This window comes from Candoia aspera, chromosome 3 (genome assembly GCF_035149785.1).
Source record: "Candoia aspera isolate rCanAsp1 chromosome 3, rCanAsp1.hap2, whole genome shotgun sequence".
Lineage (NCBI taxonomy): Eukaryota > Metazoa > Chordata > Lepidosauria > Squamata > Boidae > Candoia > Candoia aspera.
This window is the reverse complement of record NC_086155.1, coordinates 2,950,313-3,007,942: the sequence shown is the minus strand read 5'-3', so window position 1 is coordinate 3,007,942 and position 57,630 is coordinate 2,950,313. Positions and strand designations below refer to the sequence as shown.

The following is a 57,630-nucleotide window of genomic DNA, read 5'->3' as shown; positions in this document are numbered from 1 at the left end:
TGCAGGAACAAGCCATTCAGACCGACTTTGGACATTACCAGCCAGATCTGGACACCATCTTGGAGAAAGTCATGAAGTCTCAAGCGGGCAGCCTGGGCAGCCCCACCTCAGGGTGGCCCCCTGAGGTAGAGGAGGTGGCCGAGCCTAGTGGCTCAGAGACCTGCGTCCTCAGCTGCTCGGACCCCACAGACAGGACGGCCACCGAACCCTTCTCGGCTGCAGCAATCCATGCCGGGGAACCTGCTGAGATGCCCGATGGCCAGCCAGTCTCCACCAACCCAGCAGTGCATCAGCCTTCCAGCGCCAGCCCGTCCGTGAGCATCGTCTGCTCCCCCGAAGAAGAGGCGGCCGAGCCCGACCAGGAAGCCGCTGGCCTGGCGGCCTCTTCGGCCGAGCCCAAAACTTACTGGAGCCGTCACTTCATCGTGGATCTTCTGGCTGTGGTGGTGCCCGCAGTGCCTACTGTCGCCTGGCTCTGCCGTTCCCAGCGGAGGCAGGGGCAGCCCATCTACAACATCAGCTCTCTCCTGCGCGGCTGCTGCACCGTCGCGCTGCACTCCATCCGCAAGATCAGCTGCCGGTCGGTCACCAACGTGAGCAGCACGTGCTCTCAGCCGTGACTGCCCCCACCCCCCGCCCAGCCGGCTCTACCATGCGCACAAACATCTGCTTTCCCCAGAGGAAGTCACCCGAGGAGCAACCAGGGTTCAGGGGACCACAACTGTAAATCCCGTAGACACACTTGAATTTTTTTTTTCCTTTTCCCTTATTTATTTAGGGCACACATGAGCGACTGGACCGCAATCCTGACTTGCTGGATCTTGATTTATGCAAATAGCTTGGGAGAAGCCATTGCTGTTGCGCCCCTGGGGCACTGTGGACAGGGCAGGGCAACCTTCTCCTTGCTGAAAAACCATCTCCTTTCAGGTGGTGCTGCTGCCGGAAACGGTCGTTTTGCTTCAGGAAACTTATGTCATGTTTCCTACAGGATCGGCTGACCGACTTCTCTCTCCCCGTAACGTCTGAATGTTTGGGACTAAACAGGGAAATGTTCCCCCACTGCCCCAGCCTGCTTTTCTCTTTCCTGCTTTTTCCAAGGTTCATCCTCTAAGCCAGCCCTGAGTCTACCTCACCCTCTCTAGACCATCTCCCGTCCTGTTTAAGTCGAGATCCACCCTTGCCCCTTACCTTAGAGGAAGCTGCATTATATCCATCATATACATTAAGCCAGTAACTCACAGGAAACCAGTTCAGCTCTTTCAGGTCTGGGGAGATGCTATCCCATTTAGCCGCCCCTCTTAACAATTCCCTGATGCTCTGGGGGGGGGAGGAGGAGACGGCAGGAGCAAGGTTCAGTCCCAACTGCTGTAAAACTGACTTAGAAGGTGGAGGAGGAGGTTCTGCAATGGGCACATGGCCTCCCTGTCCTTCCTTCATCCCATAGTGAGCAAAATTGCTGCTCTCCTCAACACTACAGGCATAATCTTATTTATGTATTCCTTTGTGGGGTTTATTTCTCACCTCGACTCCAGCTGTCCACAAGCCTGCTGTCCCTCAGTTTTTCTCAACTGCCACCTGGGGTTGCAAGTTGGTCTGGCTGGCCTTAGAGCGCTTCCTAGGCCAGACGGGGACTCGTAGCCGAGCATCTTCACCACCACTGTCTACTGACAGCATTGCCACAACTCGGTTACTTAGTTAACCAGTTCCTGGCTTTGCACAACGAGTTGAACAATGAGCTAAAGAAAGAGGTAAAGGTTGTACGACCTACCAAGTTGCAGAAGAGGTGATGGAGGTGAAAAGTAAACTAGGCAAGCTTTATGCCCTACCACGTTAACCTGATTTGGTTAAACATGTTCTACAAACCCATACTGGTGCCCTAGAGGCAGAACATCAGATGATGATGATGATGGTGGTGGTGATGGTGATGATCTTTGCCCTCCCAATTAACCAGTGCCCATTACCCCCATAGCAGTTTCTTTCTAGAAAATGCTAACATGTTCAAAATCTGAATGGCTGTGGTTGTTTTTCTCTGTCCCAAAACAACATTAACCACCAGATGCCCACATTTTGAAACTCAGTCCAGCTGCAGCCATTTGAGCAGAGCAGGAGAGAACTGAAGATGCTAAGCGTGGTGTGTGTTGATCCAGTAGAGAAGTGTTTTTCAAACTTGGCAACTGGCTGGGGAATTCTGGGAGTTGAAGTCCACCCATCTTAAAGTTGCCAAGTCTGAACACTGCAGGAGAGGAAGGATAGCTCCCGTTTTGCAAAGAGGAGGCAGAGGGCATGATCCATACCTGCCTTCCATAAGCAGGGGACTCCAAAGATGTTGGGACAGCAGTTCCCCAATTTCCCATTCCCCCCTTTCCCACCCCCTCCAGACTCCAAGAGGTCCAGCCTTCACGTTCCGTCTCCCTGCAGAGTTGCGGCTTCGTTCCCGTGTCTATTTTTATCTAATATGTCTACTTCTGAGTTAAGGCACAGGAAGTCTTGAAGAACACCCCAAATGCTGATGTGGACATTTGGGGAGGGGGGACAGGCTTGCTAGAGTAACATGAATCCCAACACTTTTTAGCTGACCCCAGGCCAATAATAGTCTTAGGGTTTGCTAATTACTACCCTTTCAAGCTTATTTCACTCCCGCACCCCTTTTTGGTACAAATATTACCATTACTCAGACTGCCCTTGGGTTCATAGAGAAGGGAGAATGCACCCAACCACCTTTGTACTTTGGGTAACGTTGGAACGACCCTTAGGAAGAAGGTCTGCCCTTTCATTTGATTTTATAACGCAGGCTTAGCCTCAGCGCCACGTCCTCTGTTCCGACTTTTCTCGCCCCCGATCCTCAGCCTAGTCGAGACAGTTGATGTTCCCTAGGAGAAAGGAAAAAGCACACTCAGCACTTTGTTCAGAGACACACTAGTATAATGTCGCATCTTCCCAGACTATCCCTTGGGGAACCTTGCCTCAGATTAAGTCCTGTCAGCAGATACGAAAGGATGCTGCACCATTTCCAACCTTCGGCTTGCATCCCGGAACGCAACACTGGAGCAAAACACGCCGGAGGAAACGTCCTTGTGGCTTCCGCGTGTCCTGCTGGAGCCCGGCCCTCCTCTCGCTTCCTCTGAGGAAGGTTTGCAGAAGACAGGAGGAGCACCGGGGCCTCACTCCCTCCGTCTCCAAGAATGTCGTGAAGTGTAGTGGATCGTGAGTGTGGCGTGCCAGGGTGCCAGCGGATGCGTCACTCGCCCCCATCGCATTCGTGAGACTTTCTGAACTGTTTGCTCCGAGTCTGCTCTGCCAGCTGGGAACGCCTTCCCGGTTCTCCGCGTTTTGGAAAACGCTCCAGGGAGCACGCCTGGCGAAGATGAAGAGAAGGCAGGGATATACCTCACGTGGAGCAATCTGCTGTTCCCTCTGGGGACCAAGAAGCCCTTAAGTATGTTTTGTTTAGCTTTGCACTAGGTTCACTTTTGGCCGACTTGAACCCTGCCGTCTGGTTGATCAGCGGAGGAACCCGGCGGTGGCTTGCCCCGGCGACCCACTCTCTTCAGCAACACCGGCCAGACGGATTCTCTTTCCAAACTGGAGGGGCTGAACGTGGAGCAGGCTCCAGAATACAGCTTTCCCCCGCCTGGTTGCTTCTTCTGCCCATCCAGTCGGCAAGTGGGTTGAGCCACCAGCTGGATCAGGGCTTGGACACGGACCGTGGTTGTGGTACCGGCCTAGGAAAATGTGCCTCCACTGGTTGCTGTTGTTTGCGTGTAATGTCCAGGACGGGAGAGCAAGGGAGTAGAGAAGCTAACTGGGTAGAGACTAAACTCCACATCCATTTGTAGTGGGGGATAGGTAAGACCGTGTCACACTGTCTTAAATTCCATGGCTACCATTGCATCCGAGCTAGCAAAATACCCCTATTTACAGCAAACAGTGAGCAAAAGCAGTTCCTGGATGGTGCCACTACAGGTAGTCCTTGACTTACAACCACAACTGGGACTGGAACTTCTGTCGCTAAGCGAGGCGGTTGTTAAGTAAGTCACACCCGATTTTACGACCTTTTTTGCCACGGTCTTTAAGCAAATCTGGCTTCCCCCATTGACTTTGCTTGTTGGAAGCCAGCTGGGAAGGTTGCAAATGGCAATCACCTGACCCCGGAACGCTGCAACTGTCATAAATGTGAGCCATTTGCCAAGCACCTGAATTCTGATCATGTGACCACACAGATGCTGTGATGATCATAAGTGTGAGGACCAGTCATAAGTCACTTTTTTCAGCGCCGTCGTAACTTTGAATGGTTGCTAAACAAATGGTCATAAGTCGAGGACTACCTGTATTGCTAGGGAATGCAAACTCTTGTAAGATCCCCCTCAGTGGGAACAAGCCACATGCTGAATGGCTTCACTCATCACACTAAACTTTCATACGGCGGGCTTGTTTGTGTGGGTTTGCATGGTCTGCGGACCTAGCTACTCTGCTTTGCCAACCATGGTTTAACACACATTAAATCATGATAAAGCAAACCCTGGCTGGGCACCATGTGTAAAGCTAATCTCTGCCAGAGAAAGCAGAGGGGTCAAGTGGTGTGCTGGGTTTGTGCCCAAGAATAAATGGTAGTCACTGATCTATATGGCGAGTGTCTTGATGTGATGAGAAGGGCCATGTCTGCTCCCAGGGATCTGCTGACGCGGGGGGCGCTGGGCGGTGGGATGCTGTGGGAGAACAATGCTCCATGCCAGTTCTGGTGGGAGAGCCAAACTGGAATTTCCCACAAGATGTATTTTTACCACCCTGCTCTCCTCTAGAAAAAGGCTATTATGGAGATTGTTTAATGCCTGGCCAGCTCTTTCCCAAATGACACCGTGGCTGTGTTCACACAATCTGTGCAACGTGGTTACTGTATTGGCTCATTTCTCTGTGTCTGCAGGTACGTGGAATCATAATCCAACTAAACAGGCTGGATTCACTCAACATGCTAAGCTACAAAAAGCAAAAGGTTAAACCCAACCCTTTATGCAGGCCCCGCTGCTAAATGCATTAGACCGGAGTTTCTCAACCTTAGCAACTTGAAGATGGGTGGACTCCAGCTCCCAGAATTCCCCAGCCAGCTTGCTGGCTGGGGAATTCTGGGAGTTGGAGTCCACCCATCTTCAAGTTGCTAAGGTTGAGACACCCTGCATTTTACTGAGACATCTTCTGTGCCTATAGCCAGTATCTGGTGACACCAGACTGGCCTCCATTTGCAATGGCAGGAAGGGAATTTCTCTCCCTCTGCAGAGATTTGCTGAAAGGGGGCTCCCAATTTCTCTGCAGACTCGTCATGGAGGGCAGCTTTCCCAGCCATTAATGGCCCGCACTAACGAGGGATTCGGAGCGTGGAAGTCCAGCATGTGCAGGTGCACCAGGATGGGAAGATGGGCGGTGTGAAGCAATTCAGAAGGCCACTCCGCCGCTTCCTCCAACTCTGGGGAGGCTCGCAGGTCTGGGGACAGGCTTTGACCGGGGCACAGATTCCGCGTGAAAGTGCTCCGCAGACCCAAAAAGAAACATATTCTCTGCCACTCACATTAGATGAGACAATGCAGGTGGGCCAACCAGGCACATCCTAGCAAGATGTAAATCGTGGCTGTGACTCAGGTAGTGAGGCGTGCGGAGTGACAAAAGTCAGTCAGGCTGTTTAACGGGCGTTGCTTTTGTTCTCTGCCCTCTTCACAAGCATCTCGGCGCCACTAGGCGCAAAATACGCAGCCTTCCGGGTGGAGAGTTGCGTCTGGGCTAGAAGCCAGATCCTTGGGTCTGAACTGACCTCTCCACGCAGAACGGCTTCTAGCTCAGCAGCAAATTCCCTCACTCCGGCCCTCTCCAGCATAACTCCGCTTGCAGCCTTTGCCTTGGTTTGTTGTGCCGAGTAGCAACTTGCTTGGCACGTTCAGGAGCCCGACTTGTAACTGAGCTCAGCGGGTGGGCACTGGAGAACGTTGGGCATCGTGGAGATTGTGTTGTGTCAACACCCAACCTTGTGCAAGAAGACTGGCCATCAGTCCGATCCCAAACAAGCCATGTGGACATAAGCTACGAGCTGGCGCCAATCCTTGTTTGGAGCAGAGCGTTCCAGCTCAGGCGTTCTCTCTCCCCGGAGCTGAGCCCTCCATCAGCCCAATCGTCCACCTGGGTGGGAGCAGACCCTGCAATAGGAGGGGTTTCTGCCACAGACCCTCTTCACGGTGCAAGGCATTTCCTGAAGGCCCAAAGAGGTGAGGTGGGGTGGGTGGAGAGACAGTGGGGAGGAGGCAGTGCAGAGCGTTCCCTGGTGAGGGGCCATATGAGGAGCAGAAGAGGAACAGGAGACAAGGGAAGGTCAGCAAATATGGAGTAAGGGCTTTTCACCCCTCAGCCTGGCCGAATTGCACTGCTGGTGGTCTCGGCTAGGGAGAACGAAGCCCCAGGCTTGGGGGTCCCCAACAGGAACAGCTGGGAGACCTCTTCCCCCTTGGCACTGCTGCTCAGCCCCTGGAGGTGGACTCTGTTTCCAGCAGAGCAATGAGCCTTGGCCCATGGTGGCCACCAAAAGGCTGGATTGCTTTAAAGCAAGAGGAAGCCTTTCAGGAAGATCCACCTGCTCAAGATCCCCTAAGTCGTATGCAACACCCCTTTCCGCATCATTTGGGGTCTGTTTCAAAACTTGCCCCCCACGGCTTGTCTTCTGTGGCCCTGAGGTCCAAGTGGTGCAACCCTCGGTGCTCCTTAGCGGGGCCACCTGGAATGGACTTGCTTTACGTCGGCTTGGCCGCCACGCAAGCTGTGTGTCCTGGGGACAGTCGGTCGCAGGCCCTCTTTCAAGCAGCCGGGTCAGCAGCCGAGCCTGCAGGTGGGCAGCCCGTCCGCACAGTCGTGGGCCTGGACTTGAAGCAACCTCCTCGAGGACACGTGAACCTCCAGTATCCCCCCGAGGTGGGGATGGGGGGGGGCAACAGAGGGTGCCAGAGCTCAGGAGGGGGCAAAGGAGTTGGAAGTTTCTGCAGGTTGGTTATCCAAGGGGGTGGCAGCTGTGCCTGTTGAATCGTCAAGTCTTGGCATAGGAAGCGAAAGAGATGGAATTTGGTGGAAAACTTGTTTGGTATGCTAGGAAATACGCCTCGTGTGTCATGTATTTTGTGGGTATGTGTACAAGTTTGTTAGGCTATCCAAAGCTCTGCCAAGAAATAAATGTACAACTATATTTGAAAGAAAATGTCTATATATTTTTAAATACAGAACTGAAAAGCTGTATGCTCTTCCTTGGATTTTAATTTCCATCGTCCTGTAACTTTTGTCTGTTTGGTGGCTGTAATAAAAAATATTGTTTGGGTCCCTGGAGGTCTCTGCTTTCATAGGGACTCCAGCGGGGGACACCCTCTCCAAACCAAGGAGGGGGGGCTCAGCTTGTCTCCCTGACCCTCCCTCCAGTTCACCAGTCACGGCAGCTGAGCCCAGCCGAGGGCTGAGGAGCATCGACCCTGTTACTCCTGACGCACGGAACGAACGATGCCTCCAACAGTGGGCGGCCCCCGGTTACCCCTCCCGCGTCCTTTATGTGGCTTTTTGCGTTACATCCTGCAAACAAGTCCTAATGCTACTCCTAGCAGAACTGTTTCTCAATCCCACCTGCTTTTAGACAAGGCTAGGCAGAAGCTATAACTGCGATTGACCGGTTGATGGCCAGGCAATTACTGACGTGTAAAAGAAAGCTGGACCCTGGTCAGTTCCTACCCGGGCCCCGATCAAACCCGGAGCTGTTTAGCATCGGCAGGTTGTCTACCCCATCTGCCCTCCAACAGGTCTTGAAATGCCACTAAGGACTGCCCAACCATAATGATCTGTGTACGTTTTATAAATGAGTCCTCGATTAATGGCTGAGTGTCTGTGGGTTTATTAAAAAAATACACGCATGGCTAAGGCCATCCTGGGCTGTTCCAGCAGTAGCCACCAGAAGCAATTGAACTTTCTCGAAATCACATCTGGGCTGTAAAGATGAGAATTGGCAGCTTCCGTTCCTTCTCCAGGAGCAATAGCCACACTTGCAAGATTTAAAAACTTTGTCTGGGGGCCACAAGTTAACGAAAAGATAATTACATAGGCCTATAAAGCTCAAATGTATGTCAGCCTTGCCTCCCCCTGCGTATCTGGAAATCTAGCGTCCTTGAAGACCCCCACAAAAGATTGAAGGAATGTATTTGTCCATTTTCTCCTCTCCTGAAGCGACTCGGAAGACAAGAAGTCCAGGAATAATTCCAGGAAATTCCAGGGCAGTCCATGGTGCATCTCGTGCCAGAAGAAAGGTGGAGGGAGTGAAAAACCTTTAAATATCAGGGACCGAATGATCCATGGAAGATTTCACTAGTCCACTTGAAAGCCTAACAAAAACAGAAGGAAAGAAACTGAATCAGCCTCGGTTTAAGAAAAATCCACTGGGATCGGTCTAAAGAACGTCACAACTGGCTTCTCCCCTTCCAATATTTGTCCATCTTGACCGAGACTTAGGAAGATGGAAGCGGGGGAGGGATAGTTGGCTTGCTTTTCTGTTTTATTTTTCGCACAAACTCTGTTGGCCATTGGTCGGAATAGCCTTTTTTAAAAAGCTAGTAACTGGAAGAGGGGAGGGAGAGGCAATTTATGGGGCAGAATTAGCAAATCTAGCAAGTTTGGATAAGAGGTATTGGTCTTGAATACCAGCAGAGAGGCTACCTGCTGTTGGAAACAGGATGTTGGGCCAGTGGCTTGGCAGATTTTAGGCCAGCCTTCCTGAATTAATCCTAAATTTGCAGCCATTCAAAAAGTTAAGAAGGCAGGCCCCAATTAACAGCTCCTTTTCCTGCCATTTTGAAAACGTATGAAAATGGTCAGGTCTGCCCTAGAATGGGTTCAACAGCTAAAAAAGGACATTTGCTCTGAAATGTCAAATCTTGTCTTTGGTGGGCACCTTCTTGGGTTACAGTCCCACAGATTGGCTCATTCTTAGCTTCGGGGTATGAAAGCATTCCAAGCCAGGTGAAAGGTGAACCCAAGATGTGCTCCCTCTTCCACCAAATTGCTTACTTTATGATGCAGAATAGAAGAGGGATCACCTGGTGTCCTACTTTCCATCTGTGTTCTGCTGCCATTATATATATAAAAGGTTTAAATCTGGAATAACCAAAGGGCACTCCTTTTGGGACTCTGTGCTATTTATCCGCAGGAGTGATCAGCTTGGGAACTCCTGTGCCTTCCGAGAGACGTTGCTACAGACTGTGCAAATTCTTGCCTTCTCACTGTTCATGTCTCTCTCTCCCCCAACTTTTCCTTCTGTCCTATTCTGCCAGTGGATTTTTTGTTGTTTGCTTATGTTTAATAAACAAACATCAGCTATGGTTTTTGCTAGCTGGAACTGAGTGCCTGGTGCGCTTGGTCCGGTCTGGGTCTAGGGACGGACTGGGAGGGTGCTGGGTGCAGACTAAACCAGAAATTCCCCACAATAATTTTCCAACTTCCCCAGACCCGCTAATTCAGCCCTTGGGGACGTACTTTTTAATCATATGCTCGTAGATCACCGCAGGGACGATGGTGAGGGTGATGATCTTGCCAGCGTTCACGAGGATGTCCGTGATCTCCTTGTCCTTGAGAAGGGAGAGGCTACGAATCAGGTTACTTATTCACTGCAAAGCGGGGGAGGGGGGTGTTTGCTTTGCTGAGCAGAGCAGAGCAGAAGTGCACAAGTGAGCCTCTTGCTCACACGCACACACACACACACACACTTTCAGTCTTGCTTTGAGGTTGCGAAAGGAGACTGATGGGGTCTTCCATTTCTTTTCCTCTACGCTTGATCCTTCTGCTTCAACAGAATAATGGTTAACCCTTCCCAAATCCATCCTTCTTTTAAAATCACCTCTGTCTCTCCTGGCCTCAATGCCAGCTGGAGCCACCAAGCTCTGCAGTCATTCACATCTGCCGTTCCATCCCCCTTGATCAATCTTCTTACACCCCCAAGAGAAATAGGAAAAGAGACATGCAAGTCCTTGGTAGCCCAAAATCAGGAGGAGTTTGCTGGCACCATTTCCGATTAACAAACTTGATTAAAAGGCGGAAGCTTTTAAAAGCTTCCGCCTTTTAATCAAATTCATTACAGGTAGCCCTCGCTTAACAACCATTCATTCAGTGACAGTTCGGACTTACGATGGTGCTGAAAAAACTTACTTTCAACCAATCCTCACACTTAAGACTGTTGCAGCATCCACACGGTTGCGTGATCACGATTTGGGCGCTTGGCAACCAGTTCTCATTTATATCCGTTGCAGCATCCCGTGGTCACGTGATTGCCATTGTTTACCTTCCCAGCCAGCTTCTGACAAGCAAAATCAATGGAGAACTGCATGATTTGCTTAATGACCACACGGTTCATTTAATGATGATTTGTTTAACGACTGCTGCAAAAAAGGTTATCAAATCGGGTCGGATTTGCTTAATGACTGCTTCACTTAGCAACCAAAATTCCAGTCCCAATTGTGGTCATTAAGCAAGGACTACCTGTAGTTGGAAAAGATGCCACCAGATGCCCTCTGATTTTTGGTCCCCAAGACATGCAGCAAACTTTCTTTTCTTTTTCCCGTTTTCTTTTTGCTTCTCTTACTGTCCAAAACACTATAGGCGCTGACAGGATCAATAAATAATTCAGGCACCATCCTGCCAACTCCTCAGGGATTCTGTGAGTTCAGTGCTGTACATAAAAACACCCCACAGCACTGCTGAAAAACAGAGATGCATGAATCTGCTCCACTGACTATAAGACTGGATGCAAAATACACACACACACACACACACACACACAGAGGTTTTGAACACAACCAACTTGGCTCCTTCCTCCTTCCTCACCACTCCTGACTGCGTCCTAGGTCCAGACTGATATAACTGCCCAGGGTCCCCCATGTGGGGGAGATGGGCAGTGATAAAAATATGATAGATAGATAGATAGATAGATAGATAGATAGATAGATAGATAGATGGATGGATGGATGGATGGATGGATGGATGGATGGATGGATGGATGGATGGATGGATGGATGGATGGATGGATGGATGGATGGATGATGAATGATGAATGAATGATATTATATGGACTATAAAACTGGGTGCAAAATGCAGCTTTAAAAGGAAAACAAATTGCAAGTTTCTAGTCCTGAAGACTCTGAACAGGGTTCAAGTCATTCAAGCTTCTTCCACCACCACTAAAGCATCAGCAATTCTCTGGCCTCAGGGCTCACCTTCAGGCCAATGATGTTCTGTCCGTTCACTTCACAGATGTAATGGTTGATGAGGAGCCCATTCTGGGCTGCAGAGCTGTCCCTGACCAGTGAGGTGATCCGCCCCTTCTTAATGACGAAACCCACGTGGCCGGTGCTGTCCTTGTGCATGGTCACCGTTCGCTGGAAAGGCCTAGCAGACACGGGCGCAGAGGAAGATCTACGTTCATGCTTTTCCTTGAATGCTGCATTCAGCACGTCGGTTGCTCTCACCCAAGAGCTGAGGCGGGGTATGGAAGCCACTCTAAAGGTCTCGGTAGGTTCCATTACGTATGGCTGGCCCTGACATTGCCTGAAAGGGAGCATTCTGCATCCCTTTCAGGAGAGGCAAATGCAATCTTTTGTGATGCCTTGACCAAATCACAAAAAACGGGGAAAGGCCCTCTGTGAATATTATGGTCATCACAGAAACCACAAAAGGAATTCCTTGGGGTCATCAAGCTTTTCCAGACACACTTATGGCAAAGAGCATAAGCCGCAAATGTGGCATCTCATAGGTGGGGAATGTAGCCCCACTGGGTACAAAATGGAGCCGTCTGACCACCGTCCCCAGTTCCCATTCCTCACCTGTCACGAACCACCATAACAATCTTCTCCGGCGAGGCCTTCTTCAGCACCCGCTTTGCCTTGTCCATGTTCCACCCAGCGCAGTCCTTCCCGTTGATCTGTAGGATCTGATCGCCAAAACGCAGCCCCGCCAGAGCGGCTGGAGAGTTGACTTTGACCAGCTGCACAAACAGCCCCTGTGGGAGAGGATGGTGGTTGGCAAAGGCCCCCGGGCGGTTTTCCAGACTGCGGGATATATCAGCCTTGTGCGAAGAACCACGCTGGTGGCCCATCTACGTGACTGCAGATGCGGAAAGAACAGGAGCCTCAGCAGGTGGGACCGTAAGGGAGCAATGCTCACACCTTTCTATGCATTTCTGTGGCTTCTGAATGACAACCTATTTTATAACTGATGCCTTGAAGAAAACCCCGTTGACTTCGTTCAATAGGGCACAGAGAAGGCCCACTTATGCGTCCTAGGCAGGGACATCCAGGGGGGTCAAAAAAGTCAAGGTGGCAGCCTCAAGTGGTTCAAATCCAGGTAGGGGCCGACATCTTGAATTTTTTGACCCCCTGCGGACGCCCCTGGTCCAAATGCTGAATTTTCACAGAACTGGGAGAAAATATAATCTTGGGTCTAGCTTTGGGGAAAATAGTAGTAATGAATATCAGCAATAAGAGATTTTAATTGTCAATATGAGGCATTTCCTATTACCAGCCAGCTGTATAAATATAAATCTATAGTAATGATGACGAAGAAGATCCCTCCAGCTTCATGAAGGTCCTGCCAAAAGGAGATTTTTTGAAAAAAAGACTTGAAGAGATCAGATTCCAGTGGAGCTCAAAATGGATTCAGGAAGAGGAACTCAAAAGGGAAAAGTCCTAAATTGTGAGGCAGAGATTGCACTGTAACACGAGGAGAATCTGACCGACCCAGATTGCACAAGTGAGCCACTCACACAAGCATGTGAATTGAAATTAAGTCATTCCGAACACCGTACAATGGCTGAAGGTCAGCACCAGCCTTTTGAACCGGCAGCACTCAGACATAGAACTAATGTAGAAATTGGCCAAAAGAAGATTCAGAAGAGATCTAGGCAGGACTGTCCATAAAGGGGGGTCAGAAAAGTCAAGATGGTGGCCACACCTTTTTGTGTGGCATCTTGATTTTTTTGGATCACACACACAAAAAAGCGGTGAGGCTTTTGATGGCACAGCCGGGGCCACCCTCTTGGCTTTCCTGATGTCCCCTCTCTGCAGATGCTCCTGGCTCTAAGAACATGTGAAAAAACACAGCTCAGGGCTGGCCTGCTGAAGGTCCCAGTTTCAGCGTTTTAAGGTGTCCAGTTAAAGAGATCAGGGAGCAGGCAAGGGGCTCCATCCCATGGGTTTCCAGAAGACCACAGCCTCCCTAGGAAATAGAAGCCGGATCAGGAGAAAAATAGTCAGACCCAGCAGGAAGTGAAAATGGCTGCCCAAAGCTTCTATTGCTGTTTTTTCTGTTTTACTTGTACTCTGAAATTACTCGCCCCCCTTTCTTGGCTGATAGGGAGCACGCTGTTCCTTCTTGTGAGAACCAATTTGCTGTTGTGGTTTAAGGCACCAGGCTCAAAACTGGGAAGGGGTGAGTTGGAGTCTGAGTGACCTTGGGCCAGTCCCTCCAAGCCAGTCCTGAAAAGATTGCCAAGGAAACTGCAGGGACTTGTCCAGGCAGTGGCCAGGAGTCAAAACTGGCCTGAAGTCACAAAATAAATCCTGCTTGTGGGCACCCAACAATCTTCTAATTTGCCATAATCTGGCCCTAAAAGGCCATTGGACAAATTAAGGGAAGACAGCTCTATCAAGGGCTCTATTGGCCTTGCAGGTCGGGGCAGCCTGCTTCCCAATACCAGCAGCGGGTAAGGGCATCTCCCTCTCCTGGTTGTGAGCAACCCCAAGGTGGGTATCTTAGTTGGGCCCTGAGCAAAACAAAAAGCTGGACTAAGATGGGCCCTGGAAACTTGAGTGTTAAGAAGGTAAATAAAGCTAAATAAGGCAAAGGTGATTTTCAGAGAATTGTGGTGTGTGCATGTCTCTACGTCTATGTGCATAAGCAGACAGTCAAAAGGGAGCCCTAGAGGATGATCCTCTCACATTTTGTTAGGAAACTTAAACTTTTGACTCAAACATTCATTTGAGAGCAACTTTCCCAAGGGATTAACTCAGTAGCTCACAATTAGAGAAATAATCCCCTCTCCTTAAATCAACTCAAATGGATGAAGTATTTTACCACTGGTTTAGCCAGCTCTCAAAGGAGATGAAACCAATTTGTGGCAGATAAAAACCGCTAACTCCTATCAGTCTTACTATTTTAACCCTCCCTCCAGATCCACCTCAGAAGACCAGCTGGAGGACGGTGGCATTCCAGTGATGGTCCAGATCTTTGCCCAGATCTTACACTTTTGCTGCTTAGGAGCCCCTTTTCAAAACTGACCTTATCAATGCTTCTCAGCTTCAGTCCTGTCTTCCCACGCTCATCCTTGCACAGATGGATCTCACGCAAGCCTGGTTTGATCTCTGCTCGGCGCATCCCTACGTCGCTTCCTGTCACTGGAGCCACCAACAGGCCTTGAGCCGAGGAAGATGGAGCCACGGCCTGCCAAGGAAGCCAAGTTGAAGAAGCAATGCAGAAAGAAATAATACTTCTCCCCAGATCAAGAAGGAGCTTGAGGGACCCGGGTTAAATGCCAACCCCTCGTACTTTAACCACCAGCAGGACCAAACCACTGAAACACACTCTCAAGAAATTCAAGAACTTCTGTTAAGTAATATTTACTGAAGCAAATTAGGAAGCCAATAACCTAACTTTGTCAGCTGGGAATGGTTTCATAACCACCCCGTTGTCCCTACATGTCTGAACAGTGGCATGTTGGTGGGACGCAGAACTAATCTTGGTACTCAAGAGCCCAAGAAGGACAGCTCCCAAGCAGCTCCTACGTGATGTTCCTCCTAAGCAACTTCTAAGCAAGTCAACACCCAGCAGTGAGTCACAAGCAGCCACCTGACCCTCAGAGAGCTTTCTGATAATAGGGATGATGGTGTCACTCTTCTTAATGAAGAATAGAGAGCCAGACAGTCTTCCCTTGTGTAGCCATAGAGACGCATAGCTTTCATCCCTCACAGATGTTACGTAGCCTTCTTCTGCAGAGATTAACTTCTAGGTTAGAAGCAGGGACACATGTATAGGAAGAAACAACCATTATAGTTGGCCATCCATAAGGGGCATAATTGTGCAAACTGACCCACCTCCTGCACGAACATGAATCTATGGGGAGAAACGGCACATAACACCTCCCAACCTCCAAAGGCTGCACTCAGAAATGCTTACCATATTGCCTGTCGGGACAAGACCCAGGTTCTTCTGGATCTCCTCGCTGGAAAGAGAGAGGCCCATGTAATCATTGAGATCAGCGAGATTTGGGTACAAAACTGCTGGAAAAGGAAAAGGAGGCTATTAATTCAAAGGACTGGCTGGTTAGTACATTTGGGTCTTGGCCCACAAAGAGAACACTAGATCCTGTGCCCATCTCTGCTCACCACTTGCCGGATGGTGTGCATGAGTGAATGAACCTTCCCAAGTTATCTTTAAGGGCCAAACATCCACATCAGCTGATGTGAGCTCCAAGAACACTGTTGAACATGGACAGTTCCCAAGTTTTGCTTAAAGGCAGCTTCTCAGCCTTGGCAGCTTGAAGATGCGTGGACTTCAAGTCCCAGAAGGCTGGCTGGGGAATTCTGGGAGTTGAAGTCCACAATCTTCAAGTTGTCCAGGTTGAGAAACACTGATCTAGTCCACCTCTCTGCAGAGTTCGAGAAAACCAGTGAAACCACCCTTGAGAGATGGCTGTCCAGCTACTTCTTTAAAACATCAGGGCAAACAGACTCCTCTCAAAACCAGCGTGTCTGAAAGTTCTCTTGGAAGTTATGGCCAAGTTCTCTCCCATTCACAAGCAATTCGCTTCATGCTGTGAGCCATGTTCACGACCATCCCAGAATTACTTGGTAAAGGTAAAGGTTTCCCTTGACATTAAGTCCAGCCGTGTCCGACTCTCGGGGGCGGTGCTCATCTCCGTTTCAAAGCCGAAGAGCCGGCGTTTGTCTGAAGACACTTCCTCCGTGGTCATGTGGCCGGCATGACTACACGGAACACCGTTACCTGCCCGCCAAAGCAGTACCTATTAATCTACTCACATTGGCATCTTTTCGAACTGCTAGGTTGGCAGGAGCTGGGACTAGCAACGGGAGCTCACCCCGCCGCGCGGATTTGAACCACCGACCTTCCGATCGGCAAGCTCAGCAGCTCAGCGGTTTAACCCGCAGCGCCACCGCATCCCTTGGAAGCCCCTACTTGGAAGCCCCTACAATTCTCTTCTTGGGTCCACCTGTTCCCAGTTCTGCCCAGTTATCCAGACCAAGTCCTTGAGCTGCTGAGAAAAATATCATCCTGCCTGTGGCATGAGCCAACTTCAGAAGGAAGCATTCATCTGAAAAAGTTGTGGGCTCTTGGCTAGGAATGTTCATGTCACAATAGAAGAGATCACTTTGCTGATGTCTGAACTACATTACCATCTGCCTTGGGTGGCTCAGGCATCTCTTTCGCAGTGGGTGATGTGGCTGGGGCCCTTGGGTGTGGGCCTACAGCATTGGCCTGGGCCTAGAATGACAAAAGCAAAAAGAAATTAGACACAACGCTCCCTAAGCTGAAAGAGAAGGCCGCACAGATCTCCTGGTCTCATCCCTAAAGGACTTCCCTCTCTTGCCATCCCCTTGAAGGAACGAGGCGGTGGACCACATGCAAGGCCCTTGCCCTGCCCTTTGCAATAGTCACCACTTGCGTATCCTCTTCACAAAGGATTCTGCAAAAATGCTCCTGGAGTACAAGACTGGGTTCCTACAAGCTTTGTGCAGTGGGATATTCCTGATGGCCTGCCAATTATTAAGGCCAGGGAGAACACCGGTGCAGTGCCCACTGCACAGGCCTCCTTAGCCTTGGGATTACAGCTTCTGGCTGGCCTCCTTCTGCCCACACACAAAAAGTGGCTTTGTGCATGTTGTGTTAAAGCCATTAGAATTTGATCAACGTTTGGTTTCCTTTGTTTCCGGGATGCCTGACTGCATGCTTGTTTGTCAGGTTTTCTTCCCAAAGCTCAAGGCAGCTTCCGTGGGGATCTGCCTTCACTTTTTCTCCACTACAACAATCCTATGAGGTGGGCCAGTCTGAGAAAGAGTGACTCAAGGGCAGCCAGTGAGTTTCCATGGCTGAGGTGGACATGAACCCAGGTCTCCCCAGTCCTAGTCCAACAAGTTCATTTCTTTCCAGCTACCTGAGCCATATTACAGATGGGCATTGATTGGTTGATTATGTACCATCAAGTCAGTGTTCACACTTAGCAACCACATTGATAGATCTTCTGCCCTCAGCCTGGTGCCCCCATTGCTATTGTAAGTGAGTCCATCCCCCTTGTTGCTGGTCATCCTCTTCTTCTCTTCCCTTCCACCTTTCCCAGCATTATGGACTTCTCCAGAGAGCTATATTGTGTCCAAAATATGATAATTTATGCCTGGTCATTTATCCCTCAAGTAAGAACTCTGCACTGATTTATTCTATGATCATATCTATGATATGGTTTGAGAAGTTAATAATATTGGGAAAGGTGGAAGGGAAGAGAAGAGGTCAGCCAGCAGCAAGGTGGATGGACAATTATAATGGTGATGGGGGCACCACTATGAGACCTTAAGAACCAGGTTAGGTATTGGAGAAGGTCTATATAGTCACTAAGAGTTGACAGTGACTTGATGGCACATTATCAGTCAATCAGTGTGAAGACCAAGCTCTTTTGAGAAGTCCATAATGCTGGGAAACATGGAAGGAAAAAGAAGAAGAGGACAACCAATAGTAAGCTGATGGATTCCATTACAGTGGTGATGGGTGCACTGTTGGAAGACCTGAGGAACGAGACTGAGGACAGATCATCCTGGAGAAGGTCTATCTGTGTGGCTGCTAAGAGTCAACACTGATTTGATGGCACATAATCAAAAATCAATCCCAAGAGACACAAGACAAAAATTTTGCATGGACATGACACATCTGCCATGGAAGATCCTCTGAGATATCATAGCTCAGTATCAGTCTGGTGATTGCCTCAACTGCACAATCTAGAGAAAGCTGCTCTCTGGATAGGTTGGACTTTAAAGTCTGTAATCCCTACCCAGCAGGACCACGTTGGCTATAGAACTGTGGTGTTGGAGGTACCGCAAGGGTCATGTAGCCCAACCCTCTGCAATGTGCAAAAAATCCAATTCAACCATCCATGAGAGGTCCTTGTCCAGCCTCTTCTTCAAAATTTCAGAGGTGGAGAACCCACCACCTCTACAGCTAGACTGTTCTATGGTCAGGAGGATCTTACTCTCAAGAAGTTGTTTTTCCCTTATATGAAATGAAATCTGGAAAGGTACAACTTATACCCACTGGTTCTGGTCCTACTTCTGTGGCAACAGAAAACAGAAAATATGAATCAGCAGCAAGGCCCCGGGCTATTTTAGGTGCCTCAACAGAAGCAGAGTCTCCAAGTCATGAGAAAGCACCGCGATGCTCTATTCTGCTCCAGGCAGACCCCACCTCGGATTTTGTGCCTGGATTCAGACCCATCTGAACCAGGAACAGGGTGACGAAGGTGATCCAGGGGCTAAAAATGAAGTCTTCTGAAGGGGATGGAAGGAGGACCATGTTGAGTCCAGAGAAAAATGACTGAGCTCCTGAAAGGATGTCACGGAGTGCAGGACACAAATTTGATTGACTGTTAGGAAAAACAGTTCCACCGTTGGCAAGATCTTACCGTCAGGTTCTGGGCGTTGAAGTCTAGCACATGTAGAGTACTAGATGACAAAAGTTGGAGAACAAGAAGGGTGGCTAGCTAAATTATCCCATTGCATTTTACTTGGCAACGATGCTAACACTTCCCGCTCCCAATGGGCTGGTGCAACAATGACATCACTCCCCTGGTCCTCCCATTTAGGACAGCTACCAAGGCCTCTTCAATACTTTGGGAGGAATTATGGGTTGATCAGCTGGAGAAAGGGAAGATATCCAGTTGTGACACAGCTGGACAATGGGGAAGGGGCTGGTGTTTTTAGCCCCTTTTTGAAGCTCCAAGTCCCTCCAGTTGGAGGAGATGGGATGTGACAAATTCGATAAATAAATAAATAAATAAATAAAATTTTCATCCAGCTTTAAAGACCTTTGTTGAAAATGAAATGGCCAATTGTTACAACATTAATTCTTTTTGCTATACAGGTAGTCCTCACTTAACAACCATTCATTTAGTGACAGTTCAGACTTACAACAGTGCTAAAAAAATGACTTACAACTGGTCCTCACACTTATGACTGTTGCAGCGGTCACATGATCACGATTTGGCCACTTGGCAACTGGTTCACATTTATGACCGTCACAGCATCACACGGTCACATGATCACCATTTTCAACCTTCCTGGCCAGCTTCTGGCAAGCCAAATCAATGGGGAGCTGCAAGATTTGCTTAGTGACTGTGTGGTTCGCTTAATGACCGCCACAAAAAGGTCGTAACATTGGGTTGGATTCACTTAATGACCGCTTCACTTAGCAACTGAAATTCTGGTCCCAATTGTGGTTGTTAAGCGAGGACTGCCTGTAGTTGTTGAGCAATAGTTGACACCTCTTAAGATCCAGAAGGGAGTCTGTCTGTTGCTTTTTCCCTTGCGTTGAATCTGCTCCCTGCCCCACCCCTAGCAGTGGCTTCTGCAGAGATTTGGGGGGCTGGGAGCAGAAAAAGCCCTCACCGTCAGGATCCGGTGCACCTTCATATCTTCCAGCGATGGATACAAGGTCGACATGGCGGAGGCTGTCCCTACAAGGACACCAGCAGGAAAGGCACAGCGGACGCCTTCGAGGGAGGATCGTCGCAGAAGCCACCACCAGCTTCTCTCCAGGGAAGACTTCCTTGGGGCTCAGCTGCTCCTGTTTCTTTTCAGGCAACCAGCCAATTAAAGACATCCAAATCAATTGTGTGCATTTAAACCAGTTTTGCATAAATGAGTAAACATTCCAAAACAAATACTTTCCGATGCCGCCTGTTTTTCTTATCTACAGATTCTAATCGGGCTCCAATCTCTTCCTGCACCCTGAGCTTTCTGGAGAAACATTTCTGCAGCCTCCAGATTAGTGGCTTTAATTCAATCTAACTGAATACTCTAACTGGTGGCCCTAATTTGCTGTGATTGATTAATCCAGTCTCCCGCAGTCTTTGAGAAAGGGTGACTTAATCTAGCCGCTAAGCCGAGGGAAGACTTGCTGCTGCTTCGCTTTGAAATGCTGAAATTCCGCAGGGAAGTTTCTCAAGCATCGCAGTTCAGTGGGAGAGAGGACTCCAGATTTCACAAAAGCAGCACCCCATCGCTCAAGGGAGAGGCTTAGTCACAGGGTAATAGAGCTGGATGTCTCTGTTTTCTGTGTTGGGTGAGTGGAAAAAATAAGGTGCGATTTTAAAATGAGCGCCTGAGAGACCCAGATTTGCAGTTCAGCAGCTTTCTGAGATGGCCATATTGGCCTTCTGACCCCCCATAGAAACCCCAAAAATGATTCCTTTCTAGTGCCGTGTTGGCTGTGGCTGATGGGAATGATAATCCAATGTTTCTGGGTCATGTTTCCCCACAAGAGCCAAGGCTCTGGTAATAGTTTGTAGCTATTACAGTAGCTTGTAATAGTTTGACAGCAGGAGAAATGTGTAAGTAAGGCAGATGAGCCTCAAAAAGGCAGTGAGAAATGTGAATTTTGCTATGATTTAGATCCAGGTTTGTCGAATCCAGGTTTAAGTACCACCATCGTTGGGCCCAACAGTATCCCGGAATCCCTGAAGTGAGAATAAGCTGGATTTGACTCCTCCTTCGCCCTGAACCAACTGACCCGAACTCTTCCTAAACGGCCAGGTGCTTGTTCAGCTCAAATAACGTCAAGGAGAAAATCCCCTTTGCCATCTTCTGCACAGTGAAGGAATGAAAAAGGAGAACATGCTGCCTTTTTTGAAAAAAGATCTCAGGTAATTAATTATAGAAAATACTTCTGCGGAGACCCTGCTGCCTGCCTGGGGGGACAGGCCTGAACCACTGGGTTTCCAGCTTTCTTTCAAGATACGCCTCTTTCCACAGCAACTCATTCGTGTGCTTGCAAACAGTCGTCAACCAGAGGCAGCTTGCAATTTTCACATAATAAAACACTCATAAAGACAATCCAATATTTAATCCCCAAACAGGATCTGTTACTGTTGTTTAACATCTCTTTCACCACGTGCCCTATGGAAGAGGATGGCTCGACCAGGTTCCTAAAAGATGAAAGGACGGGGGTAGAGCCATCCTCAGGGGGTCAAGCTATTCCAAAATGAGGGCACTGCCACTGGGGGAGGGGGCGTCATCCACAAGAGGGGGTCAGACAAGTGAAGATGACATCTGCAACTGCGTAACTGAAGACCGACCCCTTTTTGATGTGCATTCGCTGATTGTGCACTCCTAGGCACCTTCCTGACTTTTTTGACTGCCCCCAGACGCCCTTCGCTGCCTCTGAGAAGGTTTCCCTGGATCTCATATCCCCCTTATCTTTCTTAACCAGATTAAGTGTGTTGTGTTAACCCCCCGGAACACAAGTCTTGGAGTTAACAATCCCAAATCTATCAAAAGGGGAACAATTGATTCCAGTACTTAAAAGACACCCTGTGTCTTCCTGGTCTGTTGTTTGTTCGTTCAGTCGCTTCCGACTCCTTGTGACTTCATGGACCAGCCCACGCCAGGGCTGCCTGTCGGTCGTCAACACCCCCAGCTCCCCCAGGGACGAGTCCGTCCCCTCTAGAATGTCATCCATCCACCTTGCCCCTGGTCGGCCTCCCTTCCTTTTGCCCTCCACTCTCCCTAGCATCATCATCTTCTCCAGGCTGTCCTGTCTTCTCATTAGGTGGCCAAAGCATTTCAGTTTGGCCTTTAATAACTTCCTGATCTATGGCACTGTTAATGTTGTTCTTTTTATCTATAAACTACTAAAACTCTTATGTCTGTTTGATAATCTGTAACCTTTAATTGGGCAAAACAGTGCATCATAGGGCAACAATTTTTGAACCAAGATACCTCAAATGGGCTAACGTACAGAATGCATCCAAAATCCAGGACCCATGACTCCCATGGAATCAAAATTTGTCAAATGTTATAAAATACTTTAAGACACAAAAAATATCATAAAACATGTTATGACATAATACAAAATGTCATAAAACATTTCCTGTGGTCAACTCCCGATGATTGACTGTGCTATTCAGTTCAATATGACATGGGCTTTTTCAAGGCACATACATTTCTGAATATCTCCCTTAATTTTTAAGAACTTTTCCAGTGAAGGCAGGACATTAGAAGCTCTGCCATTGTTTGGAGGCATGGAGGAATCTGGTAAGGAAATACCTTTGAAACAGTGACCCAATGGGTCAAAGGTTGTCTAGTTATTCATTAAATTTATATGCTGCCCGACTCCCAGTGACTCTGGGCAATACAGGTAGTCCTCGACTTATGACCACAATTGGGACTAGAACTTCTGTTGATAAGTGAGGCGGTCATTGAGTCATGCCCAATTTTACGACTTTTTTTGCTGTGGTCATTAAGTGAATCACTGCAGTTGTTAAGTGAATCACATGGTTGTTAAGCAATCCAGTTTCCCCATTGACTTTGCTTATCAGAAGCCAGCTGGGAAGGTCGCAAATGGCGATCACGTGACTCCAAGACGCTGCAACCACCATAAATTCATGCCAAGTGCCTGAACTTTGGTCATGTGACCGCGGGGATGCTGCAACGGTTGTAAGCGTGAGGACCAGTCATAAGTCACTTTTTCCAGCACTGTCATAACTTTGAATAGTCACTAAATGAATGGTCGTAAGTCGAGGACAATGTTATTGCTCCCTCTCTCTTTCTTTCCCTCCTTTGCCTGAACCTCAGTGACCTGAAGATGCTCGACCCAGCTTTGCTTCATCCTCACATCTGGCTTTCCCCACAGTAGAGGCCACCGGGAGAGAGGGGAAGCCCTACTCCTCGGTTGCTTCAACAGAAACCTTCCACTTTCCCAACCAAGCCAACATTCTCCCTCCACCTCCACTGGTACATCACACCTACAAACACTGTTGAAGGGGGAGCCAGTTAGAAGGAGAAGGTGGTCAGCAGCAAGAGAAGGAAGGAAAAACAGAGGCCATCCAAAGGAGGATTGGATCCCACCGGCCCACCGATGCCAAAGAGCTTCCTTACCTGTCTGATTCCTCAGGTGAGAATGCTGCTCTTGGCTTCAGTCCTCCACGCATTCCTGCCAGGTTACAGGTGAGGGCACCTGACTGGGAGAGGAGGAGGAGGAGGAGGCACCAGCTGACTGGGAGCGAAACTCGGCTACGTGGTGGGAGAAGCAGGTGAGGCTCCCTGGCTGACGTCAGGGAGAGGAGTTGGCTGGGACCGGGGAAGCTCCTTCCTCACCTGGGCGGCTTCTGATCTGCTGGGTGCTGAAAATGCTCGGCAGGTGCCAGGGAAGAACTCCAGACAGCACAGCCTTCCAGATGCCTTTGGAGCAGAGGAGGGGTTGGCCCTAACCTGATGCCTGAGCCTTTAAAAAAAAAAAAACACCGGAAAAGCATGGGATATGTGGTTTTCTGCGTGAAAGCCATGGGTCATGTCGATGAATTCCCAAACAGGTTCCGAATGGGGCTGCAGGATTTGCCAGTCTGAGAACACATGTTCTTCTAAGCTCCCCACCCCAACAAAAAAATCAGGAGGGGTCTGGTTTCAGACCTTTTCCAACTAACCTGCTTTATTAAAGGCACGAGCCTTCAAAATTTTAGTCAGATCAGTTAGTCAAAAAAGGTGCTACCAGACTCCTGATTTTTTTTCTTCCCCCACCGCAGACAAGCACGCCTCTCTTCCCACCATCCCAGTAAGCTGCCTCCTGAAAAAATAGTCAGGAAAAGCACAAGTGCGCTAATATTAAAACCAGGAGTTGGCAGTTGGGAGTTTGTGCTGCCTTGTGTTCAAGGGCCCTCCAAATCCAGCCCAGCGGTGCTTCATAACTTCCTCTCCATCCATCTTCCTCCGAGAACAACCCCAGAGCCTGGCACCCAGAGCCCACTTCCCGAAGTACAACCGCTCACTTTGGGAGTCCAGTGGCAGACTTCAATTCCAGAACCTCCACATCACCAGCTGGTATTCAAGCAACGTCCGGTAACTTCTCCGTTGCTCCTGCAATCCTCCCACGCATTGCAGGGTTGCCAAGGTGGAGGCACTTCTGGATCCTCGTGATGTTGATTAATTACCTCCCCAGTTGCTTAGGGCACCCCAGATGGTTTTGGAAACTGTTATGCCTATTTGTAATGGTATGCGGGAATGACCTTGGGAGGCCAAAGAGATGCTGCCAAGGGGAAAACAGGCAGATAAGAGGGAGCGGAGCCTGCAGCTGCACAATGGGTGGAGAAAGAGGCAGTGGGAGATTTGGATTTTCAGACTTGCAAGATTCTGTGAATGTACCCTTGCAATGTAGAATTAGCTCAACTGATCGTGTTTCCTGTCTGGTCTAATTGGGAAGGCTGACATCAATCTTGCAAGCCTGAAAGTGCAATTCTCCTGCTGTCTCCTTTACAGCCCAAGAAACTGGGGAGGGTCCCTTCTGAGCCCCTTGCTCCACCTATTATGCAGCTGTGGGCTCTGCCCTCTCTTATCTGCCCATTCCCTTGGCAGCATCTCTTCACCCTGTCTCCCAAGGTCATTCCCACATACCATCACACTATTTTACAAAAGCGAATGTACAGCTACTCACTCACCAAAGGGATGCTGTGAGTCAATCACAAATGAAAGATCTTTAGGCCCCTCGTTAGCTGGGTGAGAGAATTCACAGTCTCTGCTGCAGTTGCCCAACACAGATTTCCCCTAAAACCAACCAGCTTTGCACCAACTCTAGCGTTTTCTTTGAGGACAGGAGCTGCCCTTGATTTGTCATTCTGTGCCCATCTTGTTTTCTAAAAAAGAGAATTTGCTCAGAAGTATTTGCATGGCATCCCTAAACTAGGTCCTTCAGCTGCATTAGATCTGCAGGGCTACTAGCCAACACCCTTCAGATATCCTGTGCTAGATTCTTCTTGTTATTTATGTCGCAGGGGCATCCACAGGGGGTCAAAAAAGTCAAGATGGCATCCACATCTGCACAATTAATCTCCATAATAAAAGGGACAGGGCTTTGATCACACGGTCAGAGTTGCCATTGACACACACACACACACACACACCATCACCCTGGTAGGTGCCCCTGGTCATCATCCCCAGTTAAATTATGAGTTGAATTATGGGAGACGCCGCTAGATCAGCAAGAGGGAGTTGGATGATGGGGATGATGCAAAATCATTAGGAGTTTGGGATAAATTTGCCAAGTTCTCCCAAAACATACCAGCAGGATTCAGAGTTGCTTCTCCAACTGGCTCCAGCAGGGGGCACCTTGGTTCTGGGGGTTCCACAGCTCATTCCATGGTCTTGGGGCAGACCCAGTAATTGCGGGGGGGGGGGCAGAGCAGAACAGACATCTTGAGCCCCCACCAGCTCTTGACCTTGATGAAGAACAGAGAGGGTGGGTGCAGTTCCGTGCCCGACATCTGCAGGAAGCCCCTTTGCTGAAAATCCAATCCTTGCAGAGGAGAATTTAGGAGCAACCCTAACCCTAACCCTAACCCTTGGAGGCAGCTTCCTTTTTCCTATTTCCCAGGATATTCAGTCTGCATTTTCCTAGAGGTGGCAGTAGCCTCAAGCTTACAGCGCCACCTGGAGGCCAAAGGTGGGATGCTTTCCAGCAAAACTCCTTTTCAGTTTGATGCCTGGGAAGACTTTGTTAAGGCTTGGAAGGGAGACCACCTGGAAACCCCACCAAGGCTGCCTTCAGCACTTTTGAAGAGGAGGAAGAGAGGAGAAATGGAGTAAAATAAATGCTCGCAAAAGGTGCATCCTGCACTAGGAGCCGAAAGGCAGAAATCACGTTGCACACAGGTGTGTTGGCATGTGGTGGGATGGTCAATGATCCTGTGAAACATTTTAGCTCCATTTTCTGGATTTGCATAATACAGTGAGCCAAAACAGGTTTGCATCACAGGCTATGCCATCCCAAACCATGGTTAGTTTAAACCAGTCATACTAGGTTGTACAGATGTAGCACCTGGCTTTTGCACTTCTCTGGTTAAACATGTGGTGTGAGCAAAATAGGAGATGATGACGTCTGGAAGGTGCCGGGTTGAGGCAGGCCGGTTTAAACCTTTCAAGCCAGCATAAACAGGCCAGCGACTGCAGGTGTAGCACCAAATCTGCTTTCCCTCTTTCACATCCTCCAGGCCCAATTTAGGAGGTTCAGTAGCCGAGGCCCTTTTCCCCAGGATTAAAATGAGAGATGAAGTGAAAAAAACAAACACCAAATGAACAGGGAACATCTTCTTCATGATTTCTCCAAAACATTCCTTTACATTTCACCCATATTTATAGGTTGGTTTACCTTTATTTATTTATGTATTCTGTGAATGGACTCACAGCACGCGGATGAAGGAAGAGGAAGAACCTGGGCATTCTTTTCAAGTGCCGGTTACTGAACTTCATGACACGAAGGCTTGAAACAATCCAAGATTACGGTTGGGTTCCCAAGAATATCAGCCATAAATGAGCCAACCAGATTTAAGTCCGACGCCTGGTGTGAGCCCAGCCTAATTTTTTTATGATCTAGGCTGTTTCTCAACCTCAGCAACTTCAAGAAGTGTGGACTTCAACTCGCAGAATTCCCCAGCCAGCATAGACGGCCCCCTGCCCTATTCCCCAAGCCTGTGCATGACTCCGAGGTTGTGTATACAGATTACAGCGGAAGCCATTTTCCCTTCTGGCATGCCGGTTTCCCAGTTTTTTAAATATTAAAAAAATTATTGGAGGTCTGGAGGTCAAGCTGGCTGGACATCCTCCAGGCACGAGGAAACATCCACCTCGGCAGCTCGGCTTTTTGCTGTGCGTGGCATTTGGGAAAACTGCCCACCGTATATTCACCAGTGACCTCCCTGGCTTAAAATGATGGCATGCTCCCCAGAGACGCCTTTCTCTTCCCCGGGCGTGAGATTATCCAAGCTCAGTTGTGCTCCCGGGGCCCTGGAAACCAAGATGCCCTGGAGACGAAAAACGGGATGGAGGTGGCTAGAAATCCCTTGGCCGGGAGGATTAACATCTAGAGTCCTCCCGAGTCTCGGGGGCAGCCCCCCAGCCTTGCGATTCCAAAAACATTTTGAGGGCACCCTCCCGAAGCAGCTGCTGAGGAGGGAGGCGAATGAATCCCAAAAGCATCTTCCCACTTCCCACCCCTACTTACTATCCTTCCCATCGTCTGGGTCAGTGGGAGCACTCAAAAGTATTGGGGCCCTTCAGCCCAGTATTTCCATTTTCGATGGGGGCTCCAGGGTGTTCTTGGAAGAAAGGAAAATGCCAGAGGCTGTTGCTTCACCTTGCAACATGCTGGATTCTGGATTCCTTTTATCAAATATTTATTGATCGCATTTCTTCACCGCCCATTTCATATATACTATACTATACACTAATATACTAATTTTATAGTATATAAATATTTTTATGTTATTACTTTATTAAGTTATATACTATGAAATCAGCATATTTAATAAAAACAATCCAAAACCCAGCGCACTGCAAGGTGAATTATTATTCATTATTCAATAATTAATGATTCTTATTATTTTTATGTACTATAAAGACAGGGAGGGCAGGACCCTGGCATCTTGCGAGGAACGTGGGTGCCCAAAGGCACTACACTGGGGATCCGGGCCTAACACCCAGGGCAGCTGGGGGCTTCTCGACTTCCCAGGGACCTTGTGGGGGGGGGGGGACAAGGCTACTCAGCACAAAGACCCCCTGGGAATGGCTGACCTCCCTCTCAGCTGCCCGTGAGAAAAAAAGGTCAGCAGTCATGAACGAGCTGCTTTTCCTGGAATTTTAATTTGCGAGGTCAGCAGCCAGAAGAGGCAACTGCCTGGGGAGACGCTGTGAGTTTCGTAACGGAAGGGCAGGATCCTGCCACGGCGCCACAGCCAGCTGCAGCCAAGTATCTGCAGGAGAAGGAAAAAAAAAAAAAAAAAAACCACTCGCAGCCACGCCAGACTTGAGAAAAGCCAGCATAAAGCGTTTTTATTGCAATAATAAAACTCTGTACGTTCACGTGATGACTGTGGAGGAAGGGGGGGGGGGCAGTGGCGATTCTCTTACCAAAACTCACGACGTGGGGGAAAGGGGGCGGAGGGGGGGAGATGGGACCGCAGCAGAAGGGATGGTGCGTGGGGTAGAAGAGGCTGTTGCAAGCTGCGACGACCAGCATCAGATTTCAACAGGGAACGCTCTGGCATCTCCGCCGTGGCGGCTGGGGAGTGGCGGCGTGGAACGTCCCCTTGGAAAGTTAAAAATCTCCTGAAAAACCGGTAAAAAGTCCGCGGCCACCTCGGTGCGGGGGGGAGGAAGAGGCCAAGGCCCTACTGCGAGAGGGACCTGCCCTCCCCCCTGGACGGGAGCAAGGAGGGCGTGGGGCAGAGGGCCTTCTCCACTCCTGTGTCTACTCCTCTCAATTGCTTTGTATGGCTTTGCAGCAGCAAACTGGTTTTTAATACAATAGACCAGTGTCCCTCCAGCTGGGCCACTTGAAGATGGGTGGACTACGACTCCCAGAATTCCCCAGCCAGCACGTAGCCCACCCATCTTCAAGTGGCCCAGCTGGAGGGACACTGCAGTAGGTACTTCCAAAAACAAACACAGCAAAGCAGATTTGCCTTCCAGCAAGAATTTCCTATGAGAAGGTGAACCAATTAGACAGAAATGCTCAACCGCACACAACTCAAGTCTACGCCCAAAAAACCCAACAAGGGAAGGTTAAAGAACCCGACGAACCCCCTCCCCCCCAAAAAAAAAAGAGAGAGAGAGAGAGGAAGAATAGCTGAGGTTTATAGCACAGAGCTCAAAAACGTCGAAGAACGGAGGAGAAACAAGGAAGCGGAGCCGACGAGCGGCTCAGAACATTCGGATCGGGGCGGAGGGTTACACCGAGTGTAGCGGGTAGCCGGGGAAGCTGCATACAAATTCATGTGCATTCATCTTGAAGCAAAGATTTCCGGATTTCTCCATGTGCCGAACCTGTCAAGACGAAGGAGAACGCGCATCGGCGACCGCCCTGCGGAGGGCTGAGGAGGGGGGCGGCTATTTCATGAGGGCGCGGTGCCCCAGGGTTGCCAGGGCAGACACCCGAAGCAGCTGGCAAATGTTGGCCTCCCTTCTCTCCATTCTTGGTGGCTTGACAAAAGGCGCGTCTCGGTGCGTACACCTTGCTTTATTTAGCTGACAGGTCACGAAGCCAGAGCATTGTGCCCTCCCAAAGGGCCCTCTTCCCCCAACCAGGGCCCCCCAACGTCCCCCCTGGGGAACGCCAGCCGGGAGTCCTGCAAGATGGTCACTCACCCCAGAGCAGGGAAATGGGAGGACGGGGGCCTCTTTGTCATTCCAACTTCATGAGCTCCACATCAAAAATTAGGATGGCATTGGGTGGGATGATGCCAGGGTGCCCGGTAGCCCCGTAAGCATAATCTGGTGAGATTGTCATCTTGGCTCTCTGGCCGACGCTCATCTGACAAAGGAAGAGGGGCAGAGAGTTAGAGGGGGAGAAGCCAGTCTGGGCTCACGCTGATGCTGCAGGATCCAAGCACCAAGAGGGGGTGGCAATGCAGGGGGGATGAAAGAAACCCTGGACCCCAGCGGCCTCCTGTCTCCAGGCTGCAGCTGGATGGACAGCAAAGTCAGCTGCTTCTCCTGGCCCCCAACGGCAAGCCCAGGACGGTTGGAAGTGCCTGGAGATGAGTGACCCGTGTTGAACCCCTGAAGCCATTATGGATTCTTCTTCCACGGAGTCGCACCAGGAATCAAGGCCAAGAGGCAAAGCTCCACTGGGTTTCTAGTGGCCCCCCTCCATATAATCCTCCATGAAGCTGCAGACAAGATGCGAGAATCAAACCATCATGGCTCCTGCTCACAAGAGCGAGCCTGGGGGATGGGTCTCAGCCGTCAGACTTGCTACATAGGTTAGAGGGTGGTCTTCTCCAGGCTATCAGCTGGACCAGTCCACCAAGACCCTTTGAGGCTCCCCTCTTGCTGAGGGAGCTCAGGAGTTGGGACCAGCCCCCGACCCCATCAGCCCCGTGGTGGCCACAGGGATGGGGCTCTTCCCTCAAGGCCGGCACCTCCCAAACTGGCCCCACCATACCTGGGCGACCCCTTCTTCCCAGCCGCGGATGACCTCCTGCTTGCCCATCACGAACTTGAAAGGCTTGCCCCTGTCGCGGGAGGAGTCGAACTTTTTCCCGTCTTCCAGCATCCCTGCGGGAAGGAAAGGAAAGCCTTCATCCTTTGCCCAGCAAGGCAGAGCCGAGACGAGGGCCCAGGAGCCACCACCAGCCTCTCGGGAAGGGGAGCCGGTGGGAAACTCAGAGGCAGGTGAAGTCAGGGACTCTGGGTTTTGGCCCAGGACGTTCAGGCAGTAGAAAACCAGGGCCTGGGACACGAACGGAGGATGCCCACGCAAAAGGCATCCTTTCCGGTCGGAAGCCGACGTGAAGACAGCAGTTCCAGCATCCTTTCATCGAGCCCTTCCTAAAACACACCCTTTCAGCAAAAACTTCTAGCAGGGTTTCTCAGCCTTGGCCACTTGGGGATGGGTGGACTTCAACCCCCAGAATTCCCCAGCCAGCCAGGTTGAGAAACACTGATCTAGGAGCTCCAAAGCACCCCCTCCCCTTACTTCTCCCAACAACCATCCTGCGAGGTAGGCTGGGCTGGGGGGGAAGCAACTGGCTCCGCCCCTCCCCCCATGCACACTGATTCCACGGCTAAGTGGGGACCAAAGTTGGGTCTCCCCTGGGCCAGCCCACCCCCTGAACTGCCGCCTGAGCCTGGGTCTCCGTCCTTTGTAAACAGATCCCTCGACTATTGCCCCCGTTTACGCTCAAGTATTTTGCTAGCCCTTAACGTGACGGTTTTAGAAGCCGCATGCTTGGCAATTACAAAATCAGTCCTTTTAAACCTTTTCCCTGTTTTTTTTAAGATGGCAATATTCAGAGATGAAAAATCTGCAATAGAGGATGTGTCTATCAGCAATTTTCTATTAAAATAAAGCCTCCCTCAAATCAAACTCAACTCTTGGTAACTTGACGGACCTCATAATTCCGTTTTGTTTTTGATTTTTTTAACAATACAGAAGTCGTGGCTGTGATCTTTTTCTGATGTTTCAGTCTAGCCTCCAGCTCCCACACATTTCCTGGTGGTCTCCCCTCCACGCATTGACCAGAACTGACCCTGAAGAGCTAGATGCAGTCACCCGCTACTGCTCTGCAAAAGCTTCAGGCCTCCTGCAAACCCAGCCCCTCTTTGCAATCCATTGTTAGCAGCCTCTAAAAAACTGTAGCCACTTTAAGGAGGGAGCCGATGAGCTGTAAAGAAACTTTTAGGACAGGAACATCCTTTTTTCAGGCTGAATGAAAGGCGGAAGGCTAGCAGAGCACATCCACGAACACCAACTGGCAGTCAGGAGACACGATGGAAACTCCTGAATCTCACCACACAAGGACAGGCTCAACCGCAGTTTCAACCAAGAAACGGTGAGCATCCCAGACCAAGCCATATCCAAAAACAGCAGGGAATTCCTGGAAGTTCGGCATTCAGACAAATCAGCCATCAATAGACACACAGGGATAAACCACATTTACGCACCATTCAAGAGAGACAATAAAAAAAAGCTAAGAAGGAAACAAAAAGACCAGAACACATCCCCTCTGGCAGCCGACACCCAGACAAGCAGGGATTAACGCCAGACAAACAATCAAACAGACAAACCATGCCCCAATCAAGGAACCACCCAGGAGAAAATCACACCCCACCAACGCTGGCAGGCAAGCTGCTGTATATAATCCGGGGGGCAAACCCCACCCTCCCTCGCACTGATGATGTTCCCTAGTCGGGCAACGAAACGTCTGCCAGCCAACAGCCAAGCTCAGAGGGCACCAATGACTCCACAGTTCAACCCCGAGCTACAGACATTCTCTTCTATTGGAGCCTGAAAAAAGTCAGGACTGCTTTAATGCATAGCAAAGAGGTGCTGCAAGATCCCAATCCCTTGCTAGCATTTACTGCTTAAATCTTTGCCTTCTCTGCCTCAAGAAGCCACTGACTAAAATGCACTCCGTCTCATCTAGATGTCTGATTTGATTTCCTCTCATCAACTCGTCACCAGCAAAGTCCTCTCTCAAGACTGTTTCCTGCAATTTCCCTCACAACAGAAGAACGCCCGGGCTCTATTATTTCAATAATGATTGAGGAGATCTGCTCAGGATCCAGTCTCTCCGTTGCACTCAGCTGTCTGGTGTCGCAATTACAAATGCAGCTCTGCAAGCCGGTGGGCTGTTGTGGGGTCTCCTGATTCTAGCCTAAATTAATCTAAATTAATTCTTCCTATCGTCTTAGTTCTTGGAAACGCAGAACAAAGCGTAGGAAGAAGGGAAACTGCAACACAGGTGTTTTATTTCCCACGACGTATCTGCATGGTTTGGCCATGCAAGAGACCCCCTGGGCCACACACGTTTTCAACGGCAGCCCAGGACCCCAAACCAAAAGGAACGTGATTGCAAAGTAATTCTCAATTTTGTCTCCCTAACAGGACAGGAAGAAAATGTTAGCTTTTTCTGCTCCCTTTCAGAACAGTCTGTCAGTTACATGATCTTAGTAAGGGAGTACGTAAAGGTTTTAAGACTAAAGCACCAAGTTTACTATTTAGACCACAGAGAAGACAGGAAGTGTGTTCACCAAACCAGAATACCCACAAGTGAAGGGAAAAGAGACACAGAGGCACTAACGTTGTTTTTAATCCAGCATTAATATCAATTATCTAAAAGGCATTTGGTGAAGAGCTCAGGAAAGGTTCTACCTATACTGAACACAAAAGGAATCAAGAATTCAAGGCAACGGAAAATTTAAGCATTTCCAGAGGTGTCTTTTTGTAGCACAACCACGAAACACTCCAGTGGAGCCCTCCAAAATGCATACAATTTTCATCTGTGATACATTTGTGCTAAAAGGCCTCAATTTTCTGTTGTCCTGGGATAGAAATGCCAAAATTATTTGAAACATGGTTTTGATCAAACCCATGTGAGGGATTCTCTACAACTTCAGTGGTAGAAGCTGAATTCCTTCATTCTGCTCAGGTGGATCTTGATGGCTCCAAGTTATGCTGCTCCTCCTCTAAGTGGGACAGAGGAGCTAACATTTCCTGGCCCAGTGAGGGCTGCATCTACCTTAGCCACAAAGGCTGGGCCCGGCTGCAGAGTGATGGCGTCCAGCTGGACAGAACACGTTTCTGGGGAGAGCCCACTTATTTCTGATACCCGCCTGGCAGAAGTCATACTACTGGGAGCATCCCCTCTGAAGCTGCGCTGTAGAGCAGCCGTGCTGATTTCGGAAGCCATGGGCTGGATAGGCTGAAATGTGTAGATAGACCTCCTGTAAGCTAGCAAGACCAGGACATCTTTCTTCTGAAGGCAACCTACAATGACTCTCAGGGTTTCCATCTTGTATTTGATGCAGCAATGTGCTTTTGAGGTGCGCCAGGCGGCCACACCATTTCCCCCATGCTTGCCCACGCTGGGATTTTCTGCCCTTCCAGTTCTTCCTGGGGCGTTCGGCACTGTGTGTGATTCCACTCCATCATTGCCATGGATCAGTTCGGTGCCCCACGGCCTTCACCTGAAGTCTCTGGGCAACAGACACCCCAGCAGGGGTTATTATCTGGAGGAGCCAGTGCAGAAGTTGGAACAATGCTGAGCCCTTGGTGAAGGGGGCTATTGGGCGCACCGGTGCCCAGGCCCTGAAGGAGCAGGACCAAGCCCTCCAAGCACCTGTAGGGGGCACAGGGCAGGAAAACGAGTGTGTGCAAGGCAGCATGGATGAAGGAAGACCCCATTACTCTATCCTTTGCATGGTCACTGAGCTGAGGGGTCGCCCCCCCCCAAAGTAAATGATGGTGGGCAGGCGTGTTCACCAGAGCAAGGTTGGGTGAGAACTGCTAGAAGTCTTTTAGCCCTGCCTCTGGAGCAAGAGGGAGAGACATGCCCAATTCACCATCCTGAGTCTTCCCTGATGACTTGGCAGCTGACACACTGCTAGATTTAAGAGGCTATTCAGAAGCTCGAGTGTGTAAATCAGATTGTGTGTGAGAAACAGTCTGGCCTTATCTGCTCTCATTCATTCATTTCCTACTTTAACTGAGTGCTTGTATTTCTTCTCAGAGGGTACTCAAGGCTGCTAACATGTGTGTGTGTGTGTGTGTGTGTGTGTGTGTATCTCAATACCATTAAGATCCAGTTTGTTAGTTTCAAAAACACTATGTTCAGATTTTTTTTTCCTTGATGGCCTCAGGTTTTTTCTTAGGAACCCAGCTGCTATCATTTTTCACTGTAACTGGTTATTTTACCATACAGGTTTTTTTGTATTTTAACCCTTTTACCGTAAGACATGAATGTAAGCCTCTCAGAATCCTGATGGATTGGGGCACCACAGAAGCCCCGGTACATAAATAAATAAAATAAACCAACATCATTAACCCAACACAAAAGGGCTGGCTAGCTGGCTGGAGAGACAACCTTTCATGTTTTGCTGGAGGTGGAAAAATGGGGGTTAAATGAAACTCCATCACTATAACTTTATGTCACACCCCAAACATACCGTTTTCAGCCGAGGAGTGATAGGTGTTCTATGGCTTCTGTCTTGTCCCTGGTTCTCCTTGGAATTCTCATTCCACAGATGTTTTCCAGGGCAAAAAATCCCATCTGATAAAAAAAAGCGCTGGGACAGATCTCAACCAAGAAGCTGCTGGCCCCTAGCAATGTGTCCCGCTCACTTTTAAAGATGGTGGCACTTACTGGATCCTCTTTGAGTTACGACTAGAGCCCTGGTCACATACGATACCACTGCAATATTGGATGTTGTTTCCAACTGCATTCTGAATTATCCCTAACAGGCTATTTCCCAGGATTGCTCTCTACCCACAGCCTGAGTCGAAACAACAAGACTGAGCACAAAGTCAGGACGTGATCTGTTACTTCCCAGTTTTAAAGTTTAAAAGAGCCCCAACGGATGGCATTTCTACTTTGCGCACGACCAGTGCCAGAAAACATTTGTGTATTCTGCTTTCAGAAGACCAGCTCCTCGTTATGCATCTGTGATCTTGGATTGGTACCAGTCACTCCAACTTGGCAGCTGTAGATGCAGTGAACTCTCGTTGCAAATAGGATAATAAGATTTTAGTCGTTCTCAGAAAATTATATTCCCAGCTTTTGGCTGGTTGGTTTCGAAGAAAGCCAGCACAGATTCCCTCGTGGAATCGCATTAGCTTCAGTCTCTTCCGGTCCATGTGAAAGCCAGAAGTATGGGAACACAGAGGCCGCCATGCAGAACACATCAAGGCCAGTCCGTCCAATTTCCCATCATGCTTCCCCAGTAGCCCATCACACAGGGCACTGAAGGCCACTGGGAGGGGCCAGGCAGGATCGTCTGTTTTTTTCCTGGAATTTAATGCATCTCGCAAGGGGAGTTTGGTTTCTGCAGACGACCAAGCATACAGCGAGGCTGGCGATGCTGATCCTGTGTGTCTCCCACTTCAAAACGCTGGGAAAGCACTCGTTAACTCTTAAAAACCAGCCCAGCAGAAACTTCCATAAAGCAACTGAACCTTCCTCCAAGGAAGGACTCTGGGGAGAATTCCACAGAATGCAGTTCTTCTGGAGAAATATTTTTTTCTGACAGCAAGCGCGGAGGAGCACAGAAGATAACTTAACCCTGAACAACCCCTACGGATCGACCAATTCTTCCAAACTTTCCATCCCAATCAACTCCGCTCAGCAAAGGAGAGGAAGGAAGGTGAGGCTGTGGCAAACACATTTCTGTTTGCTGAGGTTGTACGTGTTATCACCATTCTTGGCCCAAACACAAGAGTGCAGATGCTGAGCAGACCACGCTCCATCAAGAGATTCTGCTGTTTTGGGGATGATGGATGCCCGTTGCTGGAAACCCTTCACCAGCTCTCAGGCAGAAGAAAAAACCCTGTCCTCTTGTACCTTTAGGGGAGAACAGCCAATTGTCTGAAACAAATGAACCACAAACCTTGCAGCCTTGATTTGGGGGGGGGGAAAGGTGGGCAGACGGGCATCAACAAGGGAAGAATTATAGGCATCCTTTCAGCCACGCAGGTTTCATTACAGTAGGAAAAAAAGAGGGCGCCCCAGGAGGGCTTGAAGAGGAGGAGGAAGGGGACACCATGTACGTCCTTCGAAAGGTGGCTGCGACCAAAAAGAGAAGCAAAGGAAATGCGTGTGGAAGCAGAAGGCCAAGAGGGGTCTTGGCAGAAAAAGCCACGAAGTTATAAAACACATCTTAAACACATCTATTATGTTCCAGGTTATTCTGAAAAAGGTAAGAAATTCAGCAATTCAGGCTGAAGGATAGGTACTTTAAGCTGGAAAAGGATGCTCTGAGCCTTGGATGTCTCATTTAATGATTCCACGAGGGATTTGCATGCCGGGTCTCCACTCAGGTTAACGAAGTGCTTGGTGGATTATCAGACCACGCATTTTTGCTCTAGAGAGAGAACGCAACACAATCTGGTGGTCCTTACATATCACCCACCCAGGAACATGGGCGTGAGAGAGGACTAAAACCAATCAAGGAAAGCTAAGAGTCCATGTTCTGCCAGGGCCTTTCAGAAGGCACTGAAAAACCTCTGATTCCGGTCTTGTTTCACCTCCCACCTTGCCAACAGGAATGGCCTTAAGCCAATTTTATTGTTTGGCTGGCTGATTTCTAGGCTCCCCTAGAAATAGGTCAACTAACCCAGAGCGTGACCTGCAAATTAGTGCATGTTTAATTTCTCCAGGAACAAAAGTAAGACTTTCTTATCAGGTTGCGGATTGATTTTATAAAGCCGGGGGTGGGGGGAACCGTGGGCTTCCTCTAGCTCAAAATGACGTACCTGCATAGCTGAGATCACCCACTTAAATACCTTAAATACCTGCAATCCTGTATGCATCTTCTTATCTCTCTTACAGCTGATGTCATTTCAACCCAGAAATCAGCAGATGTTTGAAGCCCACTGTGAAACACAGGCTGAATACAGAAAGGAGATCCATCCAAAAATCGTACTCTGCCGTAACTTCTGCAAAAGGCTGACATCATTCAAATATGGCTGTAAAAACCAACCCAGATCACCCACGAGGGTGTCAGCGGCAGTGAGCATCTCCTTTTCAGGCTGCCACTGTCTTAGGCAAAGCTTCTGACAGATCACCTGATGCACATTTCACTGTGCGCAAGCCCTGCTCAGGCCAGGATTACTTAAAACTCGCCGCTCGCCTTCCGCATCCAACACGGACGGAATTTCAGCCGTGGCCCCGGCTGTCAACTTGCCTTGCTCAACTCAGTGGCTGCCCGGCCAACTCTTCAAGAACCATCCAAAGGCACAAAAGGCCGGGTCGGCTGGCTGCAAAGCAAGATTCAAAACAGGACTCGTAACCTGGGCAACGGTCCTGGGCATGCAGGCTGGAAGCTGAATGAAAAATAGCTCCGTTTCAAGACGGGCGGGCAACTCCCATTCACTGGGTCTCTTGCCCTGCTTGGCAGGGTGCCCGCCAGGGTCTCTAAAGGCAGGGTGCAAATGGGAAAGGGCCGGGTCAGAAGTCCTGTGTGCCCAGGACGTCCAGAAGCCCACCTGTGCCCAAGTACAGGGCAGAGCAGAAGGGGTGCCCTAAAGAAGCTGCTTCTCCTTGAGGTGGTGGCTCCCGGCCACACGCACGAGACGCCACGGATCTATCGCCATACCCAGGCCGTTCTCTCCATGCAGGAAACGGAGCAGATGGAAAAACAAAGGGCAACGTGGGTAGTTTACTTTGGGCAGGTACGAACAGAACGTTCAGCATTTCCTGGAGGGCCAGCTTAGCAAACTGGGAGGGAAACACCACGCCAGGCAGGCTGGATGACTTGGCAATTGTGAACAGGATGGAAAATCTGCAAGCAGCGTGCAGAAGGGCAGATTCAGGGCGAGCTCTTGAACACGCCTCGCCTGATGCTAGCCTGCTCATAAACAAGGGTGAGCCTCCCCGCCAAGATCAAAACACAGAAAGACCGTTTGGCAACATGCCTTGCTCAGGACCCTGCGGGAGAGGGAAGCCACAGAGGAGGAGGTCTGGTGGTCTTCAGAGGTAGCCCCACACGGGCAGGAGATGACAAGGGTCTGAGCTAGCTTCTTTGGGGCCCTCTGTTCTAGGGACCGCCACAATTAGCTACAGCTGGGCGAAAGGCCTCCTGGAGATGGCCTCCTCATGCTTCTCCAGCAGGAGTCACAAGTCCACAGGCACTGCCAAACTGCGGGCCTGCTCTGCACCGGGGAGCGCAACCCCCCATGAAGACCCAGAGTTGGTACAATCCCAGAATCAGTAGGCTTCTGAAGCCAGTCCACCTTGCATGGGGAATCCGAGCCTGTTTTATCTTGTCCGGACCTTGAAACCCTCCAGAGGTGAGGTCTGGACCTCTCCCATTTGACCTGGGTAGAGATATTCAGCTGGAGGTCATCAGCATACAGACCAGCGTTTCCCAACCGTGTCAAGTTTAAGATAGGTGGACTTCAACTCCCAGAATTCCCCAGCCAGCTGTGCTGGCTGGGGGATTCTGGGAGTTGAAGTCCACCTATCTTAAACTTGACACGGTTGGGAAACGCTGGTATAGATATGCTTCACCCAAAGCCTATGGCAATGTTCCGTGCCAGGGCCCTGTGGCACACAACTGCCAATCCACCCTTACTGGTTATGGCTGGAAAAGTACCCCAGATCCAACCAGATCAGCCTCCTCCATTTCACCCATCGGTTTGTCATAAACAAGGTGAGACTTGCTACGGGCAGGCCTGGTGCCCAAAAGCAGCTCAGGAATAGCAGAGGAGGATCCGGGCATCAAAATACAGGGGGGACTCCCTGCCTCTAGACCCACAGATCTAAGGGGAGGATTGGGACAAACCCTGGCCCAGATCCGGCTGAACCACCTGCCTGTTGAAGGGACTGAGCGCAGACTTTATGCTGGCTCCGTGTCCTTCTCCCTAAGCAGCACTCAATTGTTTCATGAATTTAGACATCATGCAGAATCAAAGAATGATAAGCCATATTACCTTCTTTCCTGAAAAAAGGCAGAAATCTCACTCTTGTCCTACATTTGGCAATCATTACATCTCTTCCAGCTCATGATCCACAAAACAGCCAAAAACATCTGAACTTGGCCTGTGTCTATTTTTTTCCCCAGAGTGCTTCTTCAAGACTTCCTTCCTCAAAATACTTTTACCTGCCCAGTATTTTCTACAGGGAAGACCCCAAAAATAATAATAATAATAATAATAATAATCCTACCCCAGAAAGAAATCCATCCGCTCTACAAGCTTTTTGAATATTGTCATCCAAATGTTGCCCTGCCTTGACCTTCTCACAACTGATGCTTCTATCCCACCCCAATCTGTCAGATTCTGGGCAGCAAAGAGGAAATTCAACCGCAAATATCAAAACAAATAATTATAATAATACATTAACTTAACAAGATAATCCACCAGTTCCTTCGATGGATGCCCATAACTCAAACCAAACAGGAGAGAGTCTACCAGCTGGTGAAATGCAAAGAGGACAAAGCTGTATGCCCCTCCAGGGAACGGGGCTGTGATTTTCGTTACTCATATGTGCTTGAATATGCTTTGTCCCAGAATGGTGGGTTATAAGTGCTAGGAAAGACCATCAGAAATCAAGCCAAGCCCAACGCTTAGGTCTACAAATGCCAGAATTTATTTCTGGGGAAGGGTGGAACAGAAGATGATGTGGTCAAGCTTTAAAGAGCGACGCTTCCAGATACATTATGAGGAAGGATGGATAAAAACCTAATCAGCCTTCTCAGGATGACTCCGGAAACGCAGTTAATGCTTTACCACACAAAGCTGCTTTTAAGGGCTTGGGAGAGGAGCGACTTGCTCACTGTGCCTGGAGGCTTTTTCTCCTGAAAAACACCCCCAAAGCCTGAATCGCTGCTGTTAATCAACATTCTGCTTACAACTCTCTCTGACAAAGCGGCGTAATGGCTATGCCAGCAGTCCCAGAAGCAAGAGAAGAATTAGTCAGCCGGCTTGTAATCCAAATCTTGTGGGAAGAGGGCGACTCACCCGTGCACCCTGCAGCGCCCACGCTGGCACCAGAGAATCCCACTCACAACTGGGCGGGGAGCAGAGGGAATGCTCAGAACCTCGCTTAGAACTCGCACACGCACCACCCTTGCAAACGAAATGAAAAGAAGAAGGATCCCAAATACCAGTAAACAAATTTAATCAAGGCAAGCCGGACTGACGCGGGAGCGTTAGCCAATGTGCAGCGGCCCGAGCAGCGGCCCCTCTGCAACCTGACGTGGTCTTATCTTTAATTCCGTCAACGGGCTACAGCAGAGGTGCAGCCAGGATCACGGGCCTGGGTGTGGGATGCAGAAGGGCCTCCCTCTGTCCTGCACCATCCCATGCTGTCTGTTAGGCTGCAAGCTGGCAACCCCAGGTCACAAGCAAAATGATTCAGCTAGCCTTTTCCGATGTGGGGGGCAGGCCTGTGGCTTGGGGGCTGGCGGTCTGAAACCCAACACAGCGAAGTGAGGAAGACTTGGGGGAGCACACTCAGTCAAGACTAGCAGTTTGCTTTGAAGGAGCCCAGGGAGAAAGAATGTCCTGCTACAGAAATAGATAAAAATTTAGAATTATTGATAATGTGAAAATGACACATCGTTTTAGACCAAGGGGAGGAAATCCAGGGCCAACGCTACTACAGGTACTCCTCACTTAATAACCATTCATTTAGTGAAGGTTCAGACTTACAACGGTGCTGGAAAAAACTGACTTACAACCAATTCTCACACTTATGACCGTTGCAGCATCCCCGCAGTCACATGATCATGATTTGGGTGCTTGGCAACCGGTTCACATTTATGTCTGCCGCAGCATCCCATGGTCACACGATTGCCATTTTCTATCTTCCTGGCTGGCTTCTGGCAAGCAAAATCAATGGGGAACCGCGTGGTTTGCTTAACAACCATGTGGTTCGCTTAATGCCCAGGGTGATGCACTTAACAACTGCCGCAAAAAAGTCATAAAATCAGATCAGATTTGCTTAATGACCACTTTGCTTAGCAACTGAAATTCTGGTCCCAATTGTGGTTGTTAAGTGAAGACTAACTACTGGTAGGAAGGAGTACCAAAGAGAGGTAGGCTGGGAGGATGGGCAATGTAATCCAACACACTTTAGGACAGATGATTGCAGGAGCACTGGATAAACGATCACCAAAACCGGCCGTGCAAAACATCACCCACGTTAGTGGACTTCAGGCCGAAACTAAGGTTAGGAACTAAGAATGCAGTGGGAAGAATGACAAGGGAGAGGCACGAAGCAGGCAGCCCCATCTGGAAGCTGAGGACAGATGGGAAGTTGGGGGTGTTTATAAAGGAAGCTGCCTTGCTGGTGGTGAGCTGCCATTAAAAGACTTAATCTTCTGCCGAAGGGAGGGGGAAAAGCGAAGAAAAAGGCAGTTTGTTCAGGGCATGGACAGCTGATGAAGAGAAAAGCAGGGGGGAAGAGGTGTTTTCATCCACGTTAGGCTCCCATCCTGGGTTGGGCATATTCAGATTGCTCGTGTTAAAGTCGAATCTGTGAATGCTTAAACGTGCAGCTCGCCGAGGGCTCGGTCTTCAAATACTATGCTGGCCAAGTCAGATTACTTCCACAACAAGCGCTCCCTGGGGTTTCTTATCATGCCCAAGGGGAAGAGATTCCGTGGCTGTAGCAGGAGTGGCAGCCCCCACCCCCACCAAGAGTTCCAGGACTCCACCAGCAAGAAAAGAGGGTGCCGCAGGGGTTGGCAAGGAGAGGGCTGCAAAGTCCAAGGATGTCATGTTTTTGAACTAGAAAGGGGAGTGATTAAGACAGAAAACGCCACAATGAAAAGGAGGGGACGTTACGGGGGCACAGGGGAAGCAGGTTATTTGTCGGAGGGCATCTGCTGGCCCCACCAAGCCGGGGTGGGCACGCTCCACGGCCCTTCCCTTAAATGCTGCCATCTGGCAGGACCTAGGCGGCCTGGCTTTGCCATCGCAGCCCCTGCCCTGGGGAACACCCTTCCCCCGGGGACCCGGCGGGCCCCCACCCTTTTGGCCTTCCAGAAAGCCATAAAGGGCTGGTGTCGTCCCCGCCACCCCCGCTGGTGCTGGGGTCGGGCGAGGGGGTGGCCTGCAGATGGTTCTGCCGGAGGCTTCCAAGGAGGGTGGCTGAGGTGCCGAGTTCTGGGTTTCAGAGTTTCCTGTTGCTGCGAGCCGCCTAGAGTCGCGTTCTTAAGAAGGGCAGTCGTACAAATCCCTTAAGCAAATAAAAGTAAGTGGACGTCAAGGGGACCGAAGAGGAAGGACTGGGAAAAGTATCAGTGGGAGAGCTGCAAAGGAAAAAAGGGGGGTCTGCTCTTGTCCCCCAAAGGCGCAGAGCAGCACCAGGAGCCCTGCTTAGGCACCAGGAGCGAAGCAGGTCCAGGACCTTAAAATACAGAAATAACTCATGTCTCAACAGGGGCATTTTATCGCCCCAAACAAAAAGGTTCTGAGCGTTTCATGCTTTGGAAGGGGGCCTCCTCCCTGCCTGTTCCCTCCCCCTTAGAAAGGCCCGGGACATTATCCCCTTTCGTCCGTGACGCCACTCACTAATTCGACCGAGCCAACCCTTCAAGGCAATGCTCTTGCCCAACAGAAAACCCCTGAGCCAGGGAAAGACGGCCAATAAAGCCAACGGGGCAAAGGTCGCTGACCGGAGGCAAGCAGGGCTTGTTGCAAAGCGGGGGCATCGTTCAACACGAAAGGCAAGCAAGGAGGTCCGAAAGATACTGCCTGCAAAAGATGCCTGCCCAACCGCCTTCCGAGGCTGACCAGCGCCCCACTCTTGATCCTCTGCCAGCTCCCCCCTTTTGTTCTTCCTGTCAGTCCAGAAGCAGCCTGTTCATTTCCTTTCCCCACCCAATGGCAGCAGGGAAGGAAAAAGGAGCAGATGGAGAGCCGGCGGGGTGGTGGGAGGGAGGGAGGCGGAAAAAGAAAAGAGGGGCCGGGAAGAGCTGGGAGCGCAGCGAAGATGGCTCCACCACTCTGGAGGGCAACCGAGCATGTCTCAGGGCAAAGGGAACGGTGGCACAGTGCCACCACCCTTGCGGGAAGAATCAGATGCATTTCCCATTCATGAACATGCAAGGGGTGCTGAAGCCCAAGCACCGAATGGGGGCAATTCAGTGCAGAAGCCAAAAAACCACACACACAGTCCAGGCAGCATCATGGATCCCAGTTATAATACACGGGGGAGGAAGAGCCAAAATTATTCTCTTTGGCCTCTTCCTAATGGTTTCTTTCCTCTATGGCATCCTTCTTGAATCTGGCATTCCCACAGAACTTGGGATGTGGGGCAGACTGGGCCAGGCTGTGACTTTCCACAACCTGATGCCCTCCAGGGATAATCTGATCACCTTTAGACAACCTGGCCTGGACTATCCCCAGGTTCTTCCTTCTGGACTTGCTTCTCGCCTCCAAAAACTCTTTCCCTCTGTAAATTGCAAGTCCCGCTGAGCTGTGCCTGCCGTTCACTGCTGTTCTCCTCTTTCAGGTGGTTTCCAGCTAGGTTCTGGTAGGTGGACAGCCAACAAGACACAGCTGGCTTTCTCGACTCTGCTGCAGCCTGCCCTAATGGTTCTAACTTCAACCGCTGTCACAAAATTAAGCATTGTGTGATCTGTTGCGTAAGATTAAAAAAGTACCAAGGGAAAAAGTCTTGGCAACTCTCTACTGAGGATAGGCCATCCCACCTGGCTTTTTTTGAACAGGGAAGAAGCAGAGCACCATCTACACATCCCTCTTTTGCAGTGTCTTTCACGTATTTGAGCCTGGCTGATGTTTCCCAACTCTCCCGCCCAGAAAGAAGAGAGTCTTGATAGTGGAAGAAGTGTATTCTCTTTGCACGGAAGTTCAAAACCTACGCTCTTGGTGCATGGCCGGGGCACACTGGAGCACCAGCCTCAACAAGATCGGAAGCCCAAGACTCTGCACCCAACCTTCAGATCAGAACCATTCAGACAGTGGCATCTGTGAGGCTCATTCTGAGATTCCATCCACAGCCGGAATCTCCACAGTCAACCCATGACGTTGTGAAGGTCCACCATAAAAAATATAAGAAAACCCAAAGAGAATGTCACAGCTGCAATCTAGGTCTTGGAATTTCGTGCCATCCAAAAATCTGCCCACTTCTGACCCTAGTATCTTCCGTACATTTTAGAAAGTTGCATATATGCTGATTCTATGCTGCATGCATGCTTAACCTTAACCTTCTACGGTTAAGAAGTTATCAACAGCCCTAGAAATTAAAACATGGGAAGGGTGGTCTTCTGGATGCCACCTTCATCTCTACCCTCTCCTGGTGATGAAGCCAAGTCTAGGAAGAACTCTTCACTAGCTACACTGACTGTCAGTCCCACCCAGCGACAGTCAGGCTTGAAAGCAACCAAGTGAAACTGCCCATCAAAGAAAGCAACACGGATAATGTGCTTTCCAGCGCATTCAAAGCCACCATGAAACTCAGACCATCACAAGAAAGAAAAGAGGCTCACAAACAAGGCAATGGAAAAGTTACTCTTCTATTGTTTATTTTACTGATAAAGAGCTCCACGGAATGAAGTCTAGATAACTAGTTTTCTTTATCAGGAAGATGAGCTTCCTAATCAGCTCAATTTCAGGGTTTCTCTCACCAAGGTGTCCCTTTTAGCCAACATTAAGGATCAAAATAGGAAGCAGACAGAGATCCTTTGCAAGAATCCTTTCCATCCTGTTGGATAACTTCCGTCCCATCTCCAATCTTCCCTTTTTGGGGAAGGACTGCCATTTCCCAGTTACATCTACCTGACCCACCAGATCAGGGAGGCAAGGTATGTTATGGGTTCCCCCCATTAAGGAGGTCCATCTAGTGGGACCGAGAAGCAGGGCCTTCTCCGGGGTGGCTCCCTCCCTGTGGAGCATCCTCCCCGCAGAATAAGATTGGCCCCCACTTTAACACTCTTCCAAAAGGCCCTGGAGACGCGGTTCTGCCAGCGGGCCTGGGGACCCCAGGTTGACGCGCAGCCCATCAACCGGCTTGTGTGAATGTACTGTTGCCGCCAGGGGAGTGGAGGTGCAGTGGGTTTTGTATTGGGGGCTTTATTTCTGTAAGCCGCCCGGAGTCACCATGAGCGAGTTGGTGGCCCTATAAATCTTTAATAAATAAATAAGAATAAAAATAAATATGAGCAAGACTAAAGACCACTTCAGAATCTTGCATATAAACGAAGCCTGTATTGCCGGAACAACCATTTTCAAGGCTGACTTTTCCACACATTCCCCGTATAGCACAAATGGATCACTGGAGTACAGATGAGCTATTATAACAAGTAGATGCATATGAATAGAGAGAACATGTACTGGAACAGTGCTGAAAAAAAACTTGCACAATGAATTACTGAGCAAGATGAACTGACAGTAAGGCAGCAGCAGACCATGCTGCATTTCGCAGTAAAAAGAAAGTGCCGAAAAAAGGGTGCCGAAGCAGGGGGAAAAATGCAACAACCCCGTCTTTGCTACTGCTAACTGAGAAAGTCAAGATTTTTCTCAGCCATATGTTCAAGCCGCTCTTAAAAGAACAGTAGTTTCCAGGAATTTGGGGTTCTTTCCTCTGCTCTGATGGCACATTCCAACACCCCCGAGAGCACTGAAAAGCAAGGCTGCCAAGGGAAAAAAAAACTGGAGCCTGAATTATTAAGCTTCTGACACAACACAGAACATGGCACAAGGAAGCAGCGTAGGATGGAAAGCACCACTAAGAGAGCCACAGGGAAGGGGGAACCAGTGCACGGTGCCAACCTGCATGGTGCCAACCGCACCTCAGGAACTAAGGCGTGCGGCAGGAGGGAAAAATTCGTAATTAAGGGAGGAGGACCAAGGATTGCTTCTCAGGGAGGGGAGCAGGTGGGGGTCGGAAGGAACGGCAGGGCAGGGGGCACCCCGTGCCCACCTCTGGGAGGGGGGAGCGGCGTGCCAGGGAGGGCTGTCACCCTGGAGGTGGCTCCAAGTCCAGCAGGGCCACACTGGGCTGAAGGGACCTGACAGGTGCCAGGAGTGGGGGAGGAGCCACTTCAGAGACTTGCGGGGGACCCCGCGCCACCCTGCTGCCCGCCGGAACCCGGGCTGGGGATGACGGGGGGGCACCACCAGCTTCGAGGCGCCGGGAGGGGGAGGGGGCGCGAGGCAGGGCAGGCCCCTTGGGGAAGGCACGGGGGGGCGCCCTGCGACGCTCCCTCCCCTCCCCGTCCGGAGGAGACCCCCGGGGAGACCCCTCCCCCTGCTCCCCCATTTCCCCGCGACTCACCCGTGTAGTGCACCACGCAGGTCTGCCCGCGCTTCGGGAAGGTCCGCCCTGCAGGGGGGGAAGAAGGGGGGGTCAGGGGGGAGAAGCCGGGGAGGGGGGCGCGCGGAGCCCGACGCCCGCCCGCCCGGCCGCTGGGGCTTCGGGGCGCGGGCCCCCCCGCTCACCGTCCCCGGGGGCGATGGTCTCCAAGCGGACGCCCATCTCGCGTCCCGGCGGCGCTGCCCGTCGAAATCCGCACCGCGAGGACGAGGCGAGGCGAGGCCGGCGAGGAGCGGCGGCGGCGGGGCGGGGCCGCGCCTGCGCAAACGCCGCCCGCCCCGCCCCCGCGGCCCAGCAGGCCCTGCGCGCGGCGCGGGGGCGGAGCCCCTGAAGGCGCTGCAGGCGCCATTTTGGCCGCCTCAGAGACTGTTGTCTCTGCTGGCCTCTCCAGGGGGGCGGAGGGGGCAGGAAATCCTGGTCCCGTCGTCCCCAGGCAGCGGGAGGGCCTTATAATCCGGCTAGAGGCGGGGCGGTGCCCGTGCAGCCTCGCTAAACCGCGGCAGAAGCGGAACCGATAGCCTCGAAGCGCCCCCTCTCGGAGCCGTTTCGCGGGTCCCTGGCTGCAGTGCCCTGGGCGGCCGCTGGGTGGCGCCCGAGGAGGAGGAGAAGGCAGAAAGCGCCACCTCGTGCCCGGGCGGTTTTGTCAACTGGGGCTACTGCAGAGTTGCAAGATTGATTGATTGATTATTAAATTTGTACACCACCATCTCACTATAAGAGTGGCTGGGGGGGGCAGGAGGTCCCACCCCGCCCAGCAGGAAAACCAGTGAAACCAGCAGGAGTCCAGCCTCCTTCCAGTACAGCCACGTGCCCCTGATGGTGAGGACAGCCGGGCTTTGGGCTTCCCAGTGGTTTTTCCAGGGGCACCCTGGCTGCCTCCTTGCTGAGAACCAGCCAGGCAAGGTGGAGCAAGTAGTGTAGGATGGATGGACCCAACATAGATCCCTGGAAGGTCAGAGCAGGAGAAAAGGAAGTACAGCGTTGGGGGATGGGCGGCAGTGAAATTTGATAAATAAATAAATATAAAGTATCATTTTCCTCCTCTTCTGAGACCCAGGGAGATGCAACTATAGGCTAACTTGATTTAAAAAAAAAAACCAGCCTGGTTAATACTTGGATGGAGGCCAAGAGGAAGCATTAGCTAGACTGGGCAGTGCAAGAACCCAGAAGCGGTGATGGCCGTTGCTGCATTGCTGCCCAGAAAACTGTGGTTCGTGAAAATGGCAGGAGTCATGTTTGATTTGAAGGAGGTTTTATCTAGCCGCTCTGGGTGTATTTTCACCAATGCAGATACAGCATTTCTCAACCTCAGCATTATGCATAAACGCATTAGACCAGGGTTTCTCTACCTTAGCAACTTGAAGATGTGTGGACTTCAACTCCCAGAATTCCCCAGCCAGCATGAGAAATCCCGGCACTTTCCATTGCCATTGTTAAGTGAATCACCACAGGTGGTTAAGTGAGGACCTCACATGGTCACCATTTGTGACCTCCTGCCAGCTTCCCCATTGATTTTTTTGTAGGAAGCCAGTAAAGAAGGTTGCAAATGGTGATCACATGACTAGGGGTGCTGCAATAGCCGTAAGTACAAGGACCAGTCATAAGTCACGCTCGTTCAGCGCTGTTGAAAGTTTGAATGGTTGCTGAAGGAGTGGTTGTTAAATGAGGACCACCTGTATCCACCTAGAATCGTTGAGAGTCAGGTGGCATACAAAAGTAATAATAAATAAAATAAAGCAACAGTCACCAGCCTGTTCAGGGCTTTAAAGGTGATAACCAATACTTGGAATTGGACCCAGAAACAATTTGGCAATTAGTGCAACAACTTGGTTGAATCTGCTGTCATTGCACACTGAAGATTCTGGGTCTTCTTGAGAAGCAGCCCTATGCAGCAGCGTTTCTCAACCTCGGCCACTTGAAGAAGTGTGGACTTCCAACTCCCAGAATTCCCCCCCCCAGCCATGCTGGCTGGGGGAATTCTGGGAGTTGAAGTCCACACATCTTCAAGTGGCTGAGGTTGAGAAACACTGCTCTAAAGGAAGATCTATGGATATGACATACCCTCCTTGTGGTAGCACGGAGGACACCCCATAGGCAGGGAAAACTTGAAACCTCTATATTTTCAAAAAGACATTTGTCCTTGTCAGCAGGAATAAAACAATTCCAGAGTTACCAGGCATGAAGAAAAAGCCAGTAGATCTCCAAGCACAGCGTGATGCTCTCCCCACTCAAGCCCACGCAGAGCAATGTGTAAGTTGCATGCGTACCTGAGTATCAATTATATCCATTGTTAGGTTCTTAGCACAGAGGGAACAACCACAGCTTTTGATCTCTGGGCATCAAAAGACCTTTCCCTTTCGGTGGGGAGGAACGATAACCCAGAACACTGGGAATAAAGCAGGAGGCCCTAATACAGAGGAACGCATTGTACGCAGCCCACTCTCTTGCTGTAGGATTCTGGCCGTGGCTTGCAGAAAGGAAGCAAGTTGTTCTTCAAAGAAGCACGTAATTCAGACTGGAACAGCATGGCCATGTGAGTTCCTGGGTCTTTTTCAAGGAAGGTGAGAGAAGAGAAGTCCCTTCCACACACAAGCGGGGCTAGGACCTGCAATGCGCCCCCACAATAGCATGGAGCTTCTGGCCTCCTTGAAAAGCTGAGCTACCCGACCATTTTCAACTTCTCCAGATATAATGCCGTGGCAACCAATCTACAGGTAGTCCTCACTTAAGGACTGGAAAATTGGGACAATAGGGACTGGAAAATTGGTTAAGCGGTGCAGTTAAGTCACAATGTGACTGGACCTGATTTTACGACCATTTTTACAATGGCCATTGAGCGAATCACTGTGGTCATTAAGTAAATCCTGCTTCCCCAATGGAAGTTTTTTGCTGGATGTTTTTTGCTGCAATCACATGACCACAGGATGCTTCGACTGGTTGTAAATGTGAGCTGGCTGCCAAGTGCCCAAATTGCAACCATGTGACCGCAGGGCTGGTGTGACAGTTTGCGATGGTCCTCAGTGTGAGAACAGGTCATAAAGCACTTTTTCTGAGGCCGTCATAACTTTGGATCATTGTTAAACAAACGGTCGTTAAACGAGGACTGCCTGTATAGCATTTCAACTTGACCTGCAGGATGGGGCTGCTTTCCGCTGCCAAGAATACCTGCTGTCTTCTACCTCCAGCTTCCTCGACCTCCCTTTTCTTTAAAGGCCCAGACGTCACAGTGCTTGGCTCCTCCCATCCGTCCCACTCCTTTGACAGCTGCTGGCTTGCTTTTCTTCTTTTTTGCGGTCTTGTGAAAGGTTAACGCAGCAGGACGGTAGTATGCCAGCTGCCTGCATTTTCTATGCTTGTTGGCTGTTTGGAAGCAGTGCCGGACAGCCCAAGGAGGGAAAGGTGGGGAACGTCAGGCGGCTTTGCACAATTGTGCAAAAGCAACCGTTCCAGCGAAAGAGGCAGAGACAGCTGCACGGGAGAGGCCTCGGGATCATGTTCACAGAACTGGACGCAAGCGTGCCGAAAGAAGGTCCTGAATTGCAGTGTTTGAATCGGCCGTCCAAATCAGAGTATTTTATGCAGATTATTACTCCTATAGGTTAGCATTTCTGCTGTCTCTCCAAGGAACAGCATCGCATAAGCACTCGTCCCTTCCCACTGCTGCTGTTCTAAGGAAAAAGTGTTGATGGAGCAAATAATCTCTACCAAGCCTTGAGCCCGGCAGAATTCATTTTTTGCCGTCTTGCACAAATGAGAGGTGACTTCGGCACCATTCCAAACGCAAAGGCGGACAGGATAGACCTGTCCTTCAGAGTGCTGAAACTGGAGGCGTGGCAGAGTAAAAGGTGATCAAGAAATAAGAAAACTTCAACATCCGTTACAGTGTGTGGAGCATAAAGCAGATCTTGGGACACTCACTGAGCTCCTAAAAGGGCCAGATGAACTCAGAACTATAAGGTTTATCCTTCAGTAAATGGGAATAGAAGATTGGAATTATTTTCAAATCCACAAAGGAAACTGGTTCTCCAGTGGAGGACTAATCTGTAAGTAACCAAAATACATACAGATGTGTGGGCTAGAAGGAGACGTCGGTGGGTTCAGGAAAACGCAGTTTGCACGAGTGCAAAGAAAAGACTTCATAATCTCCTGTGTTGTCTTACTGTAAACCATTCTGGGCCTGAACATAAATAGAAAGCTAGCGGAGATGGTGGAGACTGAAAGATGGAGGGGCATTTTATGTACAGAACGTTGTGGTAATTTCCTCCTCCACGCCTTGCTTACATTAGCCTCTGAGAGGCTTAAGAACACTATTCTGAGTGACCCTGCACCCGCAAACTATAAAACCCAGGGAAAATTGCTGCAGGTTTTGCCTCCAGCAGTCCACTGACATTACTGCATCGACGGTCATGGCAGTGCAGCTTCAAGAGGAAAATTATCCCCGCTTGATGTGGCTTTGATAGACCAGTAAGTAATCCAAATTAAATTTGCAAAATGTGTAGAGTGGCAGCAAAACTGGGCACAGATGCCACCTTGAGCTCCTGAATGAAAGTGATATAAACCTAACAAATTACATAACTTGTTTAAAACATGAATGTCTTGTTTTTCTAACGCATGGAAGGAAAAGCCTCATCTGGGCCAGTGACTTGGCGCGCTGAGCAGCCCGGTCCTCCTGTTGCAGCACCTTCTGCTACAAAAACCTTGCAACTCTTTTCGCTATTCACAAAGGGAGGTCTGACCATTCCTCTTTTTCTCCCTGCACCATCTTAAGCAGAAGCCTTCCTTCGCTTTCCTACCAGGAACAGAGAATCTGGCAGACTCAGCCTCCATCTGCGTGAGAGGAGTGGGTTAGTCACCTCAGCACCCTGCTGCCAATTCATCCTTCTGCCCACCTGCCACCTTCCCTTCTGCAAACTGCATCTGCCACCTCCAACATGCTGCTTGTCTTCGGGGAGTCTCCACAAGTGACCTTTCAAGTTCCTGAAAAGTTGTCTCCTCAACCACAGTTCCCTGACCCTTCAGCTCTCGGTGGTTCTATAGTTCAGTCCAGACACCTTTCTGTTGCCCTTTTGTCTTTCCTAGATTAGCACAAGGAACGCAGTGTGTGCAGGAGGACTTCCCAAAGGGGCATGGCCTTGTCCTCTGGCCCCCTAGTTGTAGTCATCTGTTATTTGTTTTATTGTACTTTATACACAGGACAGGAAGCCACCGTCTGGACGGTGAAACAGCTTGGCAAGGGAGTGAGACAAAGCTTTATACGCTCCCCTTATTTATTCAACCTATATGCTGAATATTATATACTAAGGGGAGCTGGACTGCAAGGCGGCGAGCGCGGTTTTTAGATTGGAAGAAGAAACATCAGTTATCTGCACTCAAGGGATGACACAGAGCTGAAACTGCAAGCTCTATTAATGAAAGTCAAGGAGCACAGTGAAAAAACGGGACCCAGATTAAAAATAAAGAAGACCAAACTGATGACAACATGCAGAACCACCTGCCTTAGAATTGACAGTGAAGGTACCGAAGTGGTGGAGATTTTCTGCCTTTCAGGGTCAGCCATCAACCATCAAGGAACAAGCGGTCGAGAAACGCACTGCAGACGAGCACTCAGCAGGGCAGCTATGGAAAGGATTTAGATGCTGTGACATACCCAACACTCACAAAGATCAGAATCGTGCAGGCAGCGGTACTCTCTGTGGCGCTCTATGGAAGCGAGGGTTGGGCTTTGAAGAAGCAGGAGAGGAAGAGTATTGATGTTTTTCAACTCTGGCATTGGGGAATACTCCTGAGAATACAACGGACAGCCAAGAAAACCAACAAACGGGCCGTCAAACAAATCAACCCGGAGTTCTCGCTCGGGGCACAAATGGCTGAGCTCAAATTATCCCACTTCGAACACATTAGGGGAAGACCCAGCTCTCTGGAGAAGTCCATAAAGCTGGGAAAGGTGGAAGGGAAGAGGAGAAGAGGAGGACCAGCAGCCAGGGGGAGGGACTCAGTTCCAGTGGTGATGGGGACATTGTTGGGAGCCTGAAGGACCAGGCTGGGGACAGATCGCCATGGAGAAAACCTGTCTGCTAAGGGCCAACACGGACACGATGGAACATAATCAGTCAGTGTGAAGACCCAGCTCCCTTGAGGAGTCCATAATGCTGGGAAAGGTGGAAGGAAAGAGGAGAAGAGGACAACCAGCAGCCAGGGGGAGGGACTCCGTTACAGTGGCGACGGGGGCACCGTTGGAAGACCTGATAGGGCCAGGTTGGGGACAGATCAGCCTGGAGAAAATCCCTCTCCGTAGCTGCTAGGAGTTAAGAGTAACCCGGACCAGAGAGCTTCTGGGGCTGAAACTCTTTGTTCCTAGTCTAGCTCCTTCACCACCGCACTGCAGTGATCCTTTGTGTGAACCCAGCTAAGTCCCTGTTTGTATGGTTGAATCCTCAGGCTCCTGCCACCCTCTCTGCCATTTCTCAGCACTCCTGGCATGGCACCGCTGCCCTCGATGGCTCCCTCCACCCATTTTCTGGGCTTCTCCCATGCATCCACCTCTTTATTAACCAACCTGGCTGAAGCCATGACGACCTCACAGAGATCATGACATCACCGTGCAGGCAACACCAATTACACAGCATACGTCATTCGCAGCATGTTGTACCTGAGACAGATTACATTAACTTGTGGCGTTTGCACAATGACATCACCAGACACCCAGAGTGGGTAGCAAAAAAGTCATCTCGTCCCAGGCTGCATTTCCAAAGCCTGGGATGCAGCTGCCACTTTAATTCTTTAAAAATGCCTTCTGGGATCCTGGTGAGAAGATGAAGATATCTGAAATGGATGCAGGCTGTAGGCCTTTTATTTATTCAAACAGCCTGTGAATGCCCAAGGAAGATGCAGCCCAGCCAGAAGGTGAAGGAGGTGCAGGAAAGCATGCCTGGATTCCTCTAGGAACAACACTGGGGAAGGAGGCCTGGCGCCACTGTGTCACTCTCAAAGGTGCAAGCAGGCGCTGCGGATTTTTGGCAGCCAGCCCCGAGGCGCCCTGCGCACCTGCAGGGGTACCTAGAAAGGAACTCCTAACTCAGGAATCTGGCGTTGGGACTGCTCCAGTGACAGATTAATTGAACCGTTTCAGAGTGGCTGGAAAACTCTCGCTGTGTTGCAGGGTGGTGCCAGCTGAAGCATTCAGAACCCACAAGAGACAGTTTCTTGGCACTGAACTCAGAGGCCATCCAAAAGCACCTTAATCAAACAATTACAGGCAGTCCTCACTTAATGACCATTCATTTAGTGATAGTTCAGACTTAAGACAGTGCTGGAAAAAACGGCTTACCACCAGTCCTCACACTTACGACCATCACAGCGTCCCTGCAGTCACATGATCATGATTTGGGCACTTGGCAACCAGTTTGCATTTATGACCTTGCAGCTTCCCACGGGCAGGTGATAGCCATTTTCAACCTTCCCAGCTGGCTTCTAGCAAACAAAATCAATGGGGAACTGCATGATTTGCTTAATGACCACATGGTTCACTTAATGGCCATGGTGATTTGCTTAATGACCACCGCAGAAAAGGTGGTAAAATCAGGTTGGATTCACTTAATGACTGCTTCACTTAACGACCAAAATTCCGCTCTCAATTGTGGTAGTTAAGTGAGGACTACCTGTATAGCAAATCTTGGTCTGTGTATCAGCCTGTGCCAGAGACACATTCTCAATCACATCAAATTCCACTACATCAAGGATTGGCCTCCTCCGATCTAAGCTCATTCTTCAATTTGCTTAAAGATATGGATGTAAAAACATGCAAGGTTTCTTTTTTTCAAACGTATCATCGCTTTTCCACATTCTAGCTGATTATATAACAGGCAAGCTTTCCCCTTGCAAAAGTATGCCTGCGGCACCTTAAAGCAAACATCACCTGCTGCTAATAGCTTGAAAAGAAGGAAAGGCAGGGGCTCTCAAGGCAATAAACCAATGAAGCCGTTTCTTTATAAACGGCTAGCTTTTTTCCAATATTCTGTCGCCGCATTCAGGGCAATAGGCCCAGCTTGAAACCTCCCCTCCAGTTTAAAGAAGTCCTCTGACTGCATGCTCAGCAGAGCCTTGTGGACATCACAGTCCAGGGGCCTCTCCGGCATCAAACTTTATTGCAGTGTTTCTCAGGCTTGGCCACTTTAAGACGTGTGGACTTCAACTCCCAGAATTCCCCAGCCAGCAATGCTGGCTGGGGAATTCTGGGAGTTGAAGTCCACACGTCTTAAAGTGGCCAAGCCTGAGAAACACTGCTCTATTGTAATTCAATTTAAATATCCACATACATACTAAACTTGTCTCATAACTGCAAGGCTGGCGCTCAAGGACACCAGCTAAAACCCCAAGACTACACTATAGTTCCTAAGACCTCCCAATGACGCCCCCAGTCGGTAGCTTTCAACGGGGTAGAGAGCTTTCCTTCCTGTCAGCTCCAGGAGTCTTCACGGGCATGCCCAGGTTGCTTCCGCGGAACCACTTTGCCACCGCCCTCCCTGGAGATGTCTCCCACCTTCCCAGTCTGAACTACCGCCCCAGGATTTCCTGCTAGTCTCCCATCCAAGTGCTAGACAGATCTGACCCTGCTTAGCTTTTGGAGATCTGAGAGGTTGGTCATCCAGCATACGAAGCACCCTTGTACGCTTAACAATACAATTAAATGCCATTTTCAGTCTTGTTAGGGCCCTGCCTATTTCTCTAGCTTGGTCCGTTCCCTTTTGGGGATACGGAGGTTCGGCGGGGGCGGGGTCAAAAGTCCTTCGCCCGCAGGGCAGCCCTCCGCTGCAAAGCAACGTCCGCAACCGGTGGAGGAGAATTTGCCGGACCTGCCACTCCAGAGCAGAAGAGTTGTACGTGCTGGGAGAAACCGAACCCCAAAGAGTTTCCTGGCCACGCCGTTCTGAGAATCACGTCGAAGCAGCTGACCAACCCCTCATCCGCCCAGAGTTGCTGGGAGTCGGTCACCATATAAATTCAATACATTAGTATTTAATAAATTATCCCCACTTCGGGGTGCACACTGAGGCACACCTAGTGCACAAACATTACCAACAGATTCCTGGGCAGGGGGTTGGACTAGATGTCCTCTACAGTCCCTTCCAACCTTTACGTACTACGAATTAAATTCAGACACACCGTTCCCACATCCCCTGCTGCTTCTGAGGATCAGTTACAGGTTCTGCCTCCCCACCAAGTGTTTACACTGCGGGTAACCTTTGGGTTGGTTAGAAGCATACCCATCACAGTGACCAGGACTGCCAACATTTCTCTTATTATCATGGATCTCAGAATAACATTCTCCAGATGGCCCTCCCTGAGCCCAAGTTTTAAATTACAGGTAGTCCTCACTTAACGACCACAATTGGGACTGGGATTATGGTTACTAAGTGAAGCAGTCATTAAGCAAACCGACTCGATTTTCGACCTTTTTATGGTGGTCATTAAGCAAATCACCGTGGTCATTAAGCAAACCACATGGCTGTTAAGTGAATCACACGGTTCCCCACTGATTTTGCTTGCCAGAAGCTGGCCAGGACAGTCGAAAACGGCGATCACGTGATCATGGGATGCTGCGACAGCCATAAAGGCAAACCAATTGCCAAGCACCCAAATTGTGATCATGGGGACGCTGTGATGGACTTAAGCGTGAGGACTGGCCATAAAGTCGGGTTTTTTCAGCACCATTGTAAGTCTGAACCATCACTAAATGAATGGTTGTTAAGCGAGGATTACCTGTAATGATAAATATTACACAGCAAGCAGCCCGCTGGAAGCAACCGAGCTTTCGGTAGCCAGATCATCCCTCTGACCTCCCATTTTCAAGGGGAAGATTTTCAAGAGCTGCCTGAGCAATCGGCCAGAAGTAAGGCCCTTCCTTTTCTTTTAAGAAGAGTCATCTGCAACTGTTCCATGTTAAGGACAGACTCAGCCAGTGAAAACAGCAGAGCAGGAATGTGGGGAAAGATCCAGCCATCCACGCAAGCCCTTCACAGCTCTCATCCCGCACGTCTGCCCACCTGAGAAAGCGAGGAAAGGTCTCGAGGCTCTAAAAATAGCTGCAAGTCTTGATCGCTTAGGAAACCAACATCTGCAGCAGTTCCTCAAACTGCACCGAAAAGCCGTCCAGAAGACGGTTCATCAGTCTGAAGAGGAGGTGCTTCGGTGCAGAGGGAAGGCAACGGGCTCCTTCCCAAACAACTGCCCAGAAATGCTTTCGCTGCATTTCTCCCCTCCAGCGTTCCTTCTCTGAAAAGGCCTTTGGGCCATTCATAAATAGGTTAATCACACCATTTTCCATGTACAACCAAAAGAAGAATATATAATTATTGTTGTTGTCCTTTCCACAAAGATCTTAAGGCATGGGGGGGAGTTCTCCATAAATAAAACAAGAGCTGAAACAAAAACTCCCAAAGTTAAAAGAATGACACTTTCCAGGGGCATAACCCTGCAGAGCACCTCTGCTGAAAATACAGGTAGTCCTTGCTTAACAACCACAATTGGGACCGGAATTTTGGTTGATAAGCAAAGTGGCCATTAAGCGAATCTGACCCGATTTTACAACCTTTTTTTGATGGTCGTTAAGTGAATCACTGTGGGTGTTAAGCAAACCACATGGTAATTAAGTGAATCATGCAGTTTCTCACTGATTATGCTTGCCAGAAGCTGGCCTGGAAGGTCGAAAATGGTGATCATGTGACCACGGGACGCTGCAACAGTCATAAATGTGAGCCAATTGCCAAGTGCCCAAATCGTGATCATGTGACCGCAGGGACACTGCAATGGTTGTGTGAGGACCAGCCATAAGTCGTTTTTATCAGCACAGTCGTAAGTCTGAACCGTCACTAAACGAATGGTTGTTAAGCCAGGACTACTTGTACCAAATTTTCAAGAGAGAGAAGAGCCCACCCCTCTTTAAAAGGAGGCAGGTGGGTTGCGTCTTCACCTGGAGAGCACCGTGTTGGAGACCACTGGCCCGCAGAGATCAGGAGGGTCCCCAACAGAGCAGCAACAGGTTT

The 57,630-nt window shown here is 49.8% G+C and overlaps 3 protein-coding genes across 6 annotated transcripts in view; 1 reads left to right on the top strand and 2 right to left on the bottom strand.

The window, feature by feature from the left end:
* SNPH (syntaphilin) overlaps positions 1-620 on the top strand; it is a 17,610-nt gene extending 16,990 nt beyond the window's left edge. Inside the window, exon 5 of the mRNA XM_063297054.1 lies at positions 6-620. Within this exon, the coding sequence (XP_063153124.1) occupies positions 6-620 (615 nt within the window). The remainder of the gene's footprint in view (positions 1-5) is intronic.
* Positions 621-7,883: 7,263 nt separating this feature from the next.
* SDCBP2 (syndecan binding protein 2) lies at positions 7,884-19,763 on the bottom strand. 2 transcript variants are annotated; one of them, XM_063300026.1, is made up of 8 exons: positions 19,679-19,763; positions 18,990-19,015; positions 15,220-15,342; positions 14,326-14,487; positions 11,874-12,049; positions 11,268-11,439; positions 9,535-9,626; positions 7,884-8,387 (listed from the first exon to the last, which is right to left on the bottom strand). In XM_063300026.1, exons 1-8 carry the CDS (start codon positions 19,761-19,763, stop codon positions 8,333-8,335), a joined length of 891 nt encoding a protein of 296 aa, XP_063156096.1. In that variant the 3' UTR covers positions 7,884-8,332. The 2 variants fall into 2 exon arrangements, with proteins under 2 accessions (XP_063156096.1, XP_063156095.1); XM_063300025.1 differs by lacking the exons at positions 18,990-19,015; positions 19,679-19,763 and having other exon boundaries at positions 15,220-15,425.
* Positions 19,764-28,110: 8,347 nt separating this feature from the next.
* Positions 28,111-46,855, bottom strand: FKBP1A (FKBP prolyl isomerase 1A). Of its 3 annotated transcripts, XM_063296821.1 has the most exons (5): positions 46,714-46,855; positions 46,550-46,597; positions 30,250-30,362; positions 29,451-29,616; positions 28,111-29,129 (listed from the first exon to the last, which is right to left on the bottom strand). In XM_063296821.1, exons 1-4 carry the CDS (start codon positions 46,748-46,750, stop codon positions 29,488-29,490), a joined length of 327 nt encoding a protein of 108 aa, XP_063152891.1. In that variant the 5' UTR covers positions 46,751-46,855; the 3' UTR covers positions 28,111-29,129; positions 29,451-29,487. The 3 variants fall into 3 exon arrangements, with proteins under 3 accessions (XP_063152891.1, XP_063152892.1, XP_063152893.1); XM_063296822.1 differs by lacking the exon at positions 46,550-46,597 and having other exon boundaries at positions 46,714-46,826; XM_063296823.1 differs by lacking the exons at positions 46,550-46,597; positions 46,714-46,855 and adding an exon at positions 36,042-36,066.
* Positions 46,856-57,630: the final 10,775 nt, after the last annotated feature.

What these genes read in the sequence shown, in the direction of transcription:
- SDCBP2 (XM_063300026.1), bottom strand. Translation starts at nt 19,763, where the DNA reads ATGTCGACCTTGTATCCATCGCTGGAAGATATGAAGGTGCACCGGATC. An exon ending in TTCTGCTCCCAGCCCCCCAA is followed by an intron (nt 19,016 to 19,678) that starts ATCTCTGCAGAA and finishes GGCTAAAAACAC; the next exon opens with CAGCCCCTTCCCCATTGTCC. An exon ending in TACGAGCATATGATTAAAAA is followed by an intron (nt 8,388 to 9,534) that starts GTACGTCCCCAA and finishes TGTTTTTGTTAG; the next exon opens with GCTTTCAAGTGGACTAGTGA.
- FKBP1A (XM_063296821.1), bottom strand. Translation starts at nt 46,750, where the DNA reads ATGGGCGTCCGCTTGGAGACCATCGCCCCCGGGGACG. An exon ending in GACCATCGCCCCCGGGGACG is followed by an intron (nt 46,598 to 46,713) that starts GTGAGCGGGGGG and finishes CCCCCCCTGCAG; the next exon opens with GGCGGACCTTCCCGAAGCGC. An exon ending in GGGAAGAAGGGGTCGCCCAG is followed by an intron (nt 29,617 to 30,249) that starts GTATGGTGGGGC and finishes TTCCTTTGTCAG; the next exon opens with ATGAGCGTCGGCCAGAGAGC.